This window comes from Stylophora pistillata, chromosome 2 (assembly GCF_964205215.1).
Source record: "Stylophora pistillata chromosome 2, jaStyPist1.2, whole genome shotgun sequence".
Classification (NCBI taxonomy): domain Eukaryota; kingdom Metazoa; phylum Cnidaria; class Anthozoa; order Scleractinia; family Pocilloporidae; genus Stylophora; species Stylophora pistillata.
This window is the reverse complement of record NC_142520.1, coordinates 13,854,701-13,909,700: the sequence shown is the minus strand read 5'-3', so window position 1 is coordinate 13,909,700 and position 55,000 is coordinate 13,854,701. Positions and strand designations below refer to the sequence as shown.

Sequence of the window (55,000 nt, the reverse complement as noted above, 5' to 3'; positions counted from 1 at the left end):
ATGGAGAAGGGGGAGATGCTGATCTGTACAGTTTCAAGCACAGATGTTAGAAAAATTCCTACCTAATGTCGATTAAAAGAAAACTTCAAATCTGTGTACATAATGATGTAAAATATTTCAAGAGGTTATTAGCATGTCTCGTACTGGTTCACAAATTAATGAATCAAACCCATCCTTCTACAGAATTTATGAATTTTGAATTACCAGTAATTTTGCTTCCCTCAGGGACTGTCGAATTGTGCTGGAGGAGATAGCTACCCAGTAAACCAAGCAGGGTGTAGGTCATGTGACAACTACATTCCATGTTGCATTAGGGGCCAACCATTTAAATTTTGAGGGGGGGGTGGGTGATTTCTGGTCAACAAAAAAAATTTTCTAGCAATCTGCTGGACAGGATATTATTTCCATTCCAAGTGTTCTGCAGGATATTTTTTTCCCTCAAAAAAGGGTGATGTGTTTACAATCATATACAAAATGTATTTACATTTACATTGTGGTTGATTGCAGCAATAGTTCCAATATAGCCATGTTTTCAGAAAGTCATTCTTTACAATCATTTTATATTACGTCATATAAAGTGATGCACCACAGGCAGATGTGAAAATGTTTAGTTTCTTAATTAAAAAAAAAAAAAAGCCAAAAATAGCAGAAAGCAGATTAGAAATGCTCATAGCATGGTAAATGCTGAATAATACTGCTGAAGATAGCTAATAATGCACTGCATGTATGAAGCAATAATTTTTCAGCATCATCAAAAGGAGCAATGGTTGCAGTTTTGCTGTGATTTTGTAAAAGCCCCCTGGAGTGATGAAACAGCTTTGCAACAATTTTTTTTCTTTCTTACAGCAACGCAAGAATTTTTTTCTGTTACATTTGGGCTGCATGCAATTTTTTTCTTCCAACAAGAGCTTGCAGGAAATTTTTTTTTCAAAATCACCTACCCCCTCATCAAGAGTTAAAATTAATGGTCAGCCCCTTAAAGGATCTAGTTCGGTTGCATTATCCATATACTACACTGATAAAAACCACACAGAAGGGAATGGGGTGCTACTAGTTCATAACAGTCATGAAGAAGCGAATCATACCAAAATTCAGCGAAAAATTAGCCAATAAAAAGTCCAATTTAGCCACTAAAACAAACGAACAATATAGGTCGCCTGTCTTCAAAGTAAGAGGTCTCTTTGGTTAACAACTTGGGTTATAAACATAACAATTTCACGCAGGATACATCTTAGTGATCTAAATGTATATCTTCCACAATGTTACATTTGCATCTACCCCTAAGTAGTCTACCAAAATATCTACAATCGAATCAATCGCATCTCGAATTTTTTCAGTATAGTTAGAGAATAATAATAATAGAACCTATTATTAGCTTTGATTTTACGCTTTATTACATCCATTTTGAAATCACTGGTGGTCCCTGTAATTTGACTGGCTCTAATTGGTGCGATTTATTCACAAATCGCACCATTTTTGTGCTCTAAATGGCATCATTTTACGCTTGACTGAGATTTTGACACAAGACGTCAAAGACTTTCTGTTTTACATGCAAAATAAGAGGTGAAAGCATTTCTGGTTCTGCTTCTTATTTAAAAACCGGCTCAATACTGCATCAATAAAATTATTTGAATTGACCAAGTCCTGTATTTGGGCGATTTCGAAATGGATGTAATAAAGTGGTAATTGAACCTCGTGTCGGGCAATATTTTGGTCTGAAATCATACTTGTGATTTCAAATCGAACTCGCGCTGTGCGCTCGTTCGATTTTGAAATCATGCGTATGATTTCAGCCCAAATTGCACTCCACTCAGTTCAATTACCATTATTTATGAAATTCAATAATACACAAACTATTTGATTAGAGGAGAAACCTAGCAGCATTTTGCTTGAAGAAGATCCACCGATGTATTGCGAGCTAAACAAATTTGTTTACAGTGTTCTTACCAACACTCCGGTCCAAATAGGCATTCCCAGTCCACTGAATCTCCATTTTACCCGCGCAACTTCAACAATTCCAAGCACTATCAGCCACAAAGCTAACCAGCATTGGATCACAGACAAAGCACGAAGAATCTTTATCTTAACTGTAAGAGGCATTTTCTTCGATCGATCAATACTTCGAGGGCGAACGGGTAGAAGTGAGCACACTGAGAAGTCACGAACTCCTATGTTTTGCTTTGGACTGATGAATCAACCGCTGACCTCGTTACATTAGAGGGGTATGGTCAGATAAATCATGCTCCAGTGACTTTTGAGCGTCACCCTGGGTCCCTAAAAACAAACCACTATGCCAAAAGTATGCTCAAAATGTTTCATGGATCCAAAATCTTAGATAGTGTAAGCCTAAAATACCGGACTTACATTCCTGACAGTACCCAACCTACCGAGAATGGTCAATTATAGTTTTTGTACTAGCCTGTGCTGCGTGGAATGGTTGAGTGACATCAAAATTCTAAGCTTCAATATTTTCTTTAATGAAAAGTTTCTCCATACAAACCTCCTACTTATGATATCACTCATAGTGACAAACCTCCTACTTATGATATAATTATAGTGTCTGTCCCACAGATAAATCATGTTTTGGTCTTATTGACATGATTGTAACGGTTGTATTTCTTAATTCTTCCAACTCTTATTCTCAGAGGGGTGGTATGGGGGAGGGCATCTTAGCGAGGCGCGTTTTCGTCCAAGAAAAGAGAGACCCCTCACTTCATTAAAGCTGTCATTTTAGCTTTGCCTTTGTTCTTTAGTTTTGCATCGTGTGTTTACCAACTTTTCTTTTTTTTTCTCATTTGTTTACATCAACTGGGAAATGAGAGTGAGAATCGTTCGCATGTAAATGCGTTGGCCACGAGCATTGGAGTCGAGCTTCAACTCCTCACCAAGTTACATTGTCAACTCAGTTGAAAACACCAAATTAATTTATCTTGTTAAACCCTCCACCGACGTGGTACCACAGAATCGTTAGAAGGTAGCTCCCCTTCAGTTGTATCCATCGAAGCTGAGGAAATCTAGAATAGTTTAATATTATTGCAACACCACTACCCCTAAAGTCAAGAAATTCACAAATGTTATCCTCAATGGAGAACTTTGTTTATTAATAGCCTTGCATTAAGTCCCTAGTATCATCTATAATGTAGTAATAGTTTTGATTTAAAGTTTGCTGAGTAAATCTAATATAATGTACCGTATTCGAACCTCGAGAAGGCGCAATCACCTATGAAGAGGCTCAAGACAACTACTAAGCTCACAGTCAGGGAAATTAACCGTCAAATTACACACACAATACAAAGCATTAACCAAAGCTATTGCAAAATTCTCGAACATTATTGGTCATCACCAACCCGATTTAAGCACTAATAGGGTAGTGTACGCGTCACGCTGGTAATTGGACAGTGCTTTTATTATCTCACCCACTGGATCAATCTACGAAACGATCGAGTTTGTTTTTCTTCCACGTAAAATGATAATGATAATAATAATAATAATAATAATAATAATAATGATAATGATAATGATAATGATAATGATAATGATAATGATAATGATAATGATAATAATAATAATAATAATAATAATAATAATAATAATAATAATAATAATAAGTCACCTGATGCTGAGGCATACTGGGATGTACCAGTATATGCTGATCATACATACGTACAATCTAATCGTGTGGATGCACGTTTCATCGACCACAAAAACAAGAAGGTACTTATGGTGGAAATGAGCTGCCCTTGGATCAACAACAGAGACAAGAAAGACAAAGAAAAGACCAAGACGTATGGAGCACTTAGACTTGAGCTGACAAAACAACACCCAAGATACAAGATCTCACAAGTAAACGTCATTATAGATGTACTTGCAGGATGGTCTAAAGCCATGGAAACTGAAATGAAGGGCTTCTTTGGTACAAGATACAAAGAAATATTGCTGAGAATGCAGAAAGCTGTATTAAGTAGCACTCTGAACATTGCAAGAACATTTAAACTGGTTACAGCGTAAGAATTTTAATGAAATTATGATTTGGTTTTTATGAACAGGATTTTATGAACATTTTAAGTTAAGGATATTTTAAGAACCGAACAGTAAATCATGAACATTAAAAAGAAAAGAAAAAAAAAATCTTAGTATTGGGCCAATTGACACTTTTATCGTTTTATATTGATCATTTATATTTAAGTAGTATTAGATATTATTATAGTTAACAGTCCTGTTATGCAGATAGGTTACGAATTTTCGCCCTATCTTGCTTAGCTCACTAGCATCCAAACGTGTATACTGCATAATAATAATAATAATTTATCAATTTATAGTGTGCTTTTTACATACAATGATCAAAAGCGCATTACATTTTTGATTAAATTTGATTAAAAAATATGATATGTCAAACTGAGAATAGAACTGAATATAAAATTGCTCACCGATAAAAATTTAAAAAGGTAAGTCTTAATATGCGCCTTAAAACTGTTCACATTAGTAATCGCACGAAGTTCTTTTGGAAGAGAGTTCCAAAGCCTTGGCGCTGCTACCATAAAAGCTCGATCACATAAAGTCTTGGATCGAGTAGCTGGCATAGAAAGTAAAATACTATCTGAAGATCTAAGGTTATATAAGGACGATTTAAAAGTTAGTAAATCACATAGATATTTAGGAGCAAGGCCGTGAATTGCTTTGAACGTAATAAGCAGAATCTTAAATTCTATCCGGGCTTTAACAGGAAGCCAGTGCAGACCGCGAAGAAGGGGTGAGACATGACAAAACCTAGATGCATTACAAACTAGCCCGGCTGAGGCATTCAAAACTCTCTGCAATTTGTTAAGCTTGTAGTTGGGCAGCCCATACAAAAGACTGTTACAATAATCAACACGAGATGTAATATATGCATGGACAAGCATTTCTGTAGATTATCGAGACAAATACTTGCGAATGCGTTTGATATTATGCAAATGATAAAAGGCAGCACCACATAACTTGCAAACATGAGTTGACATCGTAAGCCGCTCATCAAACGATGAGCCTAGGTTTCTAGCTACTGTTACCGGACAAACATCAATCGACCCAACCCTAATGCAATTGATGTTAATCTTGGCCAGCTGCTGCCTGGTACCTATAATTAAAAATTCTGTTTTGTTATCGTTTAACATGAGATTATCTGAAATCATCCAACTCCTAATGTCATTGATACAGTCAGTCATGGACTTGATGGCAAAATCAGCATCCAAGGATCGATAAGGGCTGAATGATGAATAAAACTGTGTGTCGTCCGCGTAGCAGTGAACTTGTGGAAGATGGCGCTCAACAATGTGAAACAGTTTGCGCGTGTAGATAGTGAAAAGCACAGGGCCCAAGCATGATCCTTGAGGAACACCTTGTTTTAAAGGAAACTGATATGAGAGACTAACATTTACAGAAATACGCTGGGTCCGGTCAGATAGATACGATTTAAACCAGGCAAGCGCATTTTCAGAAATTCCCAATTCAGACTCAAGACGACCAATCAGCTTATCATGACGTATCGTGTCAAAAGCTGCACTCAAATCTAATAATACAACCAAGGTGACATGTTGGTCAGCCATAGACATCAATATATCATTTTTAACTTTAAGTAAGGCCGTCTCCGTGCTGTGTTGCTGTTTATACGCCGACTGGAGCAGAGAATGTAAGTTGTTAGCAGTCAGATGCTCCATAAACTGCTCAGCCGCAGCCCTCTCCGACAATTTAGAAGTATAAGAGAGGTTACTGACTGGACGAAAATTTTTCAACGAAAAGTCCAAGCCAGGCTTCCTGAGAGATGGTAACAGAAGCGCCTCTTTCCAGGCCTTAGAAAATCGACCGGTGTCAAAATAGAGATTAATCAAATAAAGAAGTGAGACTATTAAGCCGGCTTTTATCTGCTGACTTTGTTTTCTTAAAAAGAGATCAAACATCGACCTAAACGGGGGCTATTTAAACAATAGAGTGTTTCTGTCGAGGAACTATCGCCTGACAGTTGCCCCGCGGAAATTTGATGTTCTTAAAACAAACTATCAGACCGATAGTTCCGAAACCTAAACACTCTATTGTCTTTATTGTTCACCACTAAATTTTCATCCGCGCGCCAATTTAAAAACAATCAAAACCCACTAAGAGCAGATCAATCAAATATCCATTCATGCGTACAGCCTGTCACAAATGTCAATAGGTTGCAACCGTGCATTAGCTGTCAGAATTGAAAAGTCACTGTTTTCCCGATCTGCCTAACTTCGCGGCCGTCAAACCATTCAAATTTTTTCACGGCTGAGTACTATCCATCCGAGTATTTTCCGCGGACGGGCACTATGGGCTGTTATAGTTCACCACTAAATTTTCTCTGATTCTTATTGATTTAAATCGATCACGAGACGCAATAGTGTACATCCGTGGAGAGACACTATCAGCCTATAGTGCCCGTCCGCGGAAAATGCCCGGATGAATAGTGCCCGTCCGCGGAAATTACCCCGATGGATAGTGCCCGTCCGTGAAAAGTTTTCTCGTATTATTTAGCCAATGTTCGGTTGCGAGTTATTGACATTTGTGACAGGCTGTACGCATGAATTAATAAACATTTGATTGATCTGCATTTTGGTGGGCTTTGACTGTTTTTCAAGTGGGCGCGGAAGAAAATTTGGTGGCGAACATTAAAGAGAATAGAGTGTTTATGTCTCGAAACTATCGGTCTGATAGTTGCCCCTTGGAAATTTGATGTTGTTAAAACTAGCATATTTGCCCGAGAAGCTTCGCTTCTCGGGCAAATATGCTAGTTTTAAGAACATCAATTCTGCAGAGCAACTATCAGCCGATAGTTCCTAGACAGAAACACTCTATTGTTTAAATAGTGTCTCTCCCCGCATGAACACTATCGCGTCACGTGATCAATTTAAACTAATAAGAATCGGAAAAAAATTAGTGGTGAACTATAATGCGTGATAAGTGTACGGCGATTTTGTACCATTAGTACCAGTAAAATAGCCATTAGTACCAGTAAAATAGCCATTAGTACCAGTAAAATAGCCATTAGTACCAGTAAAATAGCCATTAGTACCAGTAAAATAGCCATTAGTACCAGTAAAATAGCCATTAGTACCAGTAAAATAGCCATTAGTACCAGTAAAATAGCCATTAGTACCAGTAAAATAGCCATTAGTGCCAGTAAAATAGCCATTAGTGCCAGTAAAATAGCCATTAGTACCAGTAAAATAGCCATTAGTACCAGTAAAATAGCCATTAGTACCAGTAAAATAGCCATTAGTACCAGTAAAATAGCCATTAGTACCAGTAAAATAGCCATTAGTACCAGTAAAATAGCCATTAGTACCAGTAAAATAGCCATTAGTACCAGTAAAATAGCCATTAGTACCAGTAAAATAGCCATTAAATTAAAGTCGCGCGAAAACTGATAGGAGGGTCGTTATTGCTAATATTTCACTCCTCGCTCGCTAGTTACCAGAGCTAAGCGGCCAATGGAGCTAACTAATAAAGTTAAAGGCTCATCCCGGTTTCTGTATAGCATGAAGCGACTGGGGTATTATTAGTCCCCGTCGTTGTTTTCCGACTATTCCGATCTGACGGGCACTTTGCCTGAACTCTCTTCTAACCCTCTTAAAGGTCACTAAAGAAAGATCACTATTCAAGATCTTTTTTAAAGTGGAATGGAATAGAAAGGGCAGAGACTGGAGACTGATGGCACTTGAGAATTCGACTCACCATGCAGAAATACTTATGTTACCGAAGGAAGAACGGACTGCCATTTAGTGCCGTCTAATGTATTTGTCATCTGCATCCAACTTCTCCCTGACCCACTCCACCGCTAGACCCTCCCCCACTTACTGAAAAAAGTACGTGAGAAAAGAAATCATGATTAAAATCAATATTCTATTTAATCTAATCTAATCATATTATAACCGTATTTACAGATAATTTCTTGAGTTTAAAGCTGTTTCCCAATGATCAGTGTGAAAGTAATATTAAGGCGGTATTGCGTTCTTCGAAGTCGTTCTCCGAGATATCACGCTCACTTTTAAAGCCACTTTTTATACTGGGGCGGGGGAAGCATAGCCTGACATCCTGACGAACTACTGCGGAGGAGAAAGTCTCTCGCTTCTCTATTTCCTCGTTTTCTCATAAGGAAATAGATCACTTCCGCTTCGCATTCAATTTTTTGAATAATCGAACAGCCAAAATTTAAAATTGAAAGGTCTGAATTAAATAGAAACCTATCAAACAGATTTATCCATTTTTGGAAACCTTACTTTAAATCACCAAAGAGTAAAAAGCAATTAGTATGAATAATTAATTAAGTTCTATTAAATTACACTGATTCAAACGTCGAACTTATCGTGCTTTAATTGAAATATTTGATTTGGCACTCGAAAAGGACGAAGATTGAAGTGGAATTGTTAATGTAATGTTCGAAACATTTATCTTGTGAATAAACTCTTTACAGAATCGTTGTCAAGACGAAGTTCCAGAACTTTCAAGGGCTGCAGAACTTTCACGGGTCGCGCAGAGACGAGGGCAATTTCTAGAACTTCTGAAAACATAAATGTTATTATTTCCTAATGTTATGAGTATTAGTTTAGGATATAAAGGGCAAATTTTTCTTTTATAAAGAAGATCGACAACTCGTACTATTACGCACGTTCGTAGCCGTAGCCATTTCAGTGTTTAGCTAGCGTGAATAAACTGCAAAACGCACAAATCACTTGAGTGAAGATTCTAGTTTTAGTAAAACAACACCAAAGCGATGACAGCATTCCTGCTGAATAATACATTCTCCATCGATGAAATTAGACAATTTTTAGGCAAATGTGCGCCTTTTAAATTGTTTCCTTAATTTTGGTAATCTCCCGGGGCAATTACCAGAATTAATGAAAAATACCCTCTGCCTCAACCAATCAGCATTTCGTAGCGTTTCCCAATATGTTATAACAATGCTAATAGAAATAGCTGATTACCATCATTATGATGACGATGACGATAAATATGATAATGATGATGATGGCCACGATGACGATATCACTCGCGATGAAAATGAGGACAGTCAGTGATGACGATCATATTATAAGCAAACAAAACAAAACTTGTACAGAAAAAATACCTGGTCTCCTTTAACAACACAGCACTGGCAAGGATTCATATTATAGCAGAGAACAGCGACCCATATTCCAATGCCAAACTCAACAATACCAAGAATCAATGTGATCACTGTGATAGCCATTTCTGCATCATAGTTGTACCAGTAGCGCTCAGGAAAATCATCTGCATACCAAGGAGAAGTGCGGTACATCTCATTGGCAATACTGTAACAGAGGGTTATTATTCTTCCAAACACAGCAGAGGTGATTGCACAACCCATGAAAGCAGCAACCTGAAGAAATAAAATGCAATTTATTGCTAACACCAGCTTTTAACTACCCCAAGAAGAGATTAACATGTAACTTCTTCAGGTGTAAATTATATCGATACACTATTCAGGTAAAGGGGATACTCAAACTTATCAGGTAGAAGTTGTTGTTTTAAAGTACATGTACCTTGATCCAACATCAAATTCTTATAACTGTCTGATAAATGCAAATAGGAGCTATAGAGGGGAGAACCATACATCAGATCTTGGGAGTTAAAGTCACGTAATTTAGGGGACAGGGTTGTGGACAATTTTTTGCGACTTACATTTTAATTATTAGATCAAATCAGCAGCCCATGTGCAATTAAACGTTACAAAGTAATTTTCAATGTCATCTTGAAGGACTAAGAGTTAAGATTTCATTTGCATGTGCGTAGAATCCATCAAATGACATGTTTTGAGGAGACTTACAGCCAAACTAAGTGAAGCGCACCCCTCATGGTTACATTAATGATTTGATTATTTGAATATTGAACCCACTAATCGTTTCAGGAGCGCAATAACGAACTAAATATCTGAACATGGAACCCGCTAACCGTTTCAACACACCTAACACACCTGTTTTCGCACACCTAAATATTTTATTGGCCTGCATTCCTTGGAGCTGTGGTTTTTTCGATGATGACATTGAATACAACTGGTCCTGCTGGAAAGATCTCTTATTTACGGCTATGGATGAATGCATTCCCGTGTGTAGGGGAAAGAAAAAATGTCATGCTCCTTGGATAGCAAAGGATCTCATTATGTTGTGCAGAAAAAAGAAATCGTTATATCACAAAGCGCGTAAAAGCAGCAATCCAGCCCTTTGGGAGAAGTACAGAAATCTCAACAATGTCGTCAAAAGAGAATGTAATTTAGCTCGATGGTCATCGTGCATCAAAAAGATGGCCTCTGATATTGCAGTTTCTGGTAATTCCTAGCCTTTCTGGAATTATATTAAAGGCAAACGTAATGGTACGAATACTCTGGTATCTCTAAAGGTTGGTGACAACGAACTGGTTGACGACGACAGTATTGCTAGTAGTTTTAATTCATATTTCTCATCTGTTTTTACCACTGAGGACTTCACCAATTTGCCTTCATTAGAGCCTTTAGTCTCTAAGAAACTTAATTATATTTACTGTACTACTGAGGAAATTTTAAAGTATCTGAAGTCTTTCAAAACGAACAATTTTAAAATCCTGTGCGTTCGAGTTGGCGCCCTCGATCTCATTCCTGGTTAACAATCTTTCCCATTGGGTGATTTGCCCGAAGATTGGATATCAGCTGACATTGTCCTACTTCATAAGAAAGGTTCTAAATACTTGAGGGAGAATTATCGGCCAATTTCGCTTACATCTATGATATGCTAAATGAGCGAAAAAATTGTACGCGATAGGTTAGCGTCATTTTGGCATGACCAAAACGTGATAAAAACCAATTTGGTTTTCTGCAGGGTAGGTCAACTGTGATCATATTAGTCTCTACTTTTCATGACTTCGCCAGAAATAGGAATTCATCTGTACCAACAGATGTTGTATTTCTTGATCTCCGTTATTCCAGTCTGCATATAGAAAATACCACAGTACTGAGACTGCATCACTGAGAGTAATGAATGATATTCTTTTAAAGATGAACTCCCAACATGTAACGTTATTGGTTCTATTGGATCTTAGCGCAGCATTTGACACAATGTCCCACGATGTGTTGCTCGATCGTTTGCATAATGTTGGTTTACGTGGGAATGCTCTCAAATGGTTCCACTCCTATCTTTCTCAAAGAAGCCAGCGGGTCTCTATACATGGTACTCTGTCCAATTATTTTGAATTGGACTGTGGTGTTACACAGGGCTCTTGCCTTGGACGTTTATTATTCATAGTTTATGCATCAAAGCTATTCGCTATCATAAAAAAACATCTTCCTAGTGTGCATTGCTTTCCTGATGATACGCAATTGTATCTTAGCTTCAAGTCTGAGGATAAGTCTAGTCTTGATGAAGCTGTCGGTGCTATGAATAGATGTATTTGTGATTTAAGAAATTGGATGATTAGGGATAGGATAATGATTAATGACGATAAAACTGAGTTCATCTTAATAGGAACTAGACAACAATTAGGTAAGATCAGCGACGAATAGAATATTTCCGTTGGTGATTTTGATATTTACCCTAGTTCCTGTGTTAGAAATCTCGGTGCATGGTTTGATAATAAGTTGTCTATGTCAACGCACGTTAATAAAATTTGTAATTCCGCGTTTTATCACCTACATAATATTAGCCGGATTAAGAATTATTTATCTCGCGATTCGTTATTAACGCTTATTCATGCTTTTATCACTAGTCGTTTAGACTATTGTAATGGCCTTTTTTATGGCCTTCCTAAGTCACAAATAGCCAAATTGCAACGTGTGCAGAATGCTGAGGCTAGACTTGTACTGAGTTTAAGTAAGTATTCGCATATTTCTCCTGCGCTTTGTCAACTTCATTGGTTACCAGTACAACATCGTGTTCATTTTAAGATCATAATTTTAACATTTAAAGCTATTCATGGATGGGCGCCTAGGTATATCATTGAACTAATTAACATCAAGCCTAGGTCTGTATATAATCTTAGATCAAATCAAATTTTATTACTTTACCCTCCTAAGGGAAAAATGCTTGCCACGTTGGGGGACAGATCATTCTCTGCTGCTGCCCCGTACTTATGGAATGCTCTGCCAGCTGAATTACGTGATACTCAATCATTTTCCATTTTTAAATGTAAGCTGAAGACTTATTTATTTCGTGCAGCTTTCTCAAAGTACCCTGTCTGACAATTACTTTATTAGTATTACTAATTAAGTTCTTTATTAAGATCCTTATTCCTAATTAAGATCCTTATTATGGATATTCCATATTATTCTTATTTTTAACATACATTGTTAATATTAATGTACATGTAATTAGTTTTATAAATTTGAATTTACTGTAGTATTTTAAGTTGTTAAGCGCTGTTGATCATTAAATAAAAATAGCGCTCTAGAAGTTATCAAATGAAATGAAATTAAATGAAAGGCTTTTGATAGAGTTCCTCATGAACGCCTACTCATAAAGTTATATAGTCTCGGTATTGAGAGCAAACTTATTAATTTGTTGAGGCATTTCCTCACGTGTAGAAGCCAACGAATTGTTGCAAGAGGAACTTTTTTCTGATTGGGCACCCTGTGATATCTGGTACCCCACACGGATCTATTCTTGGTTCAATTCTATTTTTATCATATATAAATGATAACGTTGATTGTGTCTCTTCTAAAATTAAATCATTTGCGGATGACACAAAGATTTACAGAGAGCTTCGCAACCCTAGTCTAGATAAACAATACCTCCAAACTGATTTGAATAGTCTTAGTAATTGGGCGAAAAAATGGAAACTTTGCTTCAATGAGGACAAGTGTGAAGCAATGCGAATAACGCATTGTCGTGACGAATCGACTACGAACTATAAACTAGGTACGACCTTAAAAGATGTCAAGAGCTTTAAAGATCTTGGAATTATTATATCAAAAGATCTTACTTGGAGTGAACATATTAGTACTATCGTGAATAAGGCGAACCAAGTCCTAGGGCTAATAAGACGGACTGTTGGAACAGCTGATGCAAAAACTTTTTCATTGCTTTACAAAAAATTAGTGAGACCACTTCTAGAGTATGCTGCTCCAGTCTGGAGCCCATATCTCGTCAAAGATATTCATGCAATAGACAGCGTGCAAAGACGCGCGTCAAGGTTAGCTCTTAGGCAAAAAAGAGATGATATGTCTTATGAAGAGCGTTGCGACACGTTACATTGGCCATCTTTGTCCATTCGTAGGATATATTCCTCTCTTGTTGAATGTTACAGGATCGTGTTTGGCTTATCACACTTGGATTTTGAGGAATTCTTTGAATTTGCAAAAGTAAAATCCATTAGGGCGAATAACTCGCATAAGCTTTATTGTAAATTATCTAGAATTGACTGTTTCAAATGTTCTTTTTTAACAATGTAATTAGTCATTGGAATAATGTACCTAGTAATGTTGTTGAAGCCGGTAGCCTAGAACTTTTTAAACGTAAACTTAAATCGTTTTTAAAGCTATAAATTTATGGGCTTTTTTGTTTTTTTGTTATTGTTTTTTTGTTTTTTTCTTTGTTTGTTGTAGTTTTTAGGAGAGTTTTATTCATAGGGTTAACCTCTTGACTCTCCCTTTCAAATTTATGTAGTCATATATGAGTTTGAATAGACATGTATGTTATGTTATGTTATGTTATGTTAAATGGATTGATGATTTGAATATTGAACCCGATAGCCATATTCGTTTTAAAAAAGGCACGGATTATTGTTGAAATCAGAAGTCCATTTCTGTTTGGATTATGCGAACACGTGATAATGGATTGGAACTATTTCAACATGGCGTCAGACACAGGGGGACATAGCCTCAGACATGCGAGTGTTGTTTAGAACTTCTTGTAAATGTTGTAAATGGAATGTTATCGAGACCTTTTTTTCGCCTATTTACATCTTGACGAACTTGTAGAAATTCTTGTGTGTATTTATGGCCAAAAATAAAAAATAGTTTACGGACGAAGCCATCGCATGACTTTTTTATTTTGGTAATATTTGCGATCGACTCTTTTTGCAGTGATTTTACAGTGCAGTTTGTTCATTTTCAGGATTCCTCGTCAAACAGAACAATCTTATTGGACTTCAGAAATGGACTTCTAATTTGAACAATGATGCGCACCTTTTCAAAACGGATACGGCTATCGAGTTCAATATTCAAATAATCAATCCATTATTGCATTCGTGAAACGGCTAGTGGGTTCAATAATGAAATAATCAATTCATTATTGCATCCTTGAAACGACTGGCGGATTCACTATCTAATTGATAAATTCATTAATGTAATCTTGAGGGGTATGCTTCACTTAGTTTGACTGTAAAACCAAACTTTCATAGCAAGTGAATTCATGGTTGCCATTTATTATAAAGAAGATCTTCTACAAAAGACAATCAAATTTACTCAGATTAGCATCTCTGCAGCACATCCACTTATAAAGGGCCAGGACTGGTTTCAGTTTGTAACACTCGGTAAAATTTGAGACAAATTGTATTGTACCAAAATTTGTAATTGCAACCCCCTCGCCTCCCCCCTTATGTTGTTAATGGCACCTACAGGAGGTAAACTGGGGTCTTCAAAGCTATTGATACAGACACGAAGACAATCATTATTTAGTAAATAAACCCCTTTGGGCGGCTGGTATGTCGGCTGATAACGTCTGCAGCTGAGAGATTGACCGAAGATGAATATTTGGCCGAGAAGCGAAGGTTCGAGGGCAAATATGAGCTTTTGAGGACAATCTATCAGCCAAGGACTTTATCAGCCGACATAGCAGCAAGCCAGCACGGGGTTTATTTATTTTATAACCCTCCCATTAATTTTCACATCGTAATTAAACTACGCGTAAACACAGTAAAAAAGCCAGTGGTGATCTTATGGCGATTGCGAGTGATTGACGCAAGCAAGTAAATTTGATTGGTTTAAATAACTTTATTTTCAGTGTCATTGGACCAAAACTTAACAAGCTGTCATTTGAAATTAACTCTCATAACGCTCCTTACATCAAAAACTCGAAAACTTGGCGCTTTTGGTTCGTATTTTCCGGCGTACTGTTCAAAAAATTGACTACAAAGAAATGTTTGTCGGTCTCTCGAAAAAAATCAAATCATTTCAATTGTCACTGTTTGGTTTCCTTCCATGTAAATGGGAGAAAGGAAAAGTTGAAACTCTTGTGTTGACTATGTTTCTTTTTCACGGAAAAAATCGGAGGACAAATATTGACGGGAACGGGGGTTATTACCTGATAACTGTCCTGTGTTTTTGCACCAAGTGACGTAAAGTAACCAACAACATCGCACCAAAATTAACGGGTGGATTGTAATGAAAGATAACAGCTTACAAAAGGTTGGCTTGATGAGTTCCTTTCTCTGTTACTTCTTCATGGGATCCCAAGCGATCCTGTGATAATCATCTGCAAGTAAGAAACAAGAAAACAGAATATATTGTAAACCATTCTCAGAGGTTAGTTAAAAGTTATTATCTTGCAGGGCTCGAGAAAACCCCCTTCCGGTCGTCCGGGACAAGTAGATTTTCCCTTCCGGCACGTAACTTTCTCTCCTTCCTTGCTTGACGGGCGAGGAACCAGCGGGCAAGCCGTTCGCCGACTAAATTTTTAATAAGGATTTTGAGAAGAAAAGGTAAGCTTTAGGCCCAAGGGTACGTAATCAAGTGTTTAGATAAAGCTTGAGGAAAATTACAATTTATAGCGTTGTTTTGTTGATTGCGTGACGCACGCTCACTGCCCGGAAGTGGTTGGCTAGCACGTGATCACAATCTTCCCCAATCAAAAAAGTCTCTTTCCAGGATAAAATTGCCGCGTTGGGAACGAAAACGCTGTGTTTATTTCCTAATTGTAGCAATTTACCGCGAGAATGTTTCGGTTTCTCTATACAAAACTTAACTCAACAGCGATATACTGATTAAAACTGTAGAAATTGTACGTGAAAACTGAGAAGTCGCATATTTCTACCGCGAAAACGAAGCTAGCCCTTTGATGCTAAAATCCAGGTAACTCTCTGTTACTAAGCACTTAGAGGACTACATTCAAGATGGTTTTATTACATTAAAATCCATTCTTGGGTTCATGAATTATTACTTAGTTTGAAAACTTAGGCAAGCAGGGAAGTCCCCCGGGGGAAGCAAGACTTAAGCGTTACTTGCCCAACGGGCAAGGTGTAATTCAAATATTTTTCGAGCACTAAATCGGTTTCTGAAGAACAATCTTACCAAGTGCGATGAGAAGTTAAGAAGGATAAAAGGTAAGGTCGGTTTAATCAAGCTTGTTAACAAGTGGTGAACACCACAGCGTACACTATTGAGTTATGGATTACGCGAGAGGTTACTAAGCACGAAAGAAGCGTAAGAGTCGCTCGAGGCGATAGCCGAGAGCGACTCTAGCATCTTGAGTGCTTAGCAAACCTCCCAAGAGCATCCATAACTCAATAGTGTACGCTGTGGTGTTTACCATTTGTTTTATAACATTGCATTGGTACATTGTAGCTAAAGAGTTCCCTTTTATTTAACAAATCTTACGTGACCAGAAAAAAGAAGCGCGCACGGAAAAAAAGTCTTTGCATTTGCTTACGTCAGCAGCGTAAACCCATGGGCAAATGTGGGACGCTAAATTGACCAATCAGAGCGCGCGCTTTACTTTGGTTATGTTATAAAGTTCCTTATGGCGACAGCACATCCTGATTTTTGTAGCACGTGTACAATGGGGATCACGTTGTCCTATATTGCAACCCGTTTGAAGATTCTTTACAAAAAATTTAAAATGTTTTGCAGAATGATGAACTTGCATCTGGAAATGCAAAAAAATTTCGGTTTCCATGAATTGATGAAAGGGTTACAAAATATTACTGCTTCACTTACCGAATGGAGGTTTGAAAATATATTTGATTCGTTCTTTGCATGACAATTCAATAATCTTTAAGGCAATTCCTGAATATCTGGCTAACACGTTTGTCCCACGATCTCGTATTCACAGTAGGGTAACAAGATAATGTAATCTGCTCCACAACCCACGATGCCGCCTGTCCTGTGGGCAACGTGCATTCACGTATCGTGGATGCAAATTGTGGAATAACCTCCCAAAGGACTTAAAGGCAGCTAAGAATGTAAACGCCTTTAAGTTCCGCCTACTGAATGCGCTCCTTAATGGAAATGTTGCGCAAAGATGAATCGTTTCTGTCTTCTATTCTTGTGCAATTTTTTTATTAGTTTACTAGTGTTTTTAACTAGCTTCTGGATCGAGGATTAACCTCTCCAAATCTAAGGGTCTCTGGTTGGGTGGATGGCGGGGTCGCACGGACCCCCAGTTCCTTTTGACTGGTTTCCTGTCAAGCTCAAGGTGCTGGGGGTTTTCATTGGCCCCGGTAACCTTGAGGAAGACAACTGGCGCCCTCGCATCAATGCGGTGGACCATGTTCTCAAGTCTTGGCGTGCTCGTGTTCTGTCTTTTCGTGGCAAGGCCTTCGTTATTAACGCTCTTGCCCTCTCCCTGGGTTTGGTATGTGGCCTCTCTTATCCACATGCCGGCCTGGGTGGAGGTGGTGCTCTCTCGTCTGGTTTTTTCCTTCTTTTGGTCTGGCAAGCGGGAGCTCGTCTCTCGCTCTGCCGTTGTTCAATCCCCCCTTTTTGGGGGTTTCTCTGTGGTGGACGTTCAGTCTAAGGTGAGGGCCCTCCTGGGCCGATGGGTGAGGAGATTTGTCTCTTCTCCTTCCAGTTGGGTCGCTCTCATGTCTTTTTGGTTTAATTCCTTGTTTGGTGTCTCTCCTTTTGTTGTGTTTTCTCGTCCTTTTAGTTGACCTTAGGGTCTTGCCACCCTTCTATCAAGCTCTGGTACTGGCGTGGCGTAAGCTCGACGGGGCTTTTGCCACGTCCAAAAACTCTCTGGTTTATGGTTCTTCGTGTCCTCTTGTCTGTTCTCCTGTCTTAACCATGTCTGCCAAGTCTTGTTACCTGTACCTTCTCTCTGAGAACATGGTCCAGCCTCATTGTGTTCTAAAGTTTGAGTTCATCTACCCCAATCTCGACTGGCCTGCCACGTGGCGCGCATTATCTTTCTTTCATCTTGATCGCTGTGTTATCGATCTGAATTGGAAGATTGCGCACGGCGTCCTGTACACCGCCCGGCGTCTTTCCTCGTTTGGTTTATCTATTCCCCTCTCTTGTTTTTGTGGGCCCCGGGTCGAGTCGCTCGAGCATCTGTTCTTTTATTGTGCACTTGCTCAGAGTGTTCTCGCCTGGGTGCAGTCTTTGCTATTTTGTTTCTCTCCTATGTGTCCTGTCATCACTCTTCGTCATGTCCTTTTTGGCTTTAACTCTGGTGACCTTGTTTCTGTTCCGCGTGTTTTTGTCTATCTTCTCAATGTCTCTAAATTTTGTATCTGGCAGTGTAGGAATGATTTCCGGTTTCGTGATACTCGTCCTAGCACCGTGGCGGTGATTGCATCCATAAAGGCCCGCCTGAAGTCCTACCTACCAGTCTCCTTCTGACGGTGCAAGTCTAACAGGCGTCGTCGCGTGTTCTATCGGCAGTGGTGTGCCCGTGGTGTCATTGCATCCGTGGATGGTGACTCCCTCCGGTTTGCTTTTTAGCTGTTTTGGTTTTTGTTGTGCCTCCCCTTGGCTGGCTAGGGGCTATGATTATTGTTTTGGTTTTTTCTGGTGCCTCCCCTTGTCTGGCTAGGGGCTATGATTATCGTTTTGGTTTTTTCCAGTGCCACCCCTTGGCTGGCTAGGGGCCATTATTATCGTTTTGGTCTGCTATTATTATTGTGAGTGCGTTCTTCCTTGGAGTGAGTGTGTAATTTTTAGGTGAGGTGGGGTTCGATTCCCCAGCGAGTTTGGCGTCTAGTGACCCTCGTTTCTGGTGGACCCCATCCCTAAGGCATTGCACGCCTGCCATGGGTTGGGCTTAGACATGTAGGTCAGCGGGCACTGCACCTCCCTTCATCGGGGGCCCGGCCGTCCACCTTAAACATAAAAAAAGACTGACGAGACCCACATAGGTCGAAACAGTGTGCACCCTGTCTGCAGTTATATATATATATATATATATATATATATATATATATATATATATATATATATATGATAATAATTTAATGCAGGCTTTGTAACTGAAAAACCCAGCTTGGGAGTTGCAATAAACGTATGTATGTATATATGTATGTATGTATGTATGTAATTCAATTCTAGCAACCAAACTCACCCGATCACCAAATTTGAAACGACCGAGAACTTAAAAATTCCCAGCACCCAACTGGTGCGGAAATAGTTTATCTCCGCATGTTGTCTCTTCCGAGAGGAGAGCCGAGTGTCCCGAGAACAGAGCTCGTGCAAAATTCTTAGCCTCGAAGAACCAATTTAGAACAGGGACGATAACCTGGTCTTGTTTACATAAATACGGCTAAAAATCAACTGCAAGGACACTCAACAGACTTACTAGTGAATTCTGAATTGCTTATTACTGAGGTTGTACGAGTGACCGCAAATTGCCTTTTATCCTAAATTGAATCATTTAAGGAGGCTCGAAAGGGTTTTTTTGACCGCGGGGAGAATGGATTCGAAGATACACGCGAGAGAAATAAGCGATGACGCGCGCGATCAGATCCGCGGGCGAGTTCTAAACAAACATGGCCGCCATGAGCGTTTCAAAACTGCCGGGTACCTCTAGCTCTATTGTTTCCAGCGGAAGTGGTTATTTGAGAAACAAAAATGGAAAGTTTACTTCTTGAAAGCAGGTAGGAAAATGTTCGGATGGCAGGGTTCTTGCCGAAAGTGGTCAAAAAAATTTTATTTAACAAGCTAAAGGAGGATGGTGAAGTCGACACCCCGTCAATAAAGTCGTGTCTAGTGCATTTGGTAGGTCTTGCTTTGTTCCGCGAGAAATTTAAGTGGATACCTCTGAGTGCTACGATTTTTTTCGCATTGTAGTTGACTCCTAATAAAATGAAATGACCGAGAACTTTCCTAAAGAACTCACTGGAAGATGAAAAGGAAAATGAAATCATCGTTGGATCCAGGATTGTAAACATTGACATTTTTATGAACAGAAATGGAGAAGTGTAAATGTTGCTATAAAAATAAACATAATTTCCAGTAAACAAGGGATCGTAAAAATGTAGATGAGACTTTAAATGAATTTTAATTCAACAACAGACGGTAAAATTAAAATAAACTATTCATCTTAAACTTGTGAGAAAGATTGTTGATATTTCCCTCGATACACTGTAAATTACAACTACGAAAAGGCAAACGCATTTGTTGAGAAAGGATTGGAAAATTTGTTTTGTTTTTCATTTAAAATGGAATAATGAAAGTTCACGGTTATGGCAGTGGCAAAGAGAAAAAAAAGAAAAATGAAGCCAAGTCTTCTTGATACCTCTAGTACCTCGAAAATTATAGAAATTCGTGAAATCCGCGACGACCAACAAACTACTGACGTATACGAAACCCTAATTTCCACTGAGTTTGACGCTCATGACAATCTGGAAGACGTTAAAGCAAATTCTTTTCACTATGACTCGTTTTCACTCTTCTACTTCAAATTGTACATGAACAATTATATCGGTCAATCATGGTAAATGCATGTGCATCGCTGAATGAGGCCTTCGATCAAGCCATTTTCTCGGAACAACAAGATACCATCCAGACGTTCGATGGGAAGCTTCATCTTTCGACAAACATGGTCCAGAAGCTGGCAGATGCTGGTTTGTCTCATGTTACACTACAATCTGTGTACGTGAAACTCAACATTACCGGCCTCAATGGAGTACTGGCATTGGCGCCATCTTGTCATCATATATCGAATTCCACTAGAGAATTCTCTCCGGAGTTCATTTCCAACTGTCGTAACAGTACGCAGTCTGAGTCTTAAATGATGACTTATTTTTCAGGAAGGTGTAAAATTACAAAACAATGTGAATCCATCTTCAGGATGAACGATTTCTTTCCGCTCTGAGGGCATCCATAGATTAATCACGCGGACACGAACTCGTCCTCGAGAAAATGAGCCTGTGCGTCAGCGGTATAGTTAAAAACGCGCCACCGGATATAAAAGTGTAAGCTAGAATTGCAAAACCCGGAAATAAACCTTGCTAAGTTGATGAACTAATATCTCGAAAATTAGTTCGGTGACCTACCCTGATTTTATTTTATACAAACTATTTACATCATTACGCATTCCTGAAGAAAATTTTAAAAAAATATATCTAGTGGAAATTTTTTTACATTTTAAAACAGCATTTTCCTAAATAATTCAGGTTCTACTAGGTAGTTTTTTTTTATATATATCACGTATAAGGGTACAGAATGTGATGACGTTTAAGAAATTTGAAATAAAAAACTAGGTCATCGACTTGGTTTTTGAGATATCTTTCAAAAACTGAGTTTTAGATGGTCTTTTAGCACTACTGTACTGTTTCCATGGAAACAGATAATGCCTGACGAACTCCCTTAAAAGATTTTCCTAACATAGTGTTATGCATATGTCGAGTTATTATCCTGATGATAAGTTTGACAGTCCTGATATCTTTTACTGATTGGCGCTTGCTGTTAATTGTTAAAACCCTTTCGAGCCTCCTTAAGCCCGATGATTTTTTTTTTTTTTATTGAGAACAGAAAGAGAAAACATTTTCAGGACGTGAATCATTTTATGGAGTGACATGGTGCGAGTTACTCCCACCTCTCAAAGCACCGATACTTAAAATCACGCAGGAAAGGGTTTATGAGATCATTGACCAAATGTGATGGCTTGACTTGGATATGGCTTTCACAAACTCCCAATATAATTTCCACCTTGCTACACAATCAGCTATTGCCGAAAACAGTTTTTATATATCATTTGATGGTATCCTCTCCAAAAAGGGAAAATCTCTCACGACAAACAAAATACAACTTAAAGGCGATAAAGCGACGCGACCACAAAAGCCACTTGGGGAGTCCGTGTCGTTCTGTCTCTTTACTTTATTCTCGTACTTAAAACTCATCGATTGCCGACGCGAAACTGTCATTAGAGAGGCTTCATGTGATTTCTGGGACAATTCATCGTCAAAGGAACTCGACATTACAGGTTGAGCCTTTAAAAGCATGATGACGATTTCTGCTACATGATTGCGGGCTCGGCTGGAATACGTTTTTAGCTAAGGGGTGCGATCTTTTGGACGACTTTGAATCGGTAAAAATTGGTCGTTAAAGGGTTTTAACTTGACGTAATTCAACATTATTTAAACAAATTAGCCCAATATAAACTGGTCAATTTTCGTCTCAGGGGCACTTTAAAATGTGTCCAAGGTATCAAGGCTATAATTTTCATAAAATTCAATTATAGAATCTACTTTAAGTAGGAAAGTCGAGGCTTCAGCCAAGTAAGTCAAGCAGTCATAACTATAGAATATAGAGACAAGGGTATCATTAGTTCCCTCCGGATGGGATGACAAACCGTCACGAGGGTACCTTTCAGTATTTCGTCAGGCCTCCTACACAGTTCTCTGATACTCATTCATACCGATGGACAGAGAAGGGCACAGGGGAGAGAGGGACGTCTGGGTGGAGAAAGACACTCTCCCTGCCTGTAAGACATGGAAAGAGTCTTTCTCAAGGACACAATCCCAAAGCAGGGCCACATCTCGAACCCAGGCCACTCGACCCTTACATAATCCAAACATACTCCGTTGTACAACTTAAAAATGTAAGGTGCAAGATCCTTCTCTGTGGAAGTTCAAACACTGTGGAATGCTTTGCCATGTGAACTTAAAAAAAAGTCGGCAGTGTCCTCTTCTTCTTAAAAAAGTCTTTTTCAGTTACTTTTAGACTGTTTCTCTGAGTAGCTTTTTAATTTTCACTAGCTTTGTAAAACGCCTCGGAACTTTGGGATACTAGCTATGTATAAAGACTCTTCTTCTTCTTCTCGTTCTTCTTTCCTTCTTCTTTTCCTTCTTCTTCTTCTCCTTCTTCTTCTTCTTCTTTTTCTTATTAAAATTATTGTTATCATCATCATTATCATTATTATTATCGTTATCATTAACATTATTATTATAATTTTGAAAATTATCATCATCATTATTCTTCTTCTTATCCGATGTTATTATTATTACTATTATTTTTCTTATTTCATTTCTTATCAATAATGATGAATCTTTATTCACTCTAATTTCTAAAAATATTTACAAAAGTCATGATAGGATCCTTAGAAATCGATTGTTCAATAAGAGATCTAAGAAAAAACTAACATATACACGCTTTGTTTACGTTTACCTCTTGAACTTTTAAGAAGATAAAAAAAGTAATAATAGTAATGTGGAAAAAAAATTAAAATTTGTAATCCTAAAAAAGTTCGCCCATCACTGTTCCTGGCCTTGGCCAGAGTTCCTCAGAAATAGCTCTTTCAAAGCCTTAGGAAATATTAGCATGTCCTTTTTCAATATCCAAGTCAACTCTAAGTGAACTCACGAGCCTCTTAAGCAAAGGAATGCTGATCTCGGCAGCGCGAAGGACACTCTTGCACTAATCCACGACATGTAGTCGCATAGCTTTCGCCCATCATTATGATAATTATTATGATTATGATTATTATTGTTAAGTCCCATGGCCAAAACCTTATTCTCTCCAGCGGGAGCGTAGATTACCTCTTCTGATCTATTACCTTCAATATTTACATCCATGTAATAAAATGCAATTATTTACGGGGTTATTTCTTATGACTGACATTCGTGTATGACATTAATTATAAACTGCTGTGGTTGCTGAAGTCTTTCATCCGATATCGAGGTCTTCAATTACAATTTGCCGCTCAAACCGATTATAACTTAAATTTTATAACTGAAGTCGCATTTTACGAACAGCGCATCTTTCTTTTTATAATCAGATTAATTGAAAGCCATAACTAAACACATTCGTTTCGAATGTATATCAGAGGGAGGAAGCTCAACTTGGTCGGCCCGTATCATAATTACAATCTCTTCAGATATGGACCAGGACGTACAGTCTGGGACTGTCCTTGAGAGATAAAAGAGAGCAGGACAAGTGAACATTGTTATAGGAAAAAAAACCATTGCATTAATTATTACACAGATCATTGCTTGATTAAAAGTACATAAAATTCTAGAGACAAGGAAGGAGGGGGAACATTCATTGACGCGTAAACGCTCCTGGCGTTTAAATGTCACAATATTACAACGATTTCATTCTCGTTGATAGAAGTCTGTCAATTATACCTGTTCACTTTGTGGCATATCTTCATCATAGGGTGGTGGAGCTATCTCAAGTTGGCGAGTTCCATTTCCTGCTCCCACAACAGAAGACGCCCTTTCAGAGACTGCTAACTGTAACTGAGCAACACAACAAGTATTATTGCTGTTTTGTATATGAACTTCATCATTTATATTTATACTCAGAGCCGTTACGCAGAATTCAGGCTTTACAGATTGAGAGGTATAGACTAACTCTCTTCCAATTTGCTCCCAGATTTCTTTTCTTGGCCATTTGAATAGAACCTTTGCAGTGGCGGTGGAGTCAGCCGATTCTCCTTTTAAGACCATCAATGGGCTTCCATTTTTGTAACAAGTGGTGGGAATCTAAGTAGAGTTTGTCGCATACAGCAGCAGAGTAATCCAGGGGGGCATGTTTAAGTAATTCTCCTGTAATTATGCAACACGAAACGTTATTCAAGCGAGCCGAGGAAAGAAAGAACTTGTATCATCGCTAATCATGGATTAATACTCGTATAGTTAGTAAGGAATTAGTTACTAACGTGTTCGTCTTGTAGTGCGTCTTCATACGATGGGGGTGGCTCCTCACTTGGGTCTGGGTTTGTAGCCACGAGTAGAAAATCACAAAAGACCTAGGAACATAAGAATAACATAGAAGAGACCCTCTTTTGGTGGAGGTATCTATGAGACGCCTGATCTCTAAGATGGGGAGAAACAAATGTTTCTCTTTCTATATAGAGTCGCCTCATCTCTAAGATGGGAAGAAACAAGTGTTTCTATTTCTATATATATATATTTTTTTTCTTTTTTTTTTCATTTGGGGCATGCCACCTTTTCCCCACCCCCGAACAATTTGAGATTTAGAGACGCGGCAGTGTAAATTCAAGTGCTCGATCGAGGAATCGAAAAGGAGCCGTTTCATGAGACCTGTTTATGATACATATGTAAGTTGCCTGTCATTTCTGAACAATTAGAGTACAGCGTTCGTGGGTGGGAAATTCGCAAAACAATGGGAGGCTCAACCCTGGGGCTTAAACTGCCGACTCTTGACGCACTCGTGTGAAAACCTATACGGAAGTTAAGTATGTAAGCCTACTCGTAGGCTAAACAGAGAAGGGTAATAGGGCCTTTAGCCACTGGTTGACCCCCGTTTTAAAACCCGCTCTGAGAAGGAGTACTCCTTACAAAGTCGTTTCTGGTGATTAGGAGCAACATGATGCATTGGTATTCCTCATATTATTTTGCGAAACAACGGTCGTCAACGTTCATTATCCAACGGGCCAATGAAAATGGCTGTTCGCAGCTTCTAACTGTCTGTGGAAAAGCAATTCCTAAGCAAGTATGGAATTACCTCATAAAGAATAACTATTTATTTATAAATCATACGTTTTGGTCTTGTAATGTGACGTCATATGGTGGGGGAGGCTCTTCACTTTCATAAAGCGCCTCATCTGGACCAATATCCACAACTAAAATATTACGAGATACCTGGAAAACACAGAAGAACGTTAACAATCGCTGAACTCTCATTTGCTGGAGATATCTCTAAATCATTTCATCTGTTATTAAGGGCACTCCTTGAAATGGAGTTTCTGGGGATAAAAACCGGCATCAAGCGATGACACACATAGTTACCTGATCATTTTGTGATGTGTTGTGCCCTGGCTCGTATGGCGCAGAGATTGGAACCTGCCCAGCAGAAGGATTCGTAGCTGAATTCGATGCAATATTCGTTGCACTCGCCACTCCCTGCTCCTGATATTTACAATGTAAACTAATACTGAGGTACAGTATACAATAAGCGGAGTAGGGTAGCTCATTTGACAGTACTATCAACTAAATGCATCGCAACTGGAGCGATTGATCGTGGAAATATGTGAGCATGTAACCGTGCGAGAGCACAGAACACTGGAAGACCACAGCATGCCGGTGATCAGAAAAGTCGACTTTTTCAGTAAATGAGATAAATAGGATATACGTAACAATGGTCGGAAATTGCGTAGAATCATAAGAAAGACAGACGATGGGAGTAACTTTCAATTGATAAAATTCTCCGTTACTACCTTTTTCCTTACCGACAGAACAAATCTGCTCAGGTGCAAGGACGAATCGGCCTCGGCCAAATTTCTTGTTGTCGATTTTCTTTCAAAGCCGCGAGAAATACCAGCACCAAAACCAAGGCTGTAACTGTCTGTTTTTTCGTTTCATTTTTGATTTACTTCCGTTTCTGGGAATTTTTGAGTGTCACTATCTATAAGGGATACGAATCTTTAAGCAGCCATAATCCAAGAAAGTCATGACAAACAGCTTTGGATTGAGAACGAGGATCATTCATGAGAACGAGGATCACTCATGAGAACAGACAGGGTGGTGTGAAAGGCGATGAAGTTTCTTCAACTGACTGGCAATATAACACACACATGGAGAGTTGTTGTAATTTTACATGTGTGCAGTACTGTTAGGACTTTTCTTAGGGCTGAAAACTATTGTAAGGCACCACAGCTTATGTAATAAAAATCTATCATAATTACAAGTCTGAGAAGTGCTAGTGACTGTAGTTGTAAACTCTGTCCACTGAAAACTATCATATCTTTGCAAGGCTACTTGAAAGAGAAAATAATGCTAGTTCATGGATCTTGCGGATATTTTAGTTGGAAAATGAACCCACTTTTTAATTTTGCGTGAAATAAACTTGGGCAGAAATTGAGTTTTTAACTTTGGCCAAGGAAATCACAGCTCGCTGGAGAAAGAACCAGCTCGATCGAATGAGATGCATCATTTCAAACATCGCTTTACACTCTGTTGTTTTTCATCTTTTCGCTTTAGCTGCTGCTTCATTAGCAGTTAGACATGGCAGGAGATGATTACCGCTCAAGATCTCAAGCATTTCGTGCTTTGCAACATAGCTAATATTACAAGCTCCTATGGAATGTTTATCTGGTTGATGATGTTAACCATTATTTGTTACAAGGTATAAATTTTATACACATTAAGAACATTTGGATGCTACCCTTAATCAACAAATGGATAAAATGCAATTCAACACCTAGGATTCTCTATATATTTGCCATTAGCTTTTTTTTTTCCTTTTATTTTCTTGGAAAATTGAGACTTACCTGTTCTGTTCGAAATTTGACCCATTGAAAGATGGCTCCCAAAGGTCCCAAAAGTAAACCAATGATTGCTAAGCCGAATATGACGTCAAAAATAATTTCATTGCTCCCCAATAAGTAGGAAACCATGGATATGATCGAAACACAACCAATCACTGATGTGCAAGTATCGCAGCCGTAGTAGCATATAATATAACTCTGGAGATGTAATCAAAATAAGTTAAATTTGAAGTAAAAAATGCACTGATTAGTTTTTAAGCCTGTTTTCATTAGGATTGCGTTTTCAGAAAAGGAAATGTAACGAAGAAACAAATTTTTCAAGCCCCTTTGCATAGAAATTAATGAATCATCCTTTTTACGTCGAGATGATCTTCCACGCAAGGTGTTTGTAAGGAATAACTGTTCTTGATCTTGCACATTCTTAAGTTTTCTAATCAAAACCTTCACGACAAAAAGAACTGCATGGAAACTCTATTCTTCTCTGGATTCCATGTTTATTATTTCGAAACTTTTTTTTCTGTTTTAGTTGGTTTGGTTTGTTTTGCCTTGTTTTTTTTTTTTTTTATTTTCTTAATTACCTTTATTTCTGCAGTATTTATCAACTTACTTGAGTCTTCCCTAAGCATCCGCAAAGACCAACCAGACCCATCAAGCACATCTGCGGGAAATATTGAAGCAACCTTAATTGTTTCCATGCGTTAAAACCGCTTATGTAGCGTTGACTACCTTTGTTTTAAATAAATTCAATGTTTCAGGATACTTTCTAGCCTGTTAACAAGACATACTTTCGAACACGCTGTCATTCTGTTATTTGGTAAAGATTATTAACGTAGTAAACAGGGTGATGAAGTAAGGCGCAGTGCAGAGGTTTTCAACTCCATTATATAGGAGTGAAATGAACAGGGACAGATTAAATGAAAAGTTATATTGAAAGATGCAGAATACAGGTCAGACCTTTGAAGAATATAAAAGTGAACTTAGCAAATGAACTCCTCGAAATGCAATATGAGATCATTTTCTTTGAATTAAAAGCATTTTTTATTTTCTATTTTATTATTATTATTATTATTATTATTATTTCTTTTTTTTTAATTTGTGATGATGCTCCAGTGATGACAATAAGTCTTGTTATGTTTCTTTGCAAATTTAAAATACTGTTACGCAACGTTGGGCAACTGATTGATGATAGGAATAGCTTTTACAATAATTTATGCAACTTTAGGGCATTCAAATTTTGCTCTTATTTTGTACGTAAATTATGACACAAATAAGCGGGTTGAAAAAAGTTCAGCGATAAGAACAGTTATTTGTGCCAAAAACTCGACAGCGCGTGACTTTTAGAGACCGTGACTGGTTGTATTTATACGGGAGTACACTTCATGTACAACATGCAAAACTAAAGCAACCTCATTTTGTTTTCGTTTTTCTTTCCACATGGTTCAGATCCCTTCGACTGTAAATGCCAATTCCCTAGCCCTTACTTAATTTTTGACAGTTAGTGAAAAAATAAACGGGCCTGCTTGCGCGAGAAATAAAATAAACTACGAATACTTTGACTTTGTCTGTCTGGGTCTTAATTCATTCAAGCAGCCAATATCATTGCCGAACTGCTATAAACATGATGTTATGTCCTCGCTCCTGCGAGACGTGGCGTGTTTCTAATCAGCCAATTGGATCCCTTGATTATCATTCCGTCGAAGATCGTGCTCTGGTGCGTGAATTGTTGCTGCCATGTTGTAGAAGGGGTTTAGAAGAAGTTTTTACGCTATGTCTGCGTAAAGCGAGATATGGTTGCACTAGGGAAGTTTGGACAACACAAAGTTTACAGCGCTCATGGGTGTACCACGCCACTTATCTATTTGCATTTCTCCCGTTCCTTGAGCTTCTAACAAGGATCCATTGCTCAAAATACGCATACTAAGTATAAATGAATTCGTAACTATTAAAAGTTTAAAATATACACATACGGCTTATATTTCCCTCCGATGGAAAGGACATAAACGGCAGTACTGTAAGATCTCAAAAATTTTCCTTGATATTCACTCGGTCATTGGGAAGTGTGTTCCAGTTTCTCACAGACCACGAGAAAAATTATTTTACATGCAGATTGCTGCTGAATTGGTTCTTGATTAAAATATGGAGTTAATATGGGTAAATCAGTGATTTACTGAGGTACAAGAATATTACTAGTGAAAGCAAGAAAAAACATACCCAGTCTAGAGACTAGACGCCATCGATCTCTCACAATCGGATGGATAGCGCATGGTTCTATTAATTTATCATCGCCTAAGAACGTGTCCTGCCGATCTACAAAAAGCTTTGCGATCTATTTTGCAATCGAGCTCTTTTATTCAGTAAGCACTGAGCTAGTACAAGATATTTCGCGATTGAATTTGAGACGTAAAAAGTAATAGGTTTATCAAATCACAGTCAGGCAGGTCAAACAAGAGCACAAACTTACCCAGGCACCAAATGCAACAGAACCATAATAAGTGAAACCCAAGGCCACCCCTTCGTCCCCTCGAAGGTATACCGGGAAAACAGTGAAAGAAGTTCCCGCGAGGACTAGTAGTATGCCGACGATTAGACGCGCCGCGGGATAACTTTTCCTCAATATCATTTCAGAATAGGTCAGCGATCCACCATTTTGTTTTTAAATTGTGAGGGACTGGCACGAGAGTAGTTCACTGAACCCTGGAATAATTGTCAATAGAATAACGTTTACCTAGACAACAGCACCCAACCGTTGCGGAGATAAGGTGTCACCGGATTTTCTATTGCAAGAGGAGAGTAGTGTGTTGAAAACAAAGCTCGTCCGTAATTTTTAGTCTCGAAGAACTGAGTTAGGTCAGGGAAAATAACCTGAGCAAATCGTAGAGCCAACTAGAGGTTATTGTGTCTTCTTGCCTTTAAAGATCGTTTGAAGCGCGAGGAACAAAACGATTAAAATCAGCTTAGCGTCAGAAACTTGTGAGGCTTGTTTTCACTAAATTCTTGTTGCCTCCTCATTGTTGCGCAGATACCTGTCAATTAGACCTCTCGCATCTGTTGGAAGCTTCTTTGGCCCTCCGAATCGAGAGCGATTTTCAGTGGATCCATATTTTCAGTGTTTTCTTTTTGTTTTGTTTTATTGTTTGTTTTTGTTTTTGTTTTTTTTTAATGACTCTAGTCAAACTTGCTAGGCTTCCTTGAAGATTTTCGCGACTCAAGACTTTCAATATTTCAACGGGATATAATCCTTCCCTATGGAGACAAGCAATTCGTTTTCTCGCATATGAAGGAGCCTTTGGCGTGGTTATGCAAAATCTGATTGTTAACGTTAGTGTCCTGCGAGTATATTGTATGCAAATAGAGGTTGGTTACCATGGAAAAAAATAATACAACGCAACGCCCTTAATGAGTGAGGTTTGCACCCTTCTTGAGTACCGTTTTCACAAGCTGTCTTTTTCTCGCTCTCGCTATTTCGTTTGTTCGGAAGCATTGGCATAAATATGGTCTTTCGCATACATTTTTTTTTTGTTTGTGTAGTAGCGTGCTTGTTTAATGAACTGTTGTGCAGGGAGCGCGAACTTCGACCAGAGTCGACTCATTAGGAAGTGGAAGTGGCTTAGATTCATCATAATCCCCATTTTATGCTGATGAAAAAGACTTCGAATAAAATCATTTAATAGGTTTTCTCTACTGCATACCCAGACAGTATCAGTCTGAAGAAAAATTCGCCGAGCGGAGCAATGTTTTCCCACCGATCCAATCCTTAGCGGTGGCAATAACTCGCCAACGCAAACGATATATCGCTAACGATATCAATATAAGCGAGATATAGTTAGGCGGCAACGATATCTCGTTGGATGTAAGACGATATATCAGGAAGGCTAAAACGATATATCGTTGAACTGCGGTGATATATCGCTGAGTTCAAACGATATGTCGCTCAGAGAAAAAGATAACTCCCAGGGAGCTCCACGATAGATCAGCAATATCACGCATTTGTTAAAACAAGACCGCTGCGATATATTTCCGATATATTGCGATGATCGCGATATTTAGTAAATAAACCACTTCGGGTGGCTGGTATGTCGGCTGATAATTCCCGCGGCGGAGAGATTGACTCCTTACCTAATAATTCTTTAAGAGCTACCACTGCGGCTCTTTTCAGAGCTACCCCGATTCTTTTCAGAGCCACCAGATCTAAAAAAATCAATGGTCAGCAATTGGTGTCCTTTATTTATCTTTTTGACAGTAAGTTTCCCTTAAATCGTGATCTTACGATTTAGTTTCCCAAAGATACATGGCTGTAATACACACACCAATTTGAGCTCTAATTTTCCATCCGGAGATTTTCTTGAAAAAACCGTGCGCCTTTTATCATCATTATTATTATCATTATTATAGATGCATTATCAGAGATCTAACTCCGGTGGAGATCCATCGGGAGAACTTGATGCTCTCCAGTGGGAGCGAAGATAAGCTACTCTGATCTATTTCCTTCCCTATTTACTATCCTTATAAAAAAAGGCAATGATCCACAAGGTTAATCCTCATGAGCGTTATTCGTGTGTAACATTAATTATAAACTGTTCTGGTTGCCAAAGCCTTTCATCCATTATTAAGGCCATCAATTATAATTTGCAGCTCAAGCTAATTATAACTTAAATTGTATAACTGAAGTGGCATTTCACAAGCAGCGTATCTTTCCTTTTATCAGATGAAACAAAAGCCACTACTACACCCTTTCGCTTCGTGACCAGTTATGTAACTGTGTGTTGGGGGGGAGGAAGCTCAGCTTAGTCGGCTCTCATCATATTTATTGTCTCTTCAGATGGACCAGGTCGTACAATCTGGGACTGTCCCTAAGAGACTAAAGAGTGCAGAAAAAGTGAACACCGTGAGAGGAGACGAGAACCACTACAGATATCATTGCACCAATCATTGCTTACCCAACAGTACATAAAATCATCATAGGGAGAAGTCACTGACCCGTAAAAGCTCTGCGTTATAGGCCATTAGAAAATATGTTAAATCAAATCAAGAGCCGACTGAGAGTTTAGAACACTCCAACGTGTTGTAAGTGATTACGTCAAACCAGCCGTCTTTAGAGTTTTGGATCCAAACCAGTATGGGGTTGTGCCGAACTCCTCTACAACCCAAGCTCAGATTCACATGATTCGCCGATGGGCACAAGCGACTGACGGAAACGGCGCCACCGTGAGAGCCACACTATACGATTATAAGAAGGCTTTTGATCTTATAGCTCATGACATTTTAGTTAGGAAGCTGACCGTTTTGGAGATACCCAAACAGATATTTAATTGGATCCTAATTTTTTTTTTTTTTTTATCGGGCCGTTTTCAGCGAATTAAACTTGCAAAGGGTTGTTTTTCTGAGTGGGAGTCAGTTTCGTCCGGCGTCCCACAAGGAACAAAGCTAGGGCCGTGGTTATTTCTTGTGCTTATTAATGATCTTGAAGTAAGTAGTGACATAAATGCTGAAATGTGGAAATATGTTGATGGCACTACGACCTCAGAAGTTGTCATTAAGAGAAAGGCAAGTATCTCGCAAAGGATAGCTGACTTTGTAATGGAATGGTCCTCTAAAAATAGAGTACAACTGAACAATGATAAATGTAAAGAGCTTCGAATTACTTTCAGTAAACAAAAGCATGAGTTTCCTCCAATTATAGTTAATGGGAAAGGTGTGGAGACCGTAAAGTCTGCAAAACTCCTTTGGGTCACCAAAAGTGATGACTTGTCATGGAACGAGCATGTTAGTGAGGTTATAAACAAGGCCTCTGAACGTTTGTATTTTCTGGTGCAGCTTAAGAGGGCGAGACTCCCGACAAGTGAATTAGTCTTATTTTATTGCACTTCCATTCGATCTGTACTTAGTTATGCGGTACCGGCGTTCTATTACTCGCTGCCATTGTATCTCAAGACGGAACTGGAGCGTGTCCAGAAAAGGGCGCTGGCTATTATTTTCCCGGGGATAGACTACAGCGATGCTTTAGTCAGCACTAAACTACCAGGCAGTGAACGTTACAATGAACATATTTGTAAGAAGACCTTTCATTCTATTTTAAATGATCAGAGTAACCTCATCAGTGCAGTGCTAATGCTAGGATGGGGGAGAACCGAGAAGGTCACCCCAAACGACCCAACCTTTGTGGTATCGTCTAAGCCATGCCAGAGTGCTCAAACTAGAGTAAACCAGCGAGCATGCTGAAAGTTTATAAGATTGCGAGGATGGACAACTTCTGACGTAAAAATGTAAAAACTTTAAAAAACGTTTCGGTCACAGACCTTCTTCAGTTATTTACAACTTTTGAAATAAAAAAAGAGCATTAAATAGGATCGAAGTGCTAATGATTACGTAATTACAGATAACGACTAATGAACTGGTGCTAATAAACAAAAAAACCTAATTACATAATACAAGAAACAAACCCTAAAAACTAAGAGATAAGAATACTAAATGTGTTAATATGAGTGACGTAATCGATTGCAAAGAAGCAATGCGGCGAGCATTAAAAAAGGGAAGGCCCACCTTTTACTACAACTGTAAACCATAACAAAATCCCAAAACAAGGCCTTAGGAGCCCGAAAGGGCAAATTAGAAACAAAATTCCTGGAGGGGCCCTTAAATGATACTATTCATAATAAGACCCCCTTAGCAGGGCCTCGGAGTCCAATCCACACCTAAAGGACCGACAAAATCCGATAAAAAGGCCTTTGAACGATCAATTAGTAGCGCCTAATATAAGATGGAAAATTAATTATAGCAAATTCTATTTTTCGGCAGCTTTCTTCATTGGTAGTAATCCTGATGACAACCTGACAGTTCCTAGCCACCTACTCCGCGTACCAAAGGATAGAAAATGGAAACCTCCAACGTCAAGGTACCCTGGACTTGAACTATTTTTAGCTAATGTACGGCGTGATCTTATCAATCCTGAGAACATTAGGCAAGCTAGAGATAACCTTTCTAAAAAAGAACGGGCTGCACTTAAAGAACTTAAAAATTCCAATGTAGTGATTCGTATAAAGGACAAAGGATCCCGATTTGTTTTAATTGATGAAGGGGAGTACGAGGAAAAAATGTTTGGTCAGCTTAACAATCATGTGCATTATGAACCTTTGCAATCAGACCCAACCTCTAAACATTTGGCAATAGTAGAGAGTTGGTGCTCCAAATGGCTAGGAAAAGGTGAGATTTGTCCCGAAGTAGCCAAACGGGTTTTAAATAAAGAAGCGAGACCAGGAGTTGCATTTGGAAACATCAAAACACACAAAACGGGTAACCCGCTCAGACCTATGACATCTTGTTGTGGCACGGCAATTGAAAACTTATCGGCCTTTACTGAATTGTATTTACAACCTCTTGCTCGAAAATTACCATCGTTTACTAAAGACCCTACCGGCCTGCTTAACAAAATAGAACATCTTAACACAAGCGTTCCATTTCCAACTGGCACCTTACTGGTCTCGTGGGACGTGGTTTCAATGTTCCCTAACATCGATAACAAACTCGGCCTCACTGCGGTAAGGAAGGCTTTGAATACTAGAGAAAACAAATTTCCATCCACGACTTGTATTTTAGAGGCCGTAAAAATTGGTTTGAAAAGCAACCATTCTGTTTTTAAAGAGAATTTCTTTCTTCAGATCCATGGCACAGCTAGGGGTCCGAAGAATGCCTGTAGCTATGCCGATCTAGCCATGGGCGAAATTGATCACAAAGCTAAGTTTTCTGGTCCGATAAAGCCGTCCTTATGGTGGCGATATCGAGACGATATATTTGATCTCTGGCAGCAGGGCCTTCCTGCCCTACATCAGTTTACTGATTACATCAATGTTCTGTATCCTACTATTAAGTTTGAGCTAGTTTTTTTCTGAGCATGAGCTCCACGTACTTGATCTCACTTTACATCTTATCGATGGATTTATCAGGACAGCCGTCTATTCCAAACCTAAAGATAGCCATTTATATCTTCCGCCCTCCAGCTGCCATCCTAAACACATTTTCAAAGCTATTCCTCTTGGAGTAGCCACAAGATTGAAAAGAAATTGCTCTGAAGAAGTATTTTTTGCCGAGAGAACAGCTGAGTACAAAGAGTACCTTGTTAACCAGGGTTACCATTCTAAATTAGTTTCTAAACAATTATCCAAAGCCTCCGCCATCCCTATTCGTAATTTACTCAGGACTCGTGGAAAAAAAGCGAAGAAACTATTTCCATTTGTTACTACATTTAATCCTAACTTGCCCGACATAGGCAACATAATCAGAAAGCATTTGTTTATTTTGCAATCTAACCCCAAATTCAAAGATTTTTTTCCTCGAAGTTCTATCATACCATCTTTTCGTCGATCAAAAAATCTCAAAGAATTGTTAGCACCATCTTGTTTTAAAACTTCCAGCGAGAGACAAACCATTCCTCATAACAATGGCTGGATTAAATGCGATAGGAAAAGATGCGACCTCTGTCAGAATTTCTTTGTTGAATCTAAATCACTTCTCAGCTTTCAGACGGGCAAAAACTACACCATTCACTCTAGACTTTCCTGTTACTCTAAAAATGTGGTTTACTTGGCTTCCTGTAAGAAATTTCGCCTGCAATACGTGGGATCTACTACCACCGACTTCAAAGTGAGATTTCTAAATCAAAAATCTACTATGCTCCCAAACAAAACAACTTGTGAAGTACCGATACACTTCAACAAAACCCCACATTCCCTAGACGATTTTATTCTAGAAGACATGCCCTTAATTACATCTCCTGTCTACAACGATAGCAATAGATGGAAAAAATACCTTGAGATTTTAGCTGAATAGTAGTTCAATAAATGTCTTTCAACTGTGCTTGATTAATTTTCGGGAAGCTTCTACTAAAAAAAATCATTCCTTGAGTAGCTTAAGGCCACAATGACATAAGTGAATCATTTAGTTAAACCTTTTTTTCATTTTGAGAACCTTACTAATTAAGAAAAACTCAGTTGGACTTATTATCCTCTTTAATGTAAACTGAGAAGTAATGAATATGAAACTTTCTTATCGATAATTTCGCAAGTATAGACAAACAAAGTGACAAAAGCCGATCTTCCAAATCATTTTAAATGATAAAGCATTTAAATTTTGCAACGGGTTTGAAGTCCTTGCATCAAGTTAAGCACGCATGGATTGTATATCGAGGTTCTTTTAAGTAAACTGTTGAAGCAGGTAAATTAAAAGATAAAGAAACAGAAATTCACTAATCTAATTTTACAGAGCATGAAAGTAAATTAAACTTACCATCCGGAGAAGATAAAACTTGTCTAGGGGAAAGAAACAGAGGGCTGCAAAACGAGTGGGAAAGAAGACCCATGTCTTCAAAACTAGGCGAAAAAGGAATCTTCTTTGTTGTAAGAAAAATGTTTGGCAAAGTGAATAGGTCGAGGACAATTTTCTAATTGGAGCCACAACTATTATTGTTAAGCTTGATTATGTAACTTCCTTCCTTTAAGACGCTGATAGAATATTTGCTGCGTCGTAAATAATTTAGCATTGTTTTTCTCTCCCTTTTACACCTGTTATTCTCTATATATTTCCTCCGCATTCCCACATATATTATCTCATGAATTATCCACTACATTTGTTTTGAATGGATATTTTTACTATTGGACAATAGATTGTGAAGTGTTGGACACCACTACGTGAATCGACAAGAAATAGCTCCTAACTGCGTAACTGTTGCATACACCATCGGTTAGTTTGTATCAATGTTTTCATTTTCTCTCAAACCATAAGGGCTCTTGTAAACAGTCATCGACCACTTAATTCTCTACCAAATTATAAAGTATGTCTCTTGTCGAGGGTCGAGGTAAAAATTTATACAGCTAACCAACCATGGAGTGCAGAAATTAACGGCATTGATTTTCAAAACTGACAGAGAAATCATCAAGATCGAGCCGTTTGCTTTCTGTATTCTACAAAATTTGTTAGGTTACTGGTTCGACAATCTGTTCGCCCGAATCAAACATTGCAAGATTGTCAGTTCATCTAATGAGATATTTTCCACGCACCCTGGCTTGTGGAATAGAGGAGAAGAAAAACTCAGGCCTCGATATCAGAGCTCAGAGGTTACGTTTCCTCAGCTTGCATTTCATCGTCGTAACCAAAAAATATCATCACGTCACAATAGTGAACCCCACAAACCACAAACCGCAGGCCGCCAAACATCACAGAGCAAGTTCACCACAGAGCTACTAACCAATCAGCTTTTTCTCAAAATTCTCGCACAGAAGGAACGCATATAAAACAGAAAAACAAAGCATAACAAGACAAAACACGTTCCGAGTGTTATTTTCAAAATATGAAAGCCCGAACTTAGTTTCCGGCAAGAATGTTTTCGAATTTATTTCGCATAGCTTTTCTTCACTTTTTTATTTTTTTTTTTTTATTTTCAGAAACTAAATTCGTCACCGTTTCCACCTAAACTTTATATCTATGCAACGCTTTTAACTGTCTTTGTCCTGTCATTTCTACTTCTTCAGATATTACAATGATTTTCTTTTTACATCTATTAATTGGTATTTTTTTAAAACCTGTATATTAACTTAGTTTCTTCAGCAAACACCGAAAGTACACTAGTAATGGAATTATCGATATAAAGCGGGGGTATTAGAGTAAGTGAGAGTTTGTAGGCCATAATACAATCCTTATGAACACTTCTTTCATCCGTTCTTCATTAAGATGAAAAAAAAAACAAAAAAAAAAACAAAACAAAACAAAAAAAACCTATCAGTAAAACTCTATGAAAGCACGGGTGTGATTAGTAAAGCCTACAGATTATAACTGTAAACTTCTGAATTGAATGGTTTCTCTTGCTTTTGGCTTCGCCCACCCCTCCCGGGATAAATTTTAAAACTATTTTATTATCATTTGAAAGTGCAGTGCGATCGTCCGGGTAAGAATAGTGGTGGCGACCGACGTTTCAACAACCTGTGCAGACGTCAACATCAGAATCAAGTAATACAAATATTGTTTTTAAATTTTAACTATTCTCACTTAAATTTAGGCTTTCAAAAATTTATATATTCTGGAGAAAATTTTGTTATTGATAGCTTTCCACTAAGTTTCCATTATCATCTACAACATTCGGGTTACACAGTAATTTTATGTGATCGAATAAATTACAACTATTGTAACAGACAATACCTGTAGGTTTGCTCAAAGTAAATTTTGCGTCTCTGAGAAAGAAATTGCGTAAAGAGATCCTCTTTTGCATAGAACAATTTCCAGAGCGCTCGACTTAACAAATTTTCCAATAGATCGCTTCTCGCCTGAGCCGCTAACAAAAACATCCTCAAGCGTTTCAAGTTTGTTTACGAGAGAGGTCCCTGAGCTACAGAGCAAAATTGCTGGACTAAACTGGGCGTCAACCTCTTGCATCAGCGCACTACGTGTGTTCACTCTCTTGTTTGCGACCTTCTGTTTTCGTTGAGAGGTCACAAAACCCCTTTTCGAGAATTTCGGCATTTAAATTTTAAAGCAGGTTTCTTCATATCTGAACTGGCGTCAAATATTCAGGTTTAATCACTTGCACTTACTATAATTTACAGAGGTACTTGTATGAGATCCACAGGCTTAGTGACCGGTTATTATCTATCCCCTTGTAGTAGGGTGACAGGGTGCGCGGGTCGAGGGGTTTTGTTGTGCCGCGATGAAATTTGCCTGATACCCCGTACGGCTCTGTATTATTCTTATGAAATCCACTATCCATCCCCTTCATTGGAAGTAAAAATTCCATAGTACCCCCTTTGTGCACTGCTGGAACAACTTATCTCCCTTCCATTCTCCCTGTAAACCATAAAATATTTCCACTCTCCAAAAGACGAATAATTACCGGTCCCTAAATATTAGTGATAGTAAGGCTTCAGCTACAATCTGATGAATACAATATGAAGAAGCTAGAGTTGCCCTCAAGAAGCTAGAGTTATCCTCGGCTATTGCCTCGGGCAACTCTTACGCTTCTTTCGTGCTCTCCAAACTTCCCACGTGCTTCATAACTCGATAGTGCACGCTAAAGCATGAACCAATCGTTAAGTATGGGTTTACATCAAGTATCGATCGGGGTTTTATATTTTATATACCACCCATCCAAATGACTCCTCCTTTGCTAAGCAAGATTAATTCATTATCAAAAGTCACCAAATATAAATTAAAGAAGACGGTACTAATCTTCCAGGCCTCAATTTAAGTCTGGACTTTTCATCAACTTGACTCTGCTACAAAATACAAAAAGTCACTCATATGTATGTTTGGAACTGCGATCATCTGCGACACTAAAACATCATTTAACTTCCTCTCGTGTCTAACTTCTTCTATGGTCTCCAAAACGCTCTATCAAGAGAAATGAAGTGATCGAGTGAAAACTTTGGGATATGCTGGTATTACTGACGTTATGTTTAAAATGGGCTTTCTGGTAGAAGTCTATTTTCTGACACGTTCTAAAAATAAACTTTGACTTAATGTTCAAGTAGAAGTAATCTAACGTCGGACTCTCTGACTCTCCTTCTCTGTCTCCCCGTTTCCCTTGGTTTGATGGCACATGGTCCGATGATTCCACTATTCCTTCGCCTATCACTAGGAATAGCGACCCGTCTGTCCACTTAGTACGACAGTTCCTAACATGATGTAAAGACAATAGTATGGTCTGCAACCCTTGCAAATGTAAAGAGCTAGTTGTCAGAAAGAAAAATCACAATGTACTCTACTCTCTTATTAATAATATTCCCCAAGGTAATAGTTTCGTTCTACTAGGAGTAACTTTACAGAGTGACGGGAAATTTTATGAGCATGTAAGAACTAAGCTTGTCAAAGTAAACAAGTGTTTACATGTCCTACGAACATTGAGAAAGGAACATTACTCTCAGGCAGAGATTGATTATCTTTTTATGTCCATTGTTTGGCCTAATTTTAGCTATGCTTTTTCAGTCTATGGGGCATCTGATTCCGATCTTACGGTTGTACAAAATGTTTTAGACCGATGTCATCAACGCCGTTTTATTTCATTTCCAGTTTTTATCAAGAACCTTCTAAACAAAAAAGACCGAAACATTTTGAAGAAAGCAAAATAAACGGATTGCCACCCCCTGAAAGACATCATTCCTGTCCAGAAGACTTATGTACACAATCTTGGGAAAAAGGGCTGCGCACGCCCGAAAATTACAGAGCGTTTAATGAACACCTTTGTAAATAGGTTGATATTTAAGCTCCATTTATTGTAATGACATACTTTTTAATTCATAATATGTTTGTAGATTTCTATTGTAGTTTTTTCCGAATTCATTGTAACATACGATATGTGGTTTATATCTCATGATGGAATAAATACATTACTATTATTATTAGTATTATTATTATTATTATTATTACCGTTATTATTAGTATTACTATTATTATTATTATCATTATTATTATTGGTCCGTTTGCTCTACTTTAACGTTATGGTCACCTGATCATGACCTGCAGAGTTGTAACAACAGTCATTCTGCTGATTGTTTGCAGCATCGAACGACCCACATCCACCCCCACAGGAATGAACAAGGTGTCTGTCTACCACTGCTTCCCTCGTCCTCTTTTGCGATTTATCAAAGTTAAGAATGGATTGACACGGAGAATTAATCGTCTTTATAACCATATACACCCCACCCGCGCATATCTTCTCGACCCTTGGTTAAATTGAGAGAGCAAATATTGAAAGTGGTTTTATGAAAAATAAAGATGACAGTCTTTCGAGGTCGCTTTCAAATTCTACCACAAAATAGGAGAAGTAACGCAAATTAAAAATCAGACTTTCCTTGGCTTTGCAATCACCGATAGTCACAATCACTGACACCTCACTGAAACATCATTCAGCTTTCTCTCATGGCTAAGTTCTTCTATTATCAGTATTATATTTTATCGGATGAAAATAAGGCTTCAGAGTAGGTCCAGGCTCTGCTAAATCTCCCTACAGTTATTCATATTAATGCTATGAGTCCCTTAAAAACGACCTCAGTCTGACGTCATGAGTAAAAGGAATGTAATGGCGGATGCTTTGATTCTCTTTCCTTGTCTTTTCTTTTTTTCTCTAGAGTTGGTGACACGTATTCTGTGATTTTTTTTTTTTATAGTAATGTTATGGTCACCTGACCATGACCTTCTGAATTGTTACAACATTCATTCTGCTGATTTTTTCCAACATTGAATGATCCACCCCCACCACCACAGGAATTACCTCTATCATCTCCCCTACTTCCCCCGGAGTACCCTCCTCCTCCCCCTCCCCCTCCATGTCCACCTCCACCGCCTCCACCAAATCCACCCACGATATCTTTGGACTTGGCTCCTCCACCCACGCCTCCCTGAAGAAAACCCTTACCACCCTCTTTATTCATACCACTTCGTCCCTCGGAGTAAAACCCGCCGCCACCGCCTGAAAATATTTTAAAATAATTTCAATATAAGTAAACAAGACGAAAATTTGTTTAATCAATGAGTTTAAGTTTTCCTAGGTACTTTGATTAGTGTCAAAGTAAATAACTTCTTTTTTCAGCTATTGTGCTCAGCGAACTCAAACCTCGATATAATGAGTTCGGGTTGGGCACTATCCTTTAGGTTAAATAGTTGAATATCTTCAGGCACAAAATTTTTCTTTTCTCGATTGAAATAACTAGTCTTTCTCCCAAATATTGCGAGAAATTTGATGACTTTCGTGCTAACTGATGTAGTAAGTATCCACAATCAGTTGGCACAAATTCAATTCCATGTTTTTGTCTCCTCGCTGTTGTTTTATTTGCTTATCTTTTTGTCTGATTGTTTTATTTTGTTTTCCTTTCATTGATAAGAATGAAATGTAAGGCATGGTCCCAAAATACTCTCACCTGAAGTCGCACTATTATCATTCTGTGCACCTTGTCCATTCTTCCCCGCTGGCCTTAGTCTGTCCCCAGGATTTCCTGTTGTGTTTGTGCTTGCATCACATCCTGCATGTCTTGACTGAGCCATGTCTACCCCTCCACCACCTCCAACTATGATCAAAGGTGTGCTGGCTCCTCTCACTACAAATGTACCTCCACCACCCCCAGAAGAATAGGACTCGTTGTTTATTCCTCCTTCTTGACCGATAAGTATCTGAATGACTTCACCCTTGTCTAAGCTGAATGTTCCAGTCATTCTTGCCCCTCTTCCACGGTACTGAGCACTATTTTCAAATGGATCATACCCGCCTGCTGCTCCTATTGCTTCTATTCTATAGTAACCAGTGTACGGTACAGACCAATGTTGAATACCGCTGGACAGTGTAACTTGTCCGTCTTGATCCTGACCTTTGTAGTGATCCCCCAATGTTGATGGACCATATCTTCCAATTGCATTAAGATTGGTAAAAACAACTCTGAACGATACTGAAGGGGAAAAACAAAATTAACGTTAAAGCCGTTTTCCTGTCACAAGTTTTTTTCCAAAAAAATAAAACAAACAAAAAAACAAAACAAGATCTAACAAAATAAAAAACACGTGGAGAAACCCTCGCTGGGCCTTTATTGGTAAGCTTGTCTTTTCATCTTACCATTAATAAAATCAAGAAGACAAACAATTGTATCATCGGAATTAAGAGAGAAGATATTGACAATACTTTATTTCAGAACAACATGTGAATACATAATTATTAAGAAAAAGGAAACCCAGAGGTTGGCCCTATATCAAGGGTCTCCTATTTATGTAAAAAATCTTACAGAACTAGTTAATAAAACATAAAAAAGTCAAATAAGAAACAGCTAAATATCAATTATTAAATGACGATTCAATAAATATTCATATGTTTCTTCAATTTTGATTTAAACTCACGAACGTTAGGGCTGTCACAAAAATTAAATAAATTAATAGGAAGATTATTCCAGGGTTTGATAATTCTGACAAAGAAAGAATTTTTGTAACAGTTCAGTTTTGCGAGTTTGAGTTGTAGTTTATATGGGTGGTTAGATCTCGATTTAGTGTTTTTACAAAGTTCAAAATAGTCGCTGAAATTCAATCCATTTAGATTGAATACAGTTTTATAACATTCCACTAAGGAAAGGAAATCTCTCCTTTGTACTAAAGAGTTCCATTTAAGAATTTTACTCCTCTCCGTGTACGCCATCTCTTGTCTTCTTTGGCCTAAGGCAATTCGCGAGGCTCTTCTTTGTATCTTCTCAATTTCATCGATGTCTTTGATGAGGTGTGGTGACCACACCGGGCAGGCGTATTCCAAGATTGGACGAACCAAGGTTTTGTACAAGTTTGAAAAAATTATCTTTTTTTTTACCGCCTACTGTGCGTTTAAGTAAGCCAAGAACCTTATTTGCTTTGTGAACTATTTGTTCAACATGTTTTGACCATTTCAGATCACTAGTCATAATAACTCCAAGATCTTTGTAATTAGATACATTCCTCAACACTGTACTCGATATATTGTACCGCGTGGACTTTTTGTCTCTGTTATGTGTAATTCTCATGACTTCACATTTGGTAGAATTAAATTTCATCTGCCAACGATCCGCCCATAGGTCGAGGGTGGTCAGATCTATCTGTAAAGCAATAGAATCATCGATATTATTTATCTGTCGGTAGATTTTGGTATCGTCGGCAAATAATTTGGCAGTAGATGTGATGATGCCAGGTATTTCGTTCACATAAATAAGGAACATAACCGGTCCCAGTACTGAGCCTTGAGGGACACCAGATGTAACTGGTGACCAATCCGAGTACGATCCACGTACCATAACTCTTTGTTTTCGATTGTTTAAGAAGTTCTTGAACCACAGGTGCAGCTACCCATCTATCCCGTACCTATTGAGTTTTAAAAGTAGGCGCTCATGAGGGACACTGTCGAACGCCTTTGACAGGTCCAGAAATATTACATCAAACACTTTTGACGAATTTCTTGCTAAGCACCAGTCATTATAACAGCTTAAAAGTTGTGACACTGTCGATCGACCCTCCAGGTATCCAAATTGGCTTGGGTTTAGTAGTTGGTGTTCCGTCCAAAATGAGACAACTCTCGATTTCACAATCTTCTCCGCCGTTTTACTGATGATAGATGTTAGCGAGACCAGGCGATAGTTTTCCTTTCTATATTTTGGTCCCTTTTTATAAATTGGAATAACGTGTGCAATTTTCCAGTCGTTGGGTAGTGAGCCGGATTGGAACGACATGTTAAATAAGTTACAAAGTGACGTAGATAGTTCCAGTGCACATTCTTTTAGGATACGAGGCGATAATTTATCAGGACCTGGGGATTTGTGTATGTTTAGGTTTTTCAGATGTTTTTCCACTTCGCTAGGACTCGTTGGGACTCCTATAACAGGTGCTTAAATTCTTATGAGGGTGGCGACGAAAGCGTAGAATAAACAGTATAATCATTTTGGAAGGTTCGTCTCGTACTCATACCATTGTCTGTTTATTGTGCTTTTTCATTTTATTTGTTTTACATTTTATGTTATAACTACGTTTACTCAGCAATTTAAATCATATGAAAAAGATTAAAATAATAGTAACTTTAGAAAAGTTTCATTAAACATCAGTTTGTATAGCATTTTAAAGGGTCATCTATGCAAATGAATAATTGCAGTAACTGTTGTGTTGCCTCTGTGCATTCTTCTAAGATTCTTCAATGGATAGAGCGCTGGACTGTTGTGCGGGAGGTCGAGGGTTCGAGCCCCGGCCGGACCAACACTCAGGGTCTTAAAATAATTGACAAGAATTTGCTACCTTTCTATAACATCACGAAATGGTTAGATATTCTAGTCTTCTCGGATAGGGACGAATAAATAGAGGTCCCGTCTCTTGCAGGGTTGGGGTAGGAGACTTTAATCTCCCACACACGAGATTACTGTGTGATGGATGTCCTCCCCTGGGGTGGGATGGGTGGGATATTGGGCGCACTTAATTTGGAGCCTCGCTCTACTGTGTGACCCTCACCATACTCTGGTGAAAGTGATTAAATATGTACAAATAGGAAATTTTCTAAATTGTTAATATTGGGCTGTTTCTGCCTTCTGGTTGAGTGGAAAATTAATGATAAGGAAAGATAATAGTGGATCGAGGACTAGTGGATGGGTTATCCCCTAAACTAATAGGAACATTCGGTCCTCTGTGAAGTAGGTTACTTTAATACATATGCCGGAACAAGATATAGTAGGTGGCTTAAAGTTCTATATTAGTTGTGTGTGTCATCCACTAGACCTTGCATACATGTAATGTATGATGCAATGTTAAGCTTGCTCTCTGACCCGAGAGCCATGTCTTTATAGGTCATTATCACTCAAAAAAAGTGAGTAAACAGAAGTTTGTAGGTCTTATAAGTCCATTTGCTCCACAAAAGTAAAACAGAAAAGGTAAAATTACAAATGAGTGATTCTCTGTTGCTATAGTAACAGGAAAACGAGTTTGAAAGCACTTTAAGTTCGTTCACTCATTTTTTACTAACATTCAAGTCCAAAGGAGTTTTTATCAGACCTTTTAAATGACTGGAATTCTTAAACGCAGCATCCGCAATATTTTCTACAAACTTTACGCAATCTAGAACAACTTGAAGTCCTGATGACCTTGAAAGCAGCGAAAGAGGTTTGACGTCTCTCTTAGAAAGAGTACAGAAAAACTTTGGAACTCGAGCAATAATTTCTGTTCTTTGTCACAGCAAACTATATTCAGTTTATCCTGGTGATTTAACCAAACAAAATATCTTGTCAAAAATTCTCCACTGTTGTTGAAAAAAAAATAGTCATACGTAGTCCACCTGTTTGAGATAACGATTGAAAATCTTAACATATTCAAAGGCTCAGAGTGAATGCAGATTTCGAATAAAAAAAGTTATCTTAAATACATCTTCATCTTTTTTTCAGTTTCACCTCTTTCACAATTGTGGCCCATGAATCCAGAAGGACATAAACATCGATATCGTTTTCTTGTGAAACCCGACTGACAGGTTTTGTAGTTCTTGCATGGGGCTTGAGCACAAAAATTCTAGAAAGAAAATAAAAATCGTAAGATACCATTGGAGACAAAATTCAGAATAATTTCAACGTTCACTACTTCAGTATTACAATGAGAAGGCTCTAGATCTGTGTTAATTTCAGGACATCAGAACCAGGAGAACAGTATTTCTCAGGTGAAATGTAGGAGGACTCTCCTATCCCGCCTCCGTGCTGCTTCTATCAATTTGAAACTTTGTTTTATTTCCTTTATTTTTATTCCTGGTCTATACATGATTAGCTGTAGTTGTACATACATACATACATACATACATACATACATACATACATACATACATACATACATACATACATACCTACCTACCTACCTACCTACATACACACACACACACATACATACACACACACACACACACACACACACACACACACACACACACACACACACACACACACACACATACATACATACATACATACATACTTTATTTAATCTCGCAGGTTAAAAACTAGCAGCCGTTGGCTGATGTGGACCTGCGTTACTAATTTACAATATCTATATCTAAAAAGAAGACCTAATATACTATATGCGAAAATGAACCAATTTAAAAAAAATTATCAATAATAATAAAAGTGATCCCATTTGTTTGTGACCAGAGAGCTCTCCTTTTCAAAGGTGAAATTTTTAATCAATTCTGAAAATTGTTTTAAACGATTTATAAACGAAACGACGTTATCATAAATATTTATTAACCAAGGATTTACTTTAATTGGCTACACTGTAATGGAATTTCTACTCCTAGGGTTCATTATGATTCGTAAATGGATGTAAATGTTTGCTGTTATGATTTGAAGCCTGTTTTTCTTTTTTTACCGCGAATCCTGAGTAAAATGGCCTTCATCGAAACATCGTACTGGTAGTAGTGTTGTATTCTAGTAAGGCGACGCCAAATGAACAAATGAATAAGTATGAAATACGGAGAATACTGATCTAGCTATCATAAGTGGCTAACTGAAAAGTTAAAGTTGAGTAGTTGATACTTAGATGCTCCCACCTCCGTTCCATGGTAAACATAATTTGCTTCTTTCACCAGATTCTTCTCATATTCGTTACTCGTGGAGTTATTCAGTTCACAGTTCTGTTTTCTGCCTTATTTCCTCCAAAATAAAAGTTAATACTGACGCAGTTATGGTCCAGGTAGCAACGATATCCACACGTGTCCCTGTCAATCACGCTGATGTTTTCAATGGTGTGGTTAACAAGACGTTCTCCCACAAAGAACAGAGTAGATGGAAATGCTAAGATACGGCATTGATCTGAAAAAAAAAATTAATGAAACATCCAAATGCATTAGATCTACCTTTCCCCTGAACATTTCAGATGTCGCTTAGAATGCCATTCGGAGATCACAACACGCATTATGATAATTCCGCTATTTGCTTCGTTTCTCTTTGGCAACACTGAAAACCAAACTTTAATGTGTGCGAAACAGCATATTCGTCCTGTAACATTAATCGTTACAACGGGAAAATACAGTCTTTCGACATTTTTGACCTACAAATGTTAATCTTATGCGGAAGTCCTTTGTTTATGTAGCAGACAATTAGCAAGCTAGTTTTACTCCTATTTAAAACTTTATTAGATATCTTACGGACAGAAGTATAGTGTAAAGACCAAACCTGAGAGGTGTTAAAAGTTCATAACTGCACCTAACACTAATTATTTTGGAAGGAAAGAGGGTCGTTTTCTATTGGTGTAGACCTTATTTTTGAACAAAAAATCCCATTGCCGAATTTAGAGGTTGTGTTAAATAACAGTATCAAATATGTATAAAGAAACAAATGTATTGAATTAAAATACTGCACAAGGCTGTAGAAATGCAATCCAAGTTAAACATCCTGTGTGTCGGCTATGATTGAATGATGACATTCAATATCTGCTCAAGGTATGGTTACAGGACAATTTTAGACTAAAGTGATTCCATGTCCAACCCCGCTTATTTTTGGTCTATATTATTTTTATTTTGTAGCTAAAATTACAGTATTCCTTTGTCTATCTTGCAAAAATCTTTTTGAGGGGTTTTTCCTGTGATCTACAAACTGATTCACTAAAGAGAAAAAATAATTATTCGGAAACAGCGGTTTATTCTATAAGGAAGGGGCTTAATCGCATCACCTGTCTACAACGATAGGAAAAAGGGAAATATTTTACCATGAAAGTTTAGTTATATGACAGCCGAAATGATATCAACCAATTGTGCTACATTTATTTTACCACATACAGATCCTAGCTTTACAAGATTAGGTCCACTATGTGCTCTCTACCTTAAGAAATAAGATCAATGATCGCGCAGAATCAAAATGCCTTCTTTTCTTTTATTCATGTAGGCATCAAAGCTTGTTAGCCACTTTCGAAACTTTTATAGACTAAATTCTATCTTGAATAGTTCAGAGCTACAGAAACACGAATGGATGATATATCTCACAATTTTGTCACTTGGAAGACCTTATTAGAACTCAGTTGGACTTACTTATCTTTTTAGTGGCGAAAATAAAGCAAACTGACTGGTGAAGAGTATGATACTTTCTTATCTAGAATGTTGCGAGTAAGGACAAACAAAATCTAGAAAATGTTTCCAAACTATTTTGAAATAACAAAGTATTTAAATTTTGCAAGGGGTTTGAGGGCATTGCATATATTTAAGGCTACCTTGCACCTGTAGAGGTGTCTCTCGTGCAAGCGCGCGATGTAGCGAGTCCGGTTTAAACTGTAGATATCTAAACCCCTATATCAAGTTAAAATTTATAGGACTGGCTATCAGACTATACCAAAATTTGAAATAAAAACATGAACTGTCGAATTTTTCACAACTTCTAAATGCGAGCGCCCGAATCCCCTTTTCAACGTTACATGTAATGCGGAGTGATCGTACAAAAATCGCTCTTGAAAAAGTCTTTAAAAAAAAAAGATGGAGACAAGTTTTTGTTGTTTATATGTAAAAATAGCTACTGTCAAAATTTGATAGCAATCGAACAAACTCCCTTTGAATTGTAGCTCTTAAAAAGGTGATTCGAGCGCTCGCATTTAGAAGTCGTGAAAATTTTTACAATTAATGTTTTTCCAAATTTTTGGTATAGTCTGATAGCCAGTCCTATAAGCTTTAATTTGATATAGGGGTTTAGATATCTACAGTTTAAACCGGACGTGCTACATCGCTTGCACGCGAGACACTCCTGATGGTGCACGGTAACCTTAAACTCCGATCTATTGCATTTCCAACTTTTTTAGGAAACTGTTGAAAATAAATTGACCATAGAGGCGATTAACAAACTCAGGTAATATAATTCCTCAAAGCGAAAAAGTAAACTTACCATCCGGGCAGAATAAAACATGTCCAAGGGAAAAAAACAGAGAGACAAAAAATATGTGGGGAAAAAGCCCCATGTCTTCAAAACTAGGTAAAAAAGGAAATTTTTCGTTGTAAAGGAGAAATGTTTGGCAGTGAGTAAGTTGAGAGCAATTCTCTCACTGATGAATATTTATTGCGTGCTGAATTATATAGTTTTGTTTTCTCTCCTTTTTCCACCTGTTATTCTATGTCCGTTGCATCCGCATTCCCACATAAATTATTTCGTACATTCTCCACCTCGAACATTCTCCGCTTCGTTCATGTTTTGAATGGAAGTAAGCACTACACGATTTGAACATGATTGTGCAAGAGAACAGTTTAGCAATAACAATTCGCCGTTAAAAGAAATAAAAAAAAAATTATCGCACAAGGAAATGATCCCCTCTACTAACGATTATTCGAAGGGATGTTTATCCGAAAGTGTAAGCCCGAGCTTAATTCCCGGGAAGACTATATTGAGCTCAGAGACCGAGACGGATTAAATATTAGCTGTGGTTAAACTCACCTCCTTCACGAGGTAACCCAGTGGGTAATAACCTTGGGTTGGGATGAGTTTGGGTTTCCGGTGAGGTTTAATCATCTGGTTACATTACAAATAGCTACCCGAGGTCAACTTCTGACCTAGCAGTGTTTGTCTGGAAATAATTCATCATGGAGATCGCAAACCGCGAAACTTATGGTTTTATTGGAGTATTCAGAGGAAAGACGGGTAAATTAACAATTGGTTCACACGTCAGGCGCGTTCATCGAGATATGAAGCACGCGGAAAGTTTGGAGAGCACGAAAGATGCGAAAGAGTTGCTCGAGGCGTAGCTGAGAGCAACTCTAGCTTCTTGAGTGCTCTCCAAACTTCCCAAGTGCTTCATATCTCGATGAACGCATAGCTGACGTATGAACTAATTGTTTTATAACATTTTCAACGCTGTAGTTTATGTATAAAGGGCAGAAATTCCCTATCCTACGCTTAAATACTTTTGTTTATTTCGTTTCGGAAGAGTATTTCGTCATGCTTAAATGATCTTGTCTCAGATTGGTCAAAAACTGACAGGTGAATTCATGCGTGGAAATGAAGTTAGAGTTCCGAAACGAGATGAAAACGTTGATTGTTTTCTTTTCCTTTTATCTGGGTTCTTTTCGGGAGGTAAAAAATCCATTCCAAAAGAAAAAGTATGCAGATCTTCATACGCTTGTTCGCTTGTTGCCATGTCTAGTTTAACATTTTTAAGGAAGTTTTTCCCGGTTTTAATGAAAAGTGCTGAAGTGACTCGCGAGAAAAACAATTTTTTCGCGAGGCATTTGTTTGCTGACGACATCAGCGTGCACGATGGAAAATTGAAGCACGGTCGCGCTATTGAATTTGATTGCACGAATTTACAAGCTATGTTATAAATATACTTAATGTGAACCTCGAAAGCTCGCCATATTTGAGGCCGCGAGTCTTGGATTTGGTACTTGCGAGGATATCTGCCGCGATTTCAGCGCAGCACCACAAAAATGCCCAGCATGTGCTGCGGTTTCCGGATTTACTTTTTTCTTCTATCCGACTGGATGAACTACTCTTGTGGTTAGATAAACCATTGCTAAACCCTACGACTTGGATTCGGGAAACGTCATGGGTAATTCTTTTGTTTTTTTTTTTTTTTTTTGATGTATCCATAGCGATTTCCCTTGGGCAGTTTTACAGTGGGAATAGAGGTCACACACAATACACAGACTTCCCGTGGATAAGGTCTTACTTTCCCGTGGGCAAAAGGTCTGGTGTAACCTCAGCTATTGTGTTCTCGTAACCACTCATTAGCGGTTTTCTATGCTATAATGTGTTAATTACCATCGCCACGTTTGGACAACTCATTATTGCCATTATATATTCTTATTATTTGCAATACTTACATTGCTTTAATATCACGCAATGTTTTCTTTTACCTTTCCTGACGAGGCCATGGATAATTGAAAGCTTGGAATGAAAAATATATACTGTATCTCGAGGCCTCAATCGAATCGTCAATTTCATCAACATGCCACCGAGGGACAATATTTTACTATTATTTTTTTTATTTCTTTTCGTTCCACTTAACTTTATTTTGCTTTTTTCCATTTTTGCAAACCAAATTTACTACTCTTTTCCATTCAACGTTAAATCCTTGCAATCCGTGTAAGTGTCTTTGCCCTGTCAGTTCTACTTGTTCAGGTATTATAATTATATTCCTTTTTATATCTATTTATTTCAGTTGCAATTTTCAGAGCAGTTAAGAGAGCGTTCAAATTTAAAATTTTTCGAATAAATCGCTCATCGTGTGAGCAGCCTGCAAAAAAATCCTCAAGCTTTTCAAGTTCGTGTAAGAGAGAGGTCCCTGAGCTAGAAAGCACCGTGCCGGACTCAAATGGGCGTCAGTATTTTGCACCAGCACACTACGCGTGTTCACTCTCTTGCTTGCGAGTTTCTGTTTTCGTCGAGAGGTCCAAAAACCCCTTTTCGAGAGTTTCAGTATTTAAATTTTAAAGGAACTTTCTTTTCATATATAAACTCATTTTCATTTCATTTCAATTATTCGTGCTATTCGCGCATTGGAGGAAAAAAAATACACAAGAACAGCCAAAGCCCGGGGCGTGAAATATCCAGGTTCAATTACTTGCACTTATTATAATTTACAGAGGTTCTTGTATGTGATCCTCAGGCTTAGTGACCAGTTATTATCTATCGCCTGCTAGTATGGTGACAGGGGTGTAGGATTCGGAACAGTTTTGTTGTGCTACGATAAAATTTACCCTGTACGCCCTAAGGTTCTGTAATATTCGTATGAAATCCACCCCTCCCCTCTTCTCCTTCACTGGAAATAAATATTCTCTACTCCCCCATTTATGCACTGCTGGAAACAACCTATCTCCCTTCCACTCGCCCTGAAAACCATAAAATCTTCCCCCTCCCCAAGAGATGAATAACTACCGGTCCCTAAATATTAGAGCTAATAAAGCGATAATTGCAATATAATAATTTTAATAAGAATACTTACTGGTCCCTTAATATAATTAGAGATAATAAACCAATAAATTCAGTATAACGAATATGGATAATAGTGAGTTACAGAACGGAATTATCGCCTTTCTATAACAGAGGCGGATCCAGGAATTTTAGACTGGGGGTCCAAACTTTGGTTCGGATAGGACTATTGGACTCTTTGAGGCAAATTACTTCTCCTCCACACCCCCTCCCACCAGTCGCGGTTGCACGTTATAATTCCTTGGCCGCTTACCGTTTATTTGGATGCATTAAAAAATCAGCCAGTTAAAAGTGATATACGATCCTGTCTCAAAGTTATAACCGTCAGGTTTGATAGGGAGGGTCCGCACCCCCCGGACCCTCCCACTGGATCCGCCAGTGTATGATATCCTCCTGACACTTATCCCAATCCAGAAAACCTCTTACAGGGCTTGATTTGAACTTTTCCAAAGACCTGGATCTCAAAGTAAACCTTTCCCACGCTGCTGCAGCATGACTCAAGCAAAGGTAGTTAAGCACTCTAGTCAAAAGCTTGTGCAGTGGATAACATTACTCATGTGTGAAAAATATGTGCAAACTGGCGATAACTCAGACAACTACTGTTAGGTCAATACTAGTTTTTTAGACTGGTCTCAATTTTTACGTTAATTTATTTGGCCAAGTCACAAGGTTTCTGTAACGTTTCTGTGTTTGTAGTTTTTATACCAACTTGCGACTTCTAATGCTCTCCTCGCCTAGAGGCTTGAAAAAGTACTCGCGAATTAACTTCAGTGAGTTTTACCGGCCTTATTTATCTCACTCGTCAACATTTGATAACCACAGATTATACTCTAAGTCATGGCTGCGTTCGAAGAACCTCACTGATTCCTTTAGACCGCTTTTCAAGACGGGACTGTACTAATAACCTTACATTCATAACCTCAGAGAGTTTAGAATACAACACCGATAAAATAAGCATTTGGATATAAAGAGGAGTTAAATGATCCTTTTTTTATTAATTCACAACTGAATTGATAACAAATTATTTATTTATTAATTCACAACTGAAAACGTTTTCCAAACGTTTAGGGAAATAAATAACAAGTTGAAATTATAGTATAATTTGAATGTATCAACAAAGTTGAAATGGTAAATTGGCCACCGTAACTATTACAAAAGCTGACGTTTCGAGCGTTAGCCCTTCGTCGGCGCTCCAACGAAGGGTAACGCTCGAAACGTCAGCTTTTGTAATCGTTACGGTGGCCAATTTACCATTTCAACTTTGTTGATATATCCAAATTATCTCGTTACTCCCACCGACGCAGCCCCAAACAGTTTCTTTCGAAACTATCAGCCTTTATTCATTTGAAATTATAGTAGGCCGTCAAACAAAGAAACAAAAATGGATAAAAAAAACTTCAAAGCTTTCTTCCTGCTAGGGTTACTTCTTTTAATTCATGCAATTTCCTACCTTGGTTTTCTATCATAGAGCAATGAAGCCATACTCCCGACGGAACACATGATAATAGCAACATGGCTAGAAATCTCGGTCACGCACGCGCAGTTGAATGGGCCAGAATGAGCAAAAGTGAGTCACGCAATTCCTCACGACTTAGAGACTTAACTGAGAAAATAGATTTACAATCCCGGTTACCTCCTTACTCCATTGCAAAGTCTCAAATGTTCACTGACAGTTATTTAGTACGACCCGAGACCCAAAATATTCTTAGAACATTGTCGGCTTCCACGTCGTAATCGTTGCGTTTTTTCAAGAGTAACAGTACAGGTGATACTATGTAGTAACAGTGTGGCGGCAGTGCAAGAACAACATCACCAGGTCTCCGTAGGTGTCCTTTCGCTGGAAATCTTTGGAGTGTAACAACTTTGTTCACTGCGATTTTAAAAGCGTCGAAGCTACACTTCAAGACACAATAGATCATATTTCTCAAGACTTCATATCCATTGCGTTTTTAGGTCTTGTTTCTCTGTAATGTTGATGTTTTCTGGTCGAGGAATGATGATATTCCTACGGAACCGTGCGGCGAAATCCACCGTAAAAGTAGCACACTTCTTTGCTGTTTCTTTGATCAAGCATGTTGTTTTCAATCTCCCCGGGTAACCTGGCTTTGTTTCCGGTTACCTGGCTTTGTTTCCTGTAGCCTGGCTTTCTTTCTTCCAGTCTCTTTTTATCTCATTGCCCGGAAATTTAAAACCTGGGGTATCTGAGGCCGGACTCTCCTGATGGCGCGAAAACGCGGGGAGAAA

General features: G+C 38.3%; 3 protein-coding genes, 1 long non-coding RNA gene and 1 pseudogene across 5 annotated transcripts in view; 2 read left to right on the top strand and 3 right to left on the bottom strand.

Annotated features, from left to right (window-relative positions):
* Positions 1-2,180, bottom strand: part of LOC148737249 (uncharacterized) — a 10,096-nt gene extending 7,916 nt beyond the window's left edge. Inside the window, exon 1 of the mRNA XM_088749080.1 lies at positions 1,948-2,180. Coding sequence (XP_088605206.1) covers positions 1,948-2,100 — 153 coding nt within the window. The 5' untranslated portion in view covers positions 2,101-2,180. The remainder of the gene's footprint in view (positions 1-1,947) is intronic.
* A 20,637-nt stretch (positions 2,181-22,817) lies between these two features.
* LOC111325934 (uncharacterized) lies at positions 22,818-30,038 on the bottom strand. Of its 2 annotated transcripts, XM_022929852.2 has the most exons (8): positions 29,827-30,037; positions 27,973-28,023; positions 27,369-27,563; positions 25,888-26,007; positions 25,639-25,740; positions 24,795-24,884; positions 24,259-24,372; positions 22,818-24,040 (listed from the first exon to the last, which is right to left on the bottom strand). In XM_022929852.2, the coding sequence occupies exons 1-8, from the start codon at positions 29,983-29,985 to the stop codon at positions 24,005-24,007; spliced, it is 867 nt and encodes a 288-aa protein (XP_022785587.2). In that variant the 5' UTR covers positions 29,986-30,037; the 3' UTR covers positions 22,818-24,004. The 2 variants fall into 2 exon arrangements, with proteins under 2 accessions (XP_022785587.2, XP_088605188.1); XM_088749062.1 differs by lacking the exon at positions 25,888-26,007 and having other exon boundaries at positions 29,827-30,038.
* Positions 30,039-34,044: 4,006 nt separating this feature from the next.
* Positions 34,045-36,188, top strand: LOC148737248 (uncharacterized; annotated as a pseudogene).
* A 1,554-nt stretch (positions 36,189-37,742) lies between these two features.
* On the top strand, positions 37,743-40,738 carry LOC148737247 (uncharacterized). The gene is made up of 2 exons (XR_015996743.1): positions 37,743-38,360; positions 40,413-40,738. It is a non-coding gene; the product is annotated as an uncharacterized LOC148737247 (long non-coding RNA).
* A 57-nt stretch (positions 40,739-40,795) lies between these two features.
* On the bottom strand, positions 40,796-49,885 carry LOC148737246 (uncharacterized). Its single transcript, XM_088749113.1, has 5 exons — positions 49,721-49,885; positions 47,404-47,665; positions 46,265-46,379; positions 42,260-42,781; positions 40,796-41,811 (listed from the first exon to the last, which is right to left on the bottom strand). Exons 3-5 carry the CDS (start codon positions 46,284-46,286, stop codon positions 41,504-41,506), a joined length of 852 nt encoding a protein of 283 aa, XP_088605239.1. The 5' UTR covers positions 46,287-46,379; positions 47,404-47,665; positions 49,721-49,885; the 3' UTR covers positions 40,796-41,503.
* Between the last annotated feature and the right edge of the window lie 5,115 nt (positions 49,886-55,000).

What these genes read in the sequence shown, in the direction of transcription:
- LOC148737246 (XM_088749113.1), bottom strand. Translation starts at nt 46,286, where the DNA reads ATGGGCCACAATTGTGAAAGAG. An exon ending in GGGCCACAATTGTGAAAGAG is followed by an intron (nt 42,782 to 46,264) that starts GTGAAACTGAAA and finishes TTTCCCCTTCAG; the next exon opens with TATCGTTCAGAGTTGTTTTT. An exon ending in TGATAATAGTGCGACTTCAG is followed by an intron (nt 41,812 to 42,259) that starts GTGAGAGTATTT and finishes AAATATTTTCAG; the next exon opens with GCGGTGGCGGCGGGTTTTAC.
- LOC111325934 (XM_022929852.2), bottom strand. Translation starts at nt 29,985, where the DNA reads ATGATATTGAGGAAAAGTTATCCCGCGGCGCGTCTAATCGTCGGCATA. An exon ending in ACACATCACAAAATGATCAG is followed by an intron (nt 25,741 to 25,887) that starts GTAACTATGTGT and finishes TGTGTTTTCCAG; the next exon opens with GTATCTCGTAATATTTTAGT. An exon ending in ACGCACTACAAGACGAACAC is followed by an intron (nt 24,373 to 24,794) that starts GTTAGTAACTAA and finishes TGTGTTGCTCAG; the next exon opens with TTACAGTTAGCAGTCTCTGA.